This window comes from Macaca thibetana, chromosome X, assembly GCF_024542745.1.
Source record: "Macaca thibetana thibetana isolate TM-01 chromosome X, ASM2454274v1, whole genome shotgun sequence".
NCBI classification, from domain to species: domain Eukaryota; kingdom Metazoa; phylum Chordata; class Mammalia; order Primates; family Cercopithecidae; genus Macaca; species Macaca thibetana.
Genome location: NC_065598.1, coordinates 89,205,147 through 89,277,235, shown reverse-complemented (window position 1 = coordinate 89,277,235; position 72,089 = coordinate 89,205,147). Strand labels below are relative to the sequence as shown.

General features: G+C 37.1%; 2 pseudogenes across 1 annotated transcript; one reads left to right on the top strand and one right to left on the bottom strand.

The window, feature by feature from the left end:
* Nucleotides 1-41,363: 41,363 nt before the first annotated feature.
* LOC126945839 (5'-nucleotidase domain-containing protein 1-like) lies at nucleotides 41,364-42,725 on the top strand (annotated as a pseudogene).
* Nucleotides 42,726-64,437: 21,712 nt separating this feature from the next.
* LOC126945950 (histone deacetylase 1-like) lies at nucleotides 64,438-66,489 on the bottom strand (annotated as a pseudogene). The gene has a single exon (XR_007722559.1). The product of XR_007722559.1 is annotated as a histone deacetylase 1-like (transcript).
* Between the last annotated feature and the right edge of the window lie 5,600 nt (nucleotides 66,490-72,089).

Sequence of the window (72,089 nt, the reverse complement as noted above, 5' to 3'; positions counted from 1 at the left end):
TGTATGACTTCCAACAGCTTAGAAAGGGCAAAAAAAGAACATAGGTTAAGGAACCCAGAATTTAAATTATACCATGCTACATACTCAGCACTAGGTCACATAATAATGTTCAGAAGGCTCAGAATTATGTATAGATAATATCAGAGTCAGCTCTAGCAGGAAATGTAGTTACACCACATTGCAAGAAAACACATTCTCTGTAGGAAAAAAATAAAAGCCACTGTAATATTTGTGAAGGGGCAAAAACAAAATCCTAACTAGCATTCTACCACTATTCCAACAGCTTTCTTTTCCAGGTACTTTTATACAAGACGTGATACAATATAGTGGTTAATAGCATGGATTCTAGAATCTGATTGTCTGGGTTCAAATTCCACCTCTGCCAATTAGTAGCTGCTTGACATAGGGCAAATTGCTTAACTTCCCTTTGCCTCAGTGTTCTTATCTGTGAAAGTGAGAATAATTTGAATACCAATGTCTTGTTGTTATTACAATGATTAAATAAGTAAAAATGTATAAAGCTGTTAGAACAGTGTTTGCCACGTAGTAAATACTATGCGATACTATATGATAGCCATTTATCTATAGAATTAACCTTGAGGTTTCTTAGAAATCATTATTCTCTTGAAGCTTAAGTACCAATGATTTTATCTTGCAGTCCACATTTTTTAAAGCTGCCATTAATCCACCAACAACATCTATGCTTTCTAGGTAATATGAGACTTATCATGACTTCCGAAATCAAAAAATTAATCATTATACAATTAACTAAATTATCCATGAAAAGTGGATAATGACACCAAACCTTCATTAACGACACCATTTGACTTTAGTAACAAAGGATACCAAAGCTTCATCAGTGACGTTGATTTGGGTGTCAAATGATATCAAAGCTTCATTAATGATAGTTATAAAGAAAAGGTAGAAGTGAGGATATCATTTTGAACATCCTGAAAAAGACAACCTAAAATCATGTTTGCTGATAGATATTTTACTTCTAAGGACAAATTTTCTTGGGAGTAAAATAAAAAGGAGAAATGCAGATGGTCATATACCACACTTTGGACAAATATCTGCAACAGATTTTTTCAGTCATGTGGGGAAAAATCCAGATGTAGAATGTTAAATGTGATTTGTATTGGACATTAAGGCCATGAAATCTTTTGGGGAGGAGAGAATTCTATTTAACTATTTAGAGACATACAATACATTTCCTTAATTAAATTTTGCTCTAAAAAAGGATTATTTCTGATTCATCTACTGATCTAAAAAATACTCATTTTTATCCCACCTACAACCTGTGATAAAAATTGTCCTTATGGTGTCATCTTTGGTGTGTCAGATAGGAAGAAATGGCATTTTAGTAACCTTAAAGCTGTAGGATGTTTTCAATATCTTACTGTTAGATAATCTAATTAATTCGTTATTTACTGAAGCACTGTGTTTATCTCTACCAGCTTTAGGGCATTCCTGTAAGACACAAATGGCTTAGTATCACAGGATAAGCATTTGTTGTATTATTCCTTAGTTTCATAATACATGGGAAAGACATAAAAACATGGTTCATTACCAGAAAGAATTCTAATAACCAGCTATGTACAAATATGGAATCAATGGGTGTTGGAACATATTTATTTTTCACTTATCCACCTATACAGTCTTCTTTGATCATCTTTCATCTTCCTAAGATTCCTCTACCATCTTTCCCTCTCTTCTTTTACTCTTCCCCACAACTGCTCCTCTTTGTCTGTCTGCCCTCCACCTCCCCACATTATTCTGTCTCTATCCTGGAGGGTCCTGTCTCTATCTTGTTTTTCTCTCATCCAATCCACTCTGTGTGCCTCTTTCATGTTCATCTCCTCAAAATCCTGCTTCCAGCAAGTTACTCTCCAGCAAAAGATCTCCACTCCTAAAGAACATTATGTGGGGCCTACCATTCAAAATCCCCCATCCTCTACCACAGGAATGTAATTCAAGCAGGCTGTGGAATCAGACTCCTTGGATATAACTAAGAAAATATTTATTTTTAAAAGAATACAGAAGAACAAAAGAGAGATATTCCAAGAATCTCTCTAATGTTACGGATCTTGCTTGCTGGGCATAGGACTCCAGGATAATGTGCTTTCTCCAAGGCCGTTCACAGTCAATTGAATGGGAAAGGAAAGGATAGTTCCCAACTCTATCCACAAGGGGGCAGAAAATACCGACGTAGGGGTTACGTAGCAGCTAGCCAGTCTGCAGGAGGGAGAACATATTTTCCCATTGAGGAGGGTATTCAACTGTCTCTTGGGTAAAGGTCAAACTCCAGAATGATCTTCGGAGTTTGGTAGAAATGCAGATGTCTGTTTTCTACCCGCAGGGGATTTTGATGCAGTAGTCCTTCAGATTTACTCTGAGAAATAATGATAAAATATAAAAACATACAGCATTGTGCTCTTCACTTCAATAGCTTCATACCTTTTCTCTGGCTGTTGCCAATTTTTATAAGGCTCTTTTCTTCTATATCTGCACCTGTGAAAATCTTTTTCATCCTTCCAGGCTACTCCAAATGTCATCTTCTCTTTGATGTCTTCCCAGAGACACATTCTCCACTAACAAATTATTGCTCTTGATGCAAGGAATGGAATATGGAGAATTCTCAGTACCAGGGCAGGGGCATGTCAGGGACACTGTGATGGGACTGCTGAGATTCTGTTGAAAGGTGGGCTGTAGTTTTTTATTTTTTTTCATTTTATTTTTATTTTTTAACTGAAGTTCTTAAGTTTTCCAGCTGCTTGTTGACTCAAATTAAAATTAGCTCAAGGACTAGTAGCTGACTGAAACACTTGGAAAATAACCCACGTCAGGCCCCCAGTCAGGGCAGTTGTTTCCAATTGTTGTGTAAATTGGAGTTACCTAGGGGTATTTTACAACTCCTGCTACCTGGACATCCACCTCCAGACATTCTAATTTAGTTGATGTAGAGTGTAACCTGGGAGTCAATAATTCTAAAACACCCTCAGGAGATTCTAATGTGTATCAAAGTTTGGAAACTACTAAATTAGAGAAATATCAATATGTCTAAAGCAATTAGCAGAAAGATTGTCAGCCATATCAGAGCAGCAGACTTGGGATGGGGAGAAGGGAAAATGAACTGGTTCTCAATAGTCATCTCCACAAAGACAGCTGTAGGGGAGTGGGATTAGTAACACTAAGGGGGTATGGATATCTGATTGACCATGGGCAATTGAACGTAAATTGCATAAAAGCAGGTCATTGGCAATGATACCCAGGATGGACTGAAAGGTACTCTACAGATTTTAAGTTGGTAGATTTAAACTTAGGGATCCCAGATGCATCTGATTCCAAGTCCATGTTCCTAAGTTTTCTACCAGTTATCCAATTTACTATTCATCAGAATCCCTGGAAAAATCATTAAAAGCATCATTTCTTGCATTCTCATCCCCTAACAAATGTTTGTGCAGGTTGATATTTAGTAGCAGAAACTGTTAGTACTTTTGTCTTCCAGAATAATGTACTTTGAACTCCAATATATAAAACTGTTACAGGTAGTTAGGCATGAATTGGGCAGGAGCAGGCTCTTCCCCTCAGCCACTAAATATGTTATTTAGTGGTTATCACTAATGCAATTATCGCATTGCCTGTCTAAAAGTGATAAATTGGCAGCTGGCACTGGGGAGAGACCATTTCCTGATGGTCCATACCTGTTAACATTAAAGTGTCAAATAGGGCAGACCCCAGGGAGAAGAAACTTCCTGAGCATGCACATTAAGAGACAAGAATGGCAAAGCATAGTCTGCTGAGTACACTCCACCGGAAAAGGGAAGAAAGCCTCAGATGGGCACGCATGCAACTTCATAAACACACTGCCCGTGCTCACTTCCCAAGGGTAAGATGGGCTCTGTGCATGCAGGCAGCTCACCCCATGGGAAAGAGGCAAGCCAATAAAAGTCCTAGGATCATGATTAAATGGAGCACTTGACGCTCTCTCTCTTCAATGTTCGTGCACTCTCTTGGATCTCTTCCAAATGAACTTTCTTTTCTGTTCTAAGGCCTTTTAAATAAACTTTCACTCCTGCTCTAAACCTTGTGTCAGTCTCTTTTTCTGCTTTATTCTCCTCAGTCGAATTCTTTCCTCTAAGGAGGCAAGAATTGAAATTGCTGCAGACGTGTACAAATTTCCAGTGGTAACTGTGGGTAACTTGGATCTCTGCCACTGCTAACATATTTGGTACACGTGACTTGGATACCTTCCTAGTGGTAAGAGATTTCTATCCCTCATCTTATTTGGCTGGAGACATCTGACCCCCATGAATGTTTTCTCTCTCTCTCTGTCTCTTGCTTTCTCTATGTGTGTTCTGAAATGGCTTTGCATACTGGTTGCCAGACCTTCTACCTCGAGGGCAAATCTGCCTCTCTGTTTTCACTTTGCATGCCACTAGACTTCTTAAACACACATTCCATGTTATTTGCTCACCACAGTTCTATGTGTTTGTGTGGCAGTAAACGTGTGGGCTCCCTTGTAGATATTCCCTGAGGTTTATATTTATTTCTACTAGCTCCAGTGAACTTTAATTCTTCTCTGCTTTTTCTTTCAACTAAAATCACCTCTTTTCCAGGACAGAACCAAATTGGAACTCTGGCCCTGCCAGTTTTTACAACTCACCATGTGCTTTTCATTGCTGTTATGCCCCAGTGCTAAGTTTTCTGATAGTTTTTGAAAAGCAGGTTGTCCGCCTGCATAGGCCTTCAATCTGGCCCTTTAAGGACTCCACCCCCTTGCTTTTTAAGCTAGTAGGGCTTTGGAAAGAGGAGAAATTCCAAACCCAAGCCCTAAGACTTTGAGGGTTACTGCTTTGCGTGACTTTTTGTTCCGGAGGGCAAACAAACATTGATCTCTTGAATCCAAGGGCTGCTGTTTTTGCAAGCATATGAAGGCTTTTCATGAGCATTCATCTTGCTTCCTTCCATTTGCTCCTATAGCCTCCATTTCTCTAATTAGTTCCATACCCATTTCAACATGCAGCAAGGCCTTCAAAGTCATATTCTAAGGGAGGGAATTCCAGCCCCTGTGGCAGTTAACAGAGAAACAAGCTTCTAGGAAAAGTGATGATCATTTTATTACTAAAATACTGCAAGTGAGGGTTACTAAAAGGTCTTGGAGACAAGGCTTGTCCAAGGTCACATATGCAAGAGATCCATAGAACAGAGACAAAAGGCTAGGATGGTGCATGGTAAAGGCTGGTTAAGTATGGAGCCCAGGAACTGTTGTCCCAAGCTGACAGATTACCATGGGAACAGGGATAAAAGGATCTCCTCTATTCTCAATGGGTAATTGTGGTGAGATGAGAACAAAGGTACACGGTAAGACTGGTTGAGCTTGGAAGTCAGGATGATGAGGAATACCCCATCAACAATAATAGGAAGAAAGAGGGGGTACCTTCTTTTTCCTTTTCCCTCTTTTGTCTCCTATGTTCTCTCTTCACAGTGGGAGATGTCCTTCATACTGCAGGACGTGGCCCTCAAGTGCATTTCCTAAAACTGGGAAAAGTTTAATTTCCCTAAATCTTAAACTGCTTGACTTAAAAATAAACTTGGAGGAAATTGCAAGAGTCCGTCTTAGAATCCAGTACCCCTGTGCAGGAGGTCCTCAGATTACCCTCTTATGTCTTTTGTAACCAAGAGTAGAATAAGCACTACAGAGATAAGCCTGTTGGGTGGGGCAAATGACATCCCCTCCCTCCAAAATAAAAGATTAAAATTTCTACCAGTCTGATTTCTGGCTTTCCACTCTGTACAAACCAGTTGTAGAAATGGTAAAAATTCCTGTATTCCCTGCCCCTCAATGAACAACTTCCGATCTCCCTTCTCGCATTTTCCTTTCTCAGAGGTACCTTTGTAGACCCTGAGTCTTGTAAAAATTGCTCACCACCTCTTTGAACATACCTCATACACTTGTGGTTATGTCATAACCTTAGTTAAGGCTTATAGAGACAGTAAAAGCCCCTTTGAAAAACTAGCCTCATAACTTGTCTACACAGTCTCTGTACAGAGTTACTAACCTGTGGTAAGTAAAGAATGTCACTTTCTAACAGGCCTGGGTGCCCCAAGTTATCTTGGCACCTCAAGAGGAGAGGAATTTAAACTCATAGGCATTTGACGGTACAAACCTATGGATGAGCTCAGCTTTTAAAAAGTCTTACCTGAGATTCCTTATGGAACAAAGTTCCATCAAAACAAATTTAAAAAACCTATGTGAAAAATAATGATTCCTGTTGTGCTTCGTGGAAATACCCAGGCCAAGTATAATAAGACTAAAGTTTATTTTATAAACAAACCAGTCTTATCATTATTTTTCTTTTTTTTTAACAAAAATAAAGACTGGAGGAGACCAATTATGTTTCAAAAGTTATGGTACACCTGTCGTTAAATTCTAGTCTCATCAGGTGTTTTTAAATTTTTGTCTGCATTTTAGCCTAACCCCACTTATTCCTATGAACCAACCAGTGATCTCTGGCTGCAGCTCAGAAGAAATAAGAGAGATGAGTAATGTAAAAATCTGGATCAATATTCTAATTCTGGGCAATTATCATCCAAATTTTTCCAGGTGATGGAGGTAAATGGTGTCCCCATAACCCAGAGGTTGCTCTTTTGGGGAAATAAGACCAAAGGACCTAATCAAAGCCAAACCCTATGCACCAAAGTCTTAGCAGGCATAACCATAGCCACCAGTTACCTGGACGTGTCAGCAGCCTTGGGATTTTTAGAGCTGTCCTCACCCCCTTATTTCATTTTGGTCCACGTCTTCTAATCTAATAACCTGGTTTATCTCCTCTCACCTTCAGGCCATTAAGCTCCAGATAATCCTCAGTGAGGGATACTATTCCCCCAATAATCAAGAGGCATCCTTTTACAGGAAGGAGGCAAAATCCTGCCCCTGTCTCTCTTGCACCTGGCTGGATACTGCTTTCACCAGTGCATGGAGTCACCCTCTTGCCCTGACAGCTAGAGAGACCAAGACCCACAGGACCATTACCGCCCCTTTATCTGTGGGAAGCAGTTATGGAAAACTGACCTTCATTCATTCTCCCCTAAAAATTCGGGGGTCTTGGCTCTTGCGGTGTAAAAGGTTAAAGGTAGTTAGGAATGAGTCGGGCAGGAGAGGGCTCTTCTTCCCACTACCCGCTAGAAATGTCAGGTGTTGGTTCAGCAGTTATTGCATTGCCTCTCTCTAAAAGTAATAAATCGGCAGCCAGCACCAGGGAGAGACCATTTCCTGATGGTCCACAAATATTAACATTAAAGTGTTAACTAAAGGCAGACCCCAGGGAGAAGAAACTTTCTGGGCATGCACATTAAGAGATGAAAATGGCAAAGCATGATATTCTGGATACACTCCACGGGAAAAGGGAAGAAATCCTCAGATGGGCATGCATGCAACTTCATAAACATGCTGCACATGCTCGTTTCACAAGGGTAAGATGCGCTCTGTGCATGCAGGCAGCCCACCCGAAGGGAAGACTCATGGGAAAGAGGCGAGCTAATTAAAGTCCTAGGATCATCGTTAAATGGGGCACTTGACCCTCTCTCTCTTTAACCTTCATGCACCCTCTTGGATTTCTTCCAAGTGAACTTTCCTTTCTTTCCTGTTCTAAAGCCTTTTAAGTAAACTTCCACTTCTGCTAGGAAACTTGCCTTGGTCTCTTTTTATGATATATGCCCCTCAGTCCAATTCTTTCTTCTGAGGAATCAAGAACTGAAGTTGCTGCAGATGTATGTGGATTCACCACCAGTAAATTGGGGTAACTCAGATCTCTGCCACCGCTAACAAAACAAATAAAAGTAGAGCTGACCTTGTTCAAGCAGAAGTTTGGGAATTTAGTTTGAACTCCTTTGTAACTTCTTCACTCAATCCACTCTCTAAGACCAGTTGTTGAGGTTTCTTCTCATTGAAGAGACCTTCTTTGGAAAGTTCGAAATCCACTTCCCGAATCTATACTAAATTTTAAGATACAAATATACAACATTCTAGAAAAAAACCTACATAAATACATGTGCTGTTGTGAATGAGTACTAATTCAGTACTGTAAAATGAAAACATTTTAACAGATAATAAAAGTGTCAGCCAATATGTGAGTAGTTACATCAATTGTAGTATTTAAAATAACTGGTATTTACTGAGCACTTAATATTGACCAAGCGCTGTACTGAATGCCTTATGTATATTAGCTCATTTATTCTTCTCAACAATTATATGAATTAGTGTCAAAGCAGAAATTGCACTGGATAAAGTTACACAGGTAAGGAAGACTTTATTCAAGAATATTGCAATAATGAAGGGAGGTCAGAACCCAGTCTGAACTTCACCGTGCTATAAAAAAAAAAAAAAGGGTGGGAAAGGTTTTTAAGCACTGAGGATAGCTAGTAGAAAAGTACTGGAATACTTTGAGGGTGGGTCTTAGGACATCTGTGTTTGTCAGTTGGCTTTATTCTAAGGAAACATAAAATTCTAGGTTTTTTTTTTTTTTTTTTTTTTTTTTTTTTTGAGCCAGGGTCTCGCTTTGTCACCCAGGCTGGAGTGCAGTCACATGATCATAGCTCACATCAGCCTCCAACTCCTGGGCTCAAGCAATCATCCCACCTCAGCCTCCCAAGTAGCTTGGACTACAGATGAGTGATATAACATTTAACTAATTTTTTATATATATACACATGCACACACACACACACATATATACACACATATACATATATACACATATATGTATATATATACATATATATATACACACAGTTTTTTTGTAGAGGGGTGTTTCTCCATGTTCCCCTAGCTCTCAAACTCCTAGGTTCAAGCAATCCACCCACCTTGGCCTCAAATGTTTGGTCCATATATATTTAAAATTGTTACATCCTCTAGCTGAATTCACTGTTTTATCATTACGTAGTGACTTCCTGCATCTGTTCTTGAAGTTTTTGTGTCGAAATGTATTTTGTGTGATACAAGTAAAGCTGCTCCCACTTCTTTTTGGTTTCCATTGGCATGGAATATCATTTTTCATTTTTTTTATTTTCAGATTTTCCATGTCTTTATAAATAAGATATATTTCTTACAGGCAACAGATCAAAGGGTCTTGCTTTTTCATCCATTCAGGCACTCTATCGCTGTTTATCGAAAACTTTAGTTCATTTGCATTTAATGTTATTATTTATACTAACCACTTACTCCTGCTATTTTTATTTGCTTTTTGGTTGTTTTGTGGTTTTATCTTCCCTCTTTACTTATTTTCTGCCTTCCTTCTAGTGAAAGTGATTTTCTCTGGTGGTATGCTTTTATTTCTTGCGTTTTACTTTTTGTTCACCCATTTTGTGTTTATTGATTTGAGTTTACCATAATGTTTGCTATTAATATTTTATAACTCATTATTTTAAGCTGATTACAACTTATCACTGTTTTCATAAAAAGCAAGCAAAAACAAAACAAATAAAAACTTCGTCTCCCTGTTGTTAAGCTTTTTGTTGTAACTATTTATATCTTATTGTACCGTTTATGTCTCGAAAAGTTGTTGTAGTTATTTTTATTGGTTCATCATTTAGTCTTTCTATTTAAGATAACAGTAGTTTACACACCACAGATGTACTTGTGTAATATTCTGTGTCTTTCTGTTTTCTTAATATTACCAGTGAATTTTGGACCTTCAGATAATTTCTTACTGCTCACAACATCCTTTGCTTTCTGGTTGAGCTACTGTCTAGCATTTCTTATGGGACAGGTCTGATGCTGGTGAAATCCTTCAGCTTTACTTTGGGAAGTTCTTTATTTCTCCTTCATGTTTTAAATATATTTTCACTGGATAGACTGTTCTAGGGTAAAAGTTTTCTCTCTCAGCATTGTGAGTATGCCACGCCACTCTCTCATGTCCTGTAAAGTTTCCACTAAATAATCTGCTGCCAGAAATAGTGGAGTGCCATTGTGTGTTATTTGTCTCTCTTCTCTTGTTGCTTTTAGTATCCTTTCTTTATTCTTGATCTTTGGGAGTTTGATTATTATATGCCTTTAGGTAGTCTTCTTTGTCTTAGATCTGCTTGTGTTCTATAACCTTCTTGTACTAGGATATTGATATCTTTATCTAAGTTTGGGAAGTTCTCTGTTAGTATCCCTTTGAATAAACTTTCTACTCCTATCTCTTTCTCTACAACCTCTTTAAGGCCAATAACTCTTAGGTTTTTTCTTTGGAGACCATTTTCTAGATCCTGTATGTGGGCTTCATTGTTTTTATTCTTTTTTTATTTTGTGTCTTCTCACTGTATTTTCAAATAGCCTGTCTCACTCATTCTTTCTTCTGCTTACTCATTCTTTATTCTGCTTGATTGTTTCTGCTATTAAGATCCTCTGATATATGCTTTATTATTTCAAATTCATTTCTCAACTTCAGATTTTCTGATTGATTTTTTAAGAAATTATTTTAGTATCTTTGTTAAATATATCTAATAAAATTTTGAGTTCCTTTTCTGTGTTATCTTAAATTTCTTTGATTTTTCTCAACACAGCTATTTTGAATTATCTGTCCCAAAAGTCACATATCTCTGTTTCTCCAATATTATATCTTTATTTTGGTCAGTTGATGAGGTCATATTTTCCTGGTCATGTTTTCTTGATGCCTACGATGTTCATCTGTATCTAGGTATTGAAGAGTTAAGTATTTATTGTAGTCTTTGCAGTCTGTGCCTGTTTGTATTAATACATGTTCTTCTTGGGAAGACTTTTCAGGTATTCAAAAGGACTTGGGTTTTGTGATCTAAGCCATATCTGCACTAGGGGACACCCCAAGCTGAGTAAAAAAGTGTTTTTTGTAAAGTCTTAGAGGCACCACCTGGATAATCTTTGATAAGATGCAAATCATTATGTGGATTATCAGGCAGAGTCTTTTGTTCTCTTTCTCCCAAACAAGCAGAGTCTCACCTTCTCTTCTTAGCTACCTTGACCTGGGGACAGAGTAACACTCCTGTGGCCACCACCCCCAGGACTTCACTGTGTCAGACCTGAAGCCAGCACAGTACTGGGTCTCGCCCAAGGCCCACTGTAACCACTAACTGGTTATTCCTTATGTTCACCTAAGGCCCTTGGGCTCTACAATCAGCACATGATGATGCCAGCCAGGCATTTGTCTTTTACTTCAGAATAATGAGTTCCCCCAGGCCCTGGAGGAACCCAGTGGTGTGATCAGCATCCAGGGACTAGAGTTAAAAACCTTAGAAATCTACCTGGTGTTTTATTGTACTGAATCTGAGCAGGTACTTAAACCACAAAACTCAATACTTCCCATTCTTTCCTCTACTTTCCACAGGAAGAGAAACCTCTCCCCATGGCCACCACCACCAGTGGCCCACAGGAAGTACTACTAGTCTACTGCCAATATTGCCTTAAAGCCCATGGTCTCTTCAGTCAGCTTGCGGTGAATGCTGCCTGGCCTGGGACTGGCTTTTCAGGACAGTGGGCTCCACTCTGGCCTAGGGCAAGTCTATAAATGCCTTCTAAGAAGAAAGGCACTTGGTGTTCTGTACCTTTTTGACTGAGCTGGTACCTAAGGTGAAAGACAAAATTCCTTTTACATTTGCCTCTGCTTTGCTGAAGCAGAAGGAGTCTCTTTCCATAGTCATCCCAGTTGGGAATGTGCTGAGTCTCATATGAAGCCAGCAAGTCTCAGAGTCTCACCCAGGACCACGACATACTACCTGGGTATTGGTACTGGGTTTTCGGGGCTCAAGATCACTTTAGTGAGGAGGTGATGGATCTTTCTAGGACTGGGTTCTTTCTTTCAAGGCAGTGGATTTCCTTCTGGACCAGGGTGTGTCTAGAAATGTCATCTGGGAGCTAGTGCCTAAAAAGGGGGCCTCATGACTTTACTATACTGCTGTGACTCATGTCGTATCTAAGCTTCAAAACAAAGCCTGTTTACTATTCTTTCTCTTCTACTCAAGTGGAAGGAAAGGGTCTTTTGAATCCACAAACTGCGCTGCTTGGAATGGGGTGAGGTGTGGCAAAAGCACTCTTTCAGCCACACCTACTTGTGTTGAAGTAGGTCATGTGGTCCCCCAAGTCCACTGGCTCTGAGCCCAGTTTAGCACTAGGACTCTCCTGAGAAGTCTGCTGCCAATAGCATTGTGGCTCATTTGTGTGTTATTTGTTGCTTTTCTCTTGTTGCTATCAGAATCTTTTCTTTATCCTTGGCCCTTGGGAATGTGATTATTAAATGTCTTGGGATCATCTTGTTTGAATTAAATCTGCTGGGTGTTCTAAACCTTCTTGTACTTGAATACTAATATATTTCTCGAGGTTTGTTAGGTTCTCTGTTATCCTTTTAAATAAGCTTTCTACCCTGATCTCTCTCTCTCTACCTCCTTTTTAAGGCCAATAACTCTTATATTTGCCCTTTGGGGCTACTTTCTAAATGTTTTAGGCAAGCCTCATTCTTCTTTTTAATTTTTTTCATTTTGTCTCCTCTGACTCTTTGTTTTCAAATAGCCTGACTTCAAGCTTGCTATTTTTTTCTGCTAGATCAATTCTGCTCTTAAGAGACTCTGATGCATTCTTCAGTGTGTCACTTGAATTTTTCAGCTCCAAATTTCCACTTGATTCTTTTTAATTATTGCCATTTCTTTACTAAATTTATGTAATAGAATTCTGAATTCCTTCTCCATGTTGTCTTAAGTATCTTTGAGTTTCCCCAATATGGCTACTTTTAATTATCTGTCGGGAAGGTCACATATCTTTGTTTCTCCAATATTGGCGCTCAGTTTCCCATTTAGGCCATTTGGTGAGGTTATGTCTTCCTGAATTGTCTTGATGCTTGTAGATGTTTGTCTGTGTCTGGACATTGAAGAGTTAGGTATTTATTTTAGTCCTTACAGTCTGGACTCCTTTGTAACTGTCCTTCTTGGGAAGGCTTTCCAAGTATTCAAAGGGACTTGGATGTTGTGAACTAAGACTTTGTTTGCTGCAGCTATATCTACTTTACAGGGCACCTCAAGCCCAGCAACACTGTGGCTCTTAAAGATTCATAGAGATACTGCCTTGGTGGTCTTAGGTAAGATCTGGTAGAATTCCTTGGATTAGGAATTCCTTGAATTAGGCAGAAACTATTCTTCTCTTGCCTTAATTTTACTCAAACAAAATGAAGTCTTTCTCTCTCTATGCTAAGCTGCCCGTAGGTGGGAGAAGAGTAATACAACCAACTCTGTGGGCATCACCACTGAAACTGAACTGGGTCAGACCCAAAGCCAGCACAACCCTGGGTCTCACCCAAGTACTGCAGTGACCACTGCCTGGCTACCCCCTATCTTCTCTTAAGGCCCTGGGGTTCTACCATCTACAGGTGTTAAAGCCAACCATGCTTGTGCCATTCTTTTAAGCACAGTGGGCTTCCCCTGGCTCTGCGCATGTCTGGAGGTGTCATCCAGGAGTCAGGGACTGGAGTCTGGAACCTTAGACATCTACCTGTTGGTCTATTCTATTGCAGCTGAACTGGCACTGAAACCACTAGACAGTCTTTCCCATTTTTCTCTCTCCTTTTCTCAAGCAGAGGATTCTTTCCCCATAGCCACCATCACCCCAGCCTATGGCAAGTTCTGCCTGATTACTGCTGACATTGACTCACCCCCAAGTGCTCTTCAGTCAGTCTGCGGTGAATGCTGCCTGGCCTGTGTCTCTCCCTTTAGGGTAGTGGGTAACTGTCTGGCCTGGGACAAGTCTACAAATGCTGTCCAAGAGCCAGGGTCTATGTTTGGTGACTCAATGGGCCTGCTCTATTCTCTACTCCACTAGGGTACTGAGTTGGTACCTAAGCTGCAAGACAAAGTCCCCTTTACTCATTTCTCTCCTTTCCTCAAGCATAAGAAGTCTCTCCCTTTAGCCACCACAGTTAGGAATGTTCTGGGTAACACCTGAAGCCAGAAGAGCTCTATCACCCATGACCTACAGCGAGTATTGCCTGGCTACCACTGCTGATTATTCAGGGCCTAAGGATACTTTAGTCAGCAGGTCGTGAATCCCACCAGGGTGAGTCTTCCTTTCAAGGTAGCATGTTCCCTTCTGGCCCACAGTGTGTCTAGAAATACCCTGTGTGAGCTAGGGCCTTGGATGGGGGCCTTGGGACTCTACTTGTCACCTTATTCTACAGTGTCTGAGCTGGTATCCAAGTGAAAAGACAAAGTCCGCTTTACTGTTCTCTCTCTTCTCCTCAAGCAGAGGGGAGGAGTCGCTCCTGTAGCTGTAAGCTGCACTGCCTGGGGTTGGGGTTGCAGGGGGTGACCCAAGCATTCCCTTAGCCATCCTGGCTCCTATCTCACTAGGTCTCATGAACTCCAAGTTCACTGACTCTGAGCCCAGCACAGCACCAGGACTTGCCCAGCATTTGCATTTCGTGTGGCCTAGACTACCTTTCAGACTTATTTAGGACCCCGGAGTACATTAGCCTTTGACAGCAGAGCTTGCCAGAACTCAGGTTCCACCCACTGGGATGGGTGATTCCCCTCTGTCTAGGGCTGGTCTATACGCCCCCTCCATGGGTGTCAACTGCATTCTGCCAAATGTTGCTTTCAACTGTGACAGGGCAGCACTGAGCTCCAATGCAAAGTTTCACAATAACTGTGTTCTTTCTTCCCCAAGTACGCAGATTCTCTCTCTGGAACACATGGCCACTGCCATAGGAGGGGTTGAAGGGTGGTGGAGGCTATTTAAGACTGTCTTTCCTACCCTTTGTTTTCCTACGTATTTCTTTAATATGAAGTTAAAGCAGGTACTGTGATTGTTCACCTGATTTTTGGTTCCTATGAAAGAACTTTCTTTGTGTGTGGATAGTTGTTCAATTTGGTGTTCCTGTGGTACAGGAACAATCATTGGAGGCTTCTATTTGGCCATCTTGCTCTGCTCTCTCTCCAAGTTTATTTTTTATTTACTTGGAGAGTTATTTCTTGTTAATTGTTATTTCTGTCTACTGTGTCCATTCTGATTGTGTTTAAGGCAAAGTTTGTCATAGAGTGAGGATATCTCTCTAGGGAAGTATTTTGTTGCTCTAAACTATATCTGTGACGGTAAAGTAATATGTATTACTATGTGTATATATAGGTTGGTACACTTCAGTATAGGGCATTTAACTCAATTTTCTGTGCTTATAGCCTACTTGATGGACAAGGTGCTTTTTAAAGCCATAGTTATGGGAGGCTGAGGCAGGAGAATCACTTAAACCCGGGAGGCAGAAGTTACAGTGAGCCGAGATCACGCCATTGTGCTCCAGCCTGGGCCACAAGAGTGAAACTTCGTTCCCCGCCCTCCGCCCTCCCCCAAAAAAAGCCATAGTTGTAAAGTTGTAAAGGAGGGTTGCTTAACTAGTTTTGTTTTCAACTCTTAAGTCAGGGAGAGCCTGCCTGTTGGGTACAAGTTTCTTTTATAACAATCCCTCAGTGGTGTTCTTTAGTTTGAAAACCTATGAAGAAAATGAAAATGTGTGTTGAGGATGACTATAAGACAGTTGTTCGTAAAACTGATTCTGTACTATCAACCTGGGGAACTTATAAAAGGATTCCTCAGTCTCACATGATTATTGCTAGGATTTTTTTCTTGCTTCAGTATTCTTATTACTGTGACTTAGAGGTTGCATATACAGACTTCAGGCTTCAAGTTGTAAGCAGTGGATATCTATTGAAAGGCTTGGGCCATTTCAATATGCCATAGAATAGCACTGTCCAATAAAAATATAATGGAAACAACATATATAATTTTGTATTTTCTAATAGCATTGTTAAACAAATAAAAAGAAGCAAGTAAATTTTTAATAATTTTACTTAACCCAACATAACTGAAATATTATCATTTTATCTTGAAATTAATAAAATGTACTACTGAGCTATTTTACATTCTTTATTATTCATACTAAGTCTATAAAGTACAGTGTTTATTTTATACTTTCAGCTAATCTCAATTTGGACTAGCCATATTTCAAATGCTTAATAGCTACATATGGATACAGGCTACTATATTAGACAGTGCAGATCTAGAAGACCTGGGTTATGGCTATATGATGTTCCAGTGCTGACTCTGATCCAATTGCTTTAAGTATTTATCTGTATTTTCTTAATGTTCATGATTCCTGCTAAGCTGTAAACATTCTAATGGTGTCTGAAGTAAAAAGAGATCATTCACAGTGTGTGAAAATGGTTACCAGATCATTTAATGCAAAGATAATTTGTGTAATTTGAGAGACTTAATAAACTCTAAAATATTAATCTTTCATAGATATCATTGAAAATAAAGCCTAGATACTGGATCAGAGTTAATTGATAATATTATTTTTGTGGGTTTTTTTTTGTTTGAGTGTGTGTGTGTGTTGGCCTAGGACAGTGTTGTTCAACAGAGATGTAATACAAGTAACATATTAGCCATATTAAAAAGTAAGAAAAAAGATTATTTTTAAACGTATTGTAATAATATATTATAACCCAATATATTTAAAACATTATTTCAACATTAATTAAATAAAAATATTAAGGAGATATTTTGTCCTGTTTTTTTCCACTGAGATTTCAAAGTGTTGTGTGTATGTTATACTTCCAGCACACATCAATTAATGCCAGCTACTAACACATTTTAAGTGTTTAATAGCCCCATGTAGCTAGTGGCTCTCATATTTTATAACATAGGTTCAGAATTATTTATGATTGTTCTTTATATGGCCTAAAGACTCTGGATGTTAGCCAAAGGTACAATGTACCTTGTACTGCATAGTATTTTTAATACATTGTTAAGCTTTGTCTTTACTTATTTTATAGATATACTTCACCTAGTTCTGTCCTTGATGCATACTTTGATACAGTTTATTAATTCTGTGTGCTTAGTCTTTGATAATCCTTCTTATTTAAATTCTAATTTTACCACCTTGTGCTTGCCACCCTTTTATTTACTTAGAATTTACTGGGATGAATGCCAATAGCTACCTAATTCCACTTTCTTCAATACTTTCCCTTTCTACCGTATTTTTTTTGTAGCATTTTTATCTGAATTCTTTAAGCTTTACTTAAAAATTAGCTTTCCTAAGGCATTTATTATATTCTGTTCCTTGGTGCACACACATTCACTTATCAAGCACTCAAGATTGAATAATATTTCACAATTCCCATGTCTCCAGCTTCATCTAACTTGACTTTATTCAGATTGTCCTAAGAAGCATTTTTGTTCATTTATAATACAATCAGAGAAAAGTAAGATGAAGTAACAGACAGAAAGTTTTCTTCCTTCAAGTTGAAAGTATTTCCAAAGACCTATATATTTTGATAAAATTAGGTTAATGTCAATAGGATAGTAGAAACAATTTCAAAGATTATACTGATATTAATATGAGGTCAATCAAGCACGTCATATTGCTGCATTTAAAAGACAACAAATGGAAAATGCATAGCATATATTGTTTCCAAATAACTTCTCAATATATATTTGCCCCATCTCCTTTTCCCGTCTTGATATAATTATGTCATTTGAATAGACTTGGCAGCAAAAAGTACTAGTTAAAATTGTGAGCTTTGGCGTCAGAAAGTCTTGGGTTCTTAGCTCTGCTACTCACTAGTTGCATGACTTTGAGCAAGTACCTTTCTTTCTCTGAGTATTTCATTATTTATGTATAAATGAGGACCAATAAGTTTAAATCATCTCACTGACTGTTGAAAAGATTAAGTAAAATAAGTAATGCTTGAACATAATTGACACTCAAAAATTATTTATTAATGTTTTTATTATTAATAATAACCATAGTGCTTCAAGGTAAATTCAATAGAGTCAGTCTATATATATTTGTCATTATTAATGCAATTTAAGGAACAAAAAATTTTTACTTAAGTATCTAAAACTATGTTGAGTATAAAACCAATAATTTTAATCACTCTGTAATTTTTGAAATATTAATGAACCAAATATCCTTTTCAAGAATTTAGGAAAATAACAACAAAATGACCCAACAAAAATAGGAACAAGTTATTTCAGATTAAAAAAATGGTTACAATCTTATAAAATTGATACATAAACCAAAAGCAATTGTTGTTTCTGTAAAAATAAATTCACCCATGACTGATTGATATGGTTTTGCTATGTCCCCACCCAAATTTCATCCTGAATTGCAGCTCCCAAAATCCCCATGTGTCATGAGAGGGACCCAGTGGGAAGTAATTGAATCATGGGGGTGGGTTTTTCCCACGCTGTTCTCATGATAGTGAACAAGGATCACGAGGCCAGATGGTTTTATAGAGGGCAGTTCCCCTGCACATGCTTTCTTGCCAGCTGCCATCTAAGATGTGCCTTTGCTTCTCCTTCACCATGTGCCACAATTGTGAGGCCTCCCTAGCCATGTGGAACTGTGAGTTCATTAAAACAATTTCCTTTATGAATTATCCAGTCTCACTTATGTCTTTATTAGCATTGTGAGAATGAACTCATACAGTAAATTAGTACCAGGTAGTAGGGCACTGCTGTAAAGATACCCAAAAATGTGGAAGAGACTTTGGAAATGGGTAACAGGCAGAGATTGGAACAGTTTGGAGGGATCAAAGGAAGACAGGAAAATATGTAAAAGTATGGAACTTCCTAGAGACTGTTGAATGGCTTTTAACAAAATTCTGATACTGATATGGACAAAAAAGTCCAGGCTGAGGTGGTCTCAGATGGAGATGAGGAACTTGTTGGGAACTGGAGTGAAGGTGACTCTTGTTGTGCTTTAGCAAAAAGCCTGGTGGCATTTTGCACCTGTGCTAGAGATTTGTGAAACTTTGAACTTGAGAGAGATTATTTAGGGTATCTGTCAGAAGAAATTTCTAAGCAGTAAAGCATTCAAGAGGAAGCAGAGAATAAAACTTTGGAAAATTTGCAGCCTGGTGATGCAATAGAAAAGAAAAACTCATTTTCTGAGGAGAAATTCAAGCCTGCTGCAGAAACTTGCATAAATAACAGGGAACTGAATGTTAATCACTAAGACAATGGGGAGAATGTCTCCAGGGCATTTCAGAGACCTTTGGAGCAGCCTCTCCCATCACAGGCCCAGAGGCCTAGGAGGAAAAAATGGTTTCCTGGGGAGGGTTCAGGGTCCCCCTGCTGTGGGCAGGCTAGGTACTTGGTGCCCTGAATCCCAACCACTCCAGCCATGGCTAAAAGAGGCCAGTGTTCAACTTAGGCCAAGGCTTCAGAGCATGAAACCCTAAGTCTTGGCAGCTTCCACATGGTGTTGAGGCTGCAGGTGCCCAGAAGACAAGAACTGAGGTTTGGGAACCTCTGCCTAGATTTCAGAGAATGAATGGAAATGTCTGGATGTCCAGGCAAAAGTTTCCTGCAGTGGTGGAGCTCTCATGGAGAACCTCTGGTAGGGCAGTGTAGAAGGAAAATGTGGGGTGGGAGCCCCCACACAGAGTCCCCACTGAGGCAGTGCCTCGTGGAGCTGTAAGAAGAGGGCCACCATCTTCCAGAACCCAGAATGGTAGATTCACTGACCACTTGCACCATGTGCCTGAAAAAGCTGCCGACAATGCCATTCTATAAAATTATCTAGAAGGGGTCCTGTGCCCTGCAACAACACATGGGTGGAGCTGCCCAAGGCTGCAGGAGCCCACCTCTTGCAGCAGTGTGACCTGGATGTGAGATATGGAGTAAAATTAGATCATTTTGGAGCTTTAAGATTTGACTTCCCTGCTGGATTTTGGAATTGCAGGGATCCTTTAGCTCCTTTTGTTTTGGCCAATTTCTCCCATTTGGAATGAGTGTATTTACCATGCCCGTACCCAGTTGTATCTAAGAAGTAACTATCTTGCTTTTGAATTTACAGGCTTATAGGCAGAAGGAACTTTACTTGTCTCAGGTGAGACTTTGGACTGTGGGCTTTTGAGTTAATACTGAAATTAGTTAAGAATTTGGGGGGCATTTGGGAAGGCATGATTGGTTTTGAAATATGAAGATATGAGATATGAGATTTGGGATGGGTCAGGGAAGGAATGATAGGATTTGGCTGTGTCCCTGTGTCCCCACCCAAATCTGATCTTAAATTGTAGCTTCCATAGTTCTCATGTGTCATGGGAAGGATCTGGTAGGAGGCAATTGAATCATGGGGTTGAGTTTTTCCCAGCCTTTTCTCACGATAGTGAGTAAGTCTCAGGGTATCTGATGGTTTTATAAAGGGTAGTTTCCCTGAACACACTCTCTTGCCTGCTGCCATTTAAGATGTTCCTTTGCTCCTTTTTCACCTTCTACCATGATTGTGAGGCCTCCTCAGCCATGTGGAACTGTGAGTTTATTAAACCTCTTTCCTTTATAAATTACCCAGTTTCAGGTATGCCTTTATTAACAACATGAAAATGGACTAATACACTGATCTAACACAGAAAAATAATAAAATAATACTTAAGCAAATTTAGAAATGAGAAACTGCATATGAAGAATTTAAAAACTAAGAGATGAGGGGGTGCCAAGATGGCCAAATAGGAACAGCTCCAGCCTCCATCTCCCAGCGTGAGTGACACAGAAGATGGGTGATTTCTACATTTCCAACTGAGATACCAGGTTCATTTCACTGGGGCGTGTTGGACAGTCGGTGCAGGACAGTGAGTGTAGCCCAACGAGTGAGAGCCAAAGCAGGGTGATGCATCTCCTCACCCGGGAAGCACAAGGGGGAAGATAATTCCTTTTCCTAGCCAAGAGAAACCGTGACACACAACACCTGGAAAATCGGGTCACTCCCACCCTAATACCCTAATACTGCGCTTTACCAAGGGTCTTAGCAAATGGCACACTAAGAGATTATATCCCGTGGCTGGCTCAGAGAGTCCCACACCCATGGAGCCTCCCTCATTGCTAGCACAGCAATCTGAGATCTAACTGCAAGGTGGCAGCGAGACTGGGGGAGGGGTGCCCGCCATTGCTGAGGCTTAAGTAGGTAAACAAAGAGGCTAGGAAGCTCAAGCTGGGTGGAGCCCAACTCAACTCAAGGAGGACTGTCTGCCTCTGTAGACTCCACCTCTGGGGACAGGGCATAGCTAAACAAAAAGCAGCAGAAGCCTCTGCAGATGTAAATGTCCCTGTGTGACAGCTTTGAAGAGAGTAGTGATTCTCTCAGCATGGAGGTTGAGATCTGAGAATGGACAGACTGCCTGCTCAAGTGGATCTCTAACCCCCTAATGGCCTAACTGGGGGAGCCTAACTGGGAGTAGCCTAACTGGAGTGGACCTCAAGCAAACTCCAACAGACCTGCAGCTGAGGGTCCTGACTGTTAGAAGAAAAACTAACAAACAGAAAGGACATCCACACCAAAACCCCATCTGTACGTCACCATCATCAAAACCACAAAGATGGGGAAAAAGCAGTGCAGAAAAGCTCAAAATTCAAATAATCAGAGTGCCTCTCCCCCTCCAAAGGAATGCAGCTCCTCGCCAGCAATGGAACAAAGCTGGACAGAGAATGACTTTGACAAGTTGAGAAAAGAAGGCTTCAGTTGATCAAACTTCTCAGAGCTAAAGGAGGAACTACAAACCCAGCACAAATAAACTAAAAACCTTGAAAAAAGATTTGATGAATGGATAAATAGAATAACCAATGCAGAGAAGTCCATAAACGACCTGATAGAGAAGAAAACCATGACATGAGAACTACGTGACAAATCCACAAGCTTCAGTAACCGACTCGATCAACTAGAAGAAAAAGTATCAGAGATTGAAGATCAAATGAATGCAATGAAGTGAGAAGAGAAGTTTAGAGAAAAAAGAGTAAAAATAAATGAACAAACCTCCAAGAAATATGGGATTATGTGAAAAGACCAAGAAATATGGGATTATGTGATGTACCTGAAAGTGACGGGGAGAATGGAACCAACTTGGAAAACACTCTGCAGGATATTATCCAGGAGAACTTCCCCAGCCTAATAAGGCAGGCCAACATTCAAATTCAAGAAATACAGAGAACACCACAAAGATACTCCTCAAGAAGAGCAACTCCAAGACACATAATTGTCAGATTCACCAAAGTTGAAATGAAGGAAAAAATGTTAAAGGCCACCAGAGAGAAAGGTCGGGTTACTCACAAAGGGAAGCCCATCAGACTAACAGCAGATCTCTCGGCAGAAACTCTTCAAGCCAGAAGAGAGTGGGGGCCAATACTCAACATTCTTCAAGAAAAGAATTTTCAACGCAGAATTTCATATCCAGCCAAACTAAGTTTCAAAAGTGAAGTAGAAATAAAATCCTTTACAGACAAGCAAATGCTGCAAGATTCTGTCACCACCAGGCCTGCCCTACAAAAGCTCCTGAAGCAAGCACTAAACATCGAAAGGAAAAACCAGTACCAGCCATTGCAAAAACATGCCAAATGTAAAGACCATCAATGCTAGGAAGAAACTGCATCAACTAATGAGCAAAATAACCAGTTAACATCATAATGACAGGATCGAGTTCACACATAAGAATATTAACCTTAAATGTAAATGGGATAAATGCTCCAATTGAAAGACACAGACTGGCAAATTAGATAAAGAGTCAAGGCCCATCAGTTTGCTGTATTCAGGAGACCCATCTCACGTACAGAGCCACACATAAGCTCAAAATAAAGGGATGGAGGAAGATCTACCAAGCTAATGGAAAACAAAAAAAAGCCAGGGGTTGCAATCCTGGCTATCTGATAAAACAGGCTTTAAACCAACAAAGATCAAAAGAGACAAAGAAGGCCATTAAATAATGGCAAAGGGATCAATTCAACAAGAAGAGCTAATTATCCTAAATATATATGCACCCAATACAGGAGCACCCAGATTCATTAACCAAGGCCTTAGAGACCTACAAAGAGACTGAGACTCCCACACAATAATAATGGGAGACTTTAACACCCACTGTCAACATTAGACAGATCAACGAGACAGAAAGTTAACAAGGATATCCAGGAATTGAACTCAACTCTGCACCAAGTGGACCTAATAGACATCTACAGAACTCTCCATCCCAAATCAACAGAATATACATTCTTCTCAGCATCACATCACACTTATTGCAAAATTGACCACATAGTTGGAAGTAAAGCACTCCTCAGCAAATGTACAAGAACAGAAATTATAATAAACTGTCTCTCAGACCACAGTGCAATCAAACTAGAACTCAGGAATAAGAAACTCAATCAAAACCACTCAACTACACGGAAACTGAACAACCTGCTCCTGAATGACTACTGGGTACATAACAAAATGAAGGCAGAAATAAAGGTGTTCTTTGAAACCAATGAGAACAAAGATACCACATACCAGAATCTCTGGGACACATTTAAAGCGATGTATAGAGGGAAATTTATAGCACTAAATGCCCACAAGAGAAAGCAGGAAAGATCTAAAATTGACACCCTAACATCACAATTAAAAGAACTAGAGAATCAAGAGCAAACACATTCAAAAGCTCAGCAGAAGGCAAGAAATAACTAAGATCAGAGCAGAACTGAAGGAGATAGAGACACAAAAATCCCTTAAAAAAATCAATGAATCCAGGAGCTGTTTTTTTGAAAAGATCAACAATATTGATAGACCACTAGCAAGACTAACACAGAAGAAAAGAGAGAAGAATCAAATAGACACAATAAAAATTGATAAAGGGTATATCACCACCGACCCCACAGAATTACAAGCTACCATCAGAGAATACTATAAACACCTCTACGCAAATAAACTAGAAAACCTAGAAGAAAGGGATAAATTCCTGGACCCATATACTCTCCCAAGACTAAACCAGGAAGAAGCTGAATCCCTGAATAGACCAATAGCAGGTTCTGAAATTGAGGCAATAATTAATAGCCTACCAACCAAAAAAAGTCCAGGACCAAACAGATTCACAGCTCAATTCTACCAGAGGTACAAGGAGGAGTTGGTACCATTCCTTCTGAAACTATTCCAGAAAAAGAGGGAATCCTCCCTAACCCATTTTATGAGGCCGACATCATCCTGATACCAAAGCCTGACAGAGGCACAACAAAAAAAGAGAATTTTAGACCAATATCCCTGATGAACATCGATGCAAAAATCCTCAATAAAATACTGGCAAACCGGATCCAGCAGCACATCAAAAAGCTTATCCACCATGATCAAGTGGGTTTCATCTCTGGGATGCAAGGCTGGTTCAACATATGCAAATCAATAAATATGATCCAGCATATAAACAGAACCAAAGACAAAAACCACATGATTATCTCAATAGATGCAGAAAAGACCTTTGACAAAATTCAACAGCCCTTCATGCTAAAAACGCTCAATAAATTCGGTATTGATGGAATATATCTCAAAATAATAAGAGCTATTTATGACAAACCCACAGCCAATGTCATACTGAATGGGCAAAAACTGGAAGCATTCCCTTTGAAAACTGGCACAAGACAGGGATGCCCTCTCTCACCACTCCTATTCAACATAGTGTTGGAAGTTCTGGCCGGGGCAATCAGGCAAGAGAAATAAATAATAGTTGTTCAATTAGGAAAAGAGGAAGTCAAATTGTCTCTGTTTGCAATGACATGATTATATATTTAGAAAACCCCATCATCTCACACCAAAATCTCCTCAAGCTGATAAGCAACTTCAGCAAAGTCTCAGGATACAAAATCAAAGTGCAAAAATCACAAGCATTCTTATACACCAATAACAGACAAACAGAGCACCACATCATGACCGAACTCCCATTCACAATAGCTTCAAAGAGAATAAAATACCTAGGAATCCAACTTACAAGGGATGTGAAGGACCTCTTCAAGGAGAACTACAAACCACTGCTTAATGAAATAAAAGAGGACACAAGCAAATGGAAGAACACTCCATGCTCATGGATGGGAATAATCAATATTGTGAAAATGGCCATAGTGCCCAAGGTAATTTATAGATTCAATGCCATCCCCATTAAGCTACCAATGACTTTCTTCACAGAATTGGAAAAAACTACTTTAAAGTTCATGTGGAACCAAAAAAGTGCCCGCATTGCCAAGACAATCCTAAGTCAAAAGAACAAAGCTGGAGGCATCATGTTACCTGACTTCAAACTATACTACAAGGCTACAGTAACCAAAATGGCATGGTACTGGTACCAAAACAGAGATATAGACTAATGGAACAGAACAGAGCCCTCAGAAATAATACCACACATCTACAACCATCTGATCTTTGACAAACCTGACAAAAACAAGAAATGGGGAAAGGATTCCTTATTTAATAAATGGTGCTGGGAAAACTGGCTAGCCATAAGTAGAAAGCTGAAATTGGATCCCTTCCTTACTCCTTATACAAAAATTAATTCAAGATGAATTAGAGACTTAAATGTTAGACCTAAAACCATAAAATGCCTAGAAGAAAACCTAAGCAATACCATTCAGGACATAGGCATGGACAAGAACTTCATATCTAAAACACCAAAAGCAATGGCAACAAAAGCCAAAATTGACAAATGGGATCTAATTAAACTAAAGAGCTTCTGCACAGCAAAAGAAACTACCATCAGAGTGAACAGGCAACCTACAGAACGGGAGAAAATGTTTGCAATCTACTCATCTGACAAAGGGCTAATTTCCAGAACCTCCAAAGAACTAAAACTAATTTACAAGAAAAAAACAACCCTATCAAAAAGTGGGCAAAGGATATGAACAGACACTTCTCAAAAGAAGACATTTATGCAGCCAACAGACACATGAAAAAGTTCTCATCATCACTAGCCATCAGGGAAATGCAAATCAAAACCACAATGAGATACCATCTCACACCAGTTAGAATGGCAATCATTAAAAAGTCAGGAAACAACAGGTGCTGGAGAGGATGTGGAGAAATAGGAACACTTTTACACTGTTAGTGGGACTGTAAACTAGTTTAACCATTGTGGTAGACAGTGTGGTGATTCCTCAAGGATCTAAAACTAGAAATACCATTTGACCCAGCCATCCCATTACTGGGTATATACCCAAAGGATTATAAATCATGCTGCTATAAAGACACATGCACACGTATGTTTATTGTGGCACTATTCACACTAGAAAAGACTTGGAGCCAACCCAAATGTTCATCAGCGACAGACTGGATTAAGAAAATGTGGTACATATAGTCCATGGAATACTATGCAGCCATAAAAAAAAAGGATGAGTTCGTGTCCTTTTTAGGGACATGGATGCAGCTGGAATACATCATTCTCAGCAAACTATCACAAGAACAGAAAACCAAACACCACATGTTCTCACTCATAGGTGGGAATTGAACAATGAGATCATTTGGACACAGGAAGGGGAACATCACACACCGGGGCCTCTTGTGATGTGGGGGAAGGGGGGAGGGATAGCATTAGGCGATATACCTAATGTAAATGACGAGTAAATGGGTGCAGCACACCAACATGGCACATGTATACATATGTAATAAACCTGCACGTTGTGCACATGTACCCTAGAACATAAAGTATAATAATAATAATAATAATAAAGAATAGCAGGCTCTAGTGTGCCAGAAACTGCCACTTTTCATTTACTAACTCATTTAACCCTCACAGCTACCCTGTAGGTTTGTAGTATTATGGTTTCGTTTTGTAGGTGAAGAAGCCATAGAGAAGTCAGCAAGTAAGTAAGGCTGTCAGTATAGTAAACCATGCTAGTTAGGTTCAACTTCTCTTATCAATGCAGCATGGAGGAATCAAAGAGAACTCAGGAATCTCGCTAACATCAGCTCTAGGTACTCATGAATTTTGTGCCTAGTCACTTCTCTTTCAGTCCTGTTTTTCTCACTTGCACAACAGGAAGTGACACTTTCTAAGATTTTTATTGTGTCAAAGCAAAACTTGTACTGGATAAAATTGAACAGTAAAGGAAGACTTTTGAAGGAGTGAAGAGTGTGCCATTCCCAAGTGTACCAAATTGGTATATTGATTATTTTGAGTTGAAAAACACTGAAGAAACTTCAGAAAGGGCTAGATGACCTGTCTCTTCCTAGACTCAGCAAACCTTAAAAAATCCTTCATCTGGGAGGGGTACCCTCTCCATACCAGCGAGAAAATAGCCCTTATCACCAGATACTGGGAAATTGGGGCTGCAGTGGGCCTGAATAAATATACTTACTGAAGTAATCTTTATTTTCCACTAGTTTTATACCCCACCACACCACATATATCTCCCAGTGACTTCTGTAGAAATTTACTGTCTACCCATATCATCCTTGTCCTGTCAGTTATTCTCAAATGTATCATTCTTTGTCTAAATAGTATGAAAGCATCTTGCTTTGACCACTTTGAGCTTCACTTTCTTTTGAAGATTCCTATGTACATGTTAAACTAATAAAATTTGTATACTTTTCTCTCATTAAAAAAAAAAGAGACTACAATATAAAATTCTACATCAAGAAATTTACAAATCTTAATTAACTAAAATTTAAAACAATAAATTGTATCAAAAAATCCATTTGATGAGAGGTAAAAATAATAAAACCCAAATTGGCTGAAATTGTAGAAGAATATAAGATTATAAAATTTTACCTCACCAAAGAAAATAGAAGCAATGATTTTCCAATTGACTTCAAGGAATAGAAAATTACTGTTATTTTAACTGTTCCAGAGCACAGAAAAGAAAAAGACAGCTCTTAATTTATGTCACCAGGTGTATTAGGCCATATTTTGTTTTGCTATAAAGAAATGCCTGAGACTGTGTTATTTATAATGAAAAACAGATTTAATTGGCTCATGGTTCTGCAGGGTATATAGCAAGTGTGATGCCAGCATCTGCTTCTGGTGGGGGCCTCCATAATCTTACAATCGTGGCTAGATGTGAATGGGGAGTAGAGAGTCACCTGGCAAGAGCAGGAGCAAAAGAGAGAGTGTAAAAATGCCACATACTTTGAAACAACCAGATCTCATGAAACGTCAAAGTGAGAATTCAGTCATCACCAAGGGAATGGTGCTCAGCCATTCTTAAGGAATGTTCCCCCATGATAAAAACACCTCCCACCAGGCCCCTTCTTCAACACTGGGGATTACATTTCACTGTAAGATTTGGAAGGGACAAATATTCATACTATATTGTTCCAACCCTGGCCTCCTAAATCCATGTTCTTCTCACATTGCAGGATAAAATGATCTCCTGCCAATTTCCAATCGCCCCCCCCCATCTTAAATCATTCCAGCATCATGTTTAAAGTCCTCATCACATATGGGACTGATGTCCTTCCACCTATGGACCTGTATAATCAAAACAAGTTATTTACTCCCAAGGTACAATGGTGGTACAGGCATTGGGTAAACTTTAGCATTCCAGAAGAAATTGACCAAAAAATGAACTATGGGCCCCACACAAGTCTGAAACACAGCACAGCAGGCACTAAACATTAATGCTTAAAAATAATTCTTGACTCCATGTCCTATATCCTGGGCACTCTGATGCAAGAGGTGGGCCCCAATGGCCTTGGGCAGCTCCACCCCTGTGGCTCCTCCACACGGATTTTGCAAGTTGATGATATATCTGCCATTCTGAGGTCTGGAGGGTGGCAGCCCCATTCCCACAGCTCCACCAGGCAGTGCCCTGGTGTGGACCCTGCATAGGGGCTCCAACCCCACATTTCCCCTCTGCACTGCCCAAGTTGAGTCTTTCTGTGAAGGCTCCACCCCTGTGGCAGGATTCTGCCTGGATAACCAGGCTTTCTTATACGTTCTCTGAAATATAGGAGGAAGCTGCCAAGCCCCTTCCATGCTTGTATTCTGTTTGCCTGCAGATTTAACACCACATAGAAACCACCAAGGCTAACAGTGTCTTGCACTTTCTAGAGTGGCAGCCCAAGCTGTTTCTAGGGCTCTTTGAGCCACAGATAGAATTAGAGTAGCTGAAATGCAGGGTGTGGTGTCTTGAGGCTGAGCAGAGAAGTAGCACCCTGGGCTTGGCCCCTGAAATCATTTGTTCCTCTTTGGCCTCTGAACCTATGTTGAGAGTGGTGGCCTAGTAGATCTCTGAAATGCCTCAGGACATTTTTCTCCTTGACTTGGGTATCAGCACTTGGCTCCCTTTTCGTCATGTCAATATTATGAAAGGTTCATAGCCCTTTTAAATTCTTCCACTTAAAATTGAATTTCCTTCTCTACAATGTGTCCATGTTGTGAATTTTCCCAATTTTTATGCTCCGCTTCCCTTTTAAATATAAGTTCCAATGTTAAGTCATTTATTTGCTCTCATATCTGATGAAAGGTTAGTAGAAGCAGCCATGACACTCTTGCATGTCTTGCTGTTTAGAAATTTCTTTTACCAGATACTGTAAGTTATCACTCTTATGTTAAACCTTACACAAAACTAGGATGTGAACAAAATGCAGCCAAGCTCTTTGCTAGGATGTAACCTAGGTAAACTTTACTTGAATTGCCCAAAAGTTACTTATCTTCATCTAAGCACTTATCATCCTGACCTTCAGTGTCCATATTTCTATCAACATTTTTGTCACAACCACTTAACAAGACCCTAAGAAGTTTCAAACTTTCCCTTCTCTTCCTGTCTTCTGGGTTTTTGAACTCTTCCAACCTCTGCTCATTACCCATTTCCAAATTGCTTCCACATTTTCAGGTATCTTTATAGCAACACTTCACTCCTTGTTATCAATTATCTGCATTAGACCATTTTTGTATTGCTATTAAGAAATACCTGAGACTGAGTAATTTATATAAAATAGAGGTTTAAATGGTACAAGGTTCTACAGGCTTTATGGAAGCATGGTGCCAGCATCTGCTCAGTTTCTGGAGAGGCCTCAGGAAGCTCTTAATCATGGCAGAAGATGAAGGGGGAGCAAATTAATCACATGGTGAGAGCAGGAGCAAGAGAGAGAAAGGAGAGGTACTACACATTTTTACAGAACCAGATCTTGTGTGAACTCATAATGAGAACTCACTAATTACAGAAAAAATGGTGCTAAGCCATTCATGAGGGATCCACTCCCATGATCTAAACACCTCTCACCAGGGCCCACCTCCAACACTGGGGATTACATTTTAACATAAAATTTGGAGGTGACAAACATCCAAGCCATGCTAGTAGCACTATGGCACTGGATCATTTTAAGGAGAGCAGACAAAAATGAACTCAGGACCACTTACAATAGCTGACTTTAGATGTCAAAAGTGCTTTTTAAATGTAATAACTCAATATTGCAAAATAAAAGTTTCTTCAAATTGATTCATAAATTGAACTTCAGTGCAAATCTAGTGGGATTTTTTTTTCAGAACTTGATAAATTAATTCTAGATTTTACTTGAACGAAAAATTGTGTAAGATTAGTCATTTAAAAATAATTAGAATAATGACATAGGTCTTGCCCTAGCAGTCGTATAACATAATGTAAACGTACAACAGTTACAGTATTCGATACTAAAAGAGGAATAAACATACACATCAATGGAATAAAAGAGAAACCGAAAACAAGGTTAATTCCCATAGCAAATAAAAAAATTGGCATTTCAAATTAGTAATGAAAGGATGTATTTTTCAATATATATTTTAAACATAATTAGCTATTTGAAAATAAATTAGTTAAAACTCTTAACTTTGAAATAAGAATACGTTTCAGGATATTTAGGCTCTCGATGTATAAGCAAAACTTGTAAACAAAAATGTGTGGGAATGTTTTAGTTTTACCCACAAGAAGGCATTTCTAAGTGTGATGTGAAATTCAGAAGCTTTAAAGTAAAAAACAAATATTTGAGAATATAAAATTATATTTTCTTTCACAAAAATATAAGTATACCTATATACACATATATACACACACATATATTTATACACACATTATATATAGTATATTATATATACTATATTATATATAAAATATAATTATATATACCAAGTGTATATATACTATATAGTATATTATATTATAGTATACTATTGTATATTATATTATAGTATGGTATATTATATTATAATACTATAATATAGTGTATCATATATACTATATAATATGTACTATATATACTATATTATATATGCTATATATAGTGTGTGTATATATATACTATTATAATATATATTATATTATATACACATATATATACACCCAGGGCCCTGTGGGTGTACACATGGGAAGGCACATATATATAATATATAATAGTATATATATACACACAGTATAATAGTGTTAAATGACAAGTCAGGAAAATAATTCCAACATATAGGCCACATAAAGGGTTAATATCCTTGCTATATAAAAATAGATTACACGGAAATTTCCTCTTAAGCTAAAGTTCTCTGGTGGTTGGTGAATTTTCTGATTATACCATTATACTGCATCCTAAACTGCTGGAGAATATGTGAAGTCTGAGAAATATCCATAGGGTAATTACGTCCTGGCCGTTATTTCTCTTCCCCCACCAAAAAAAAAAAAAAAAAAAAATGATATTCTACCTTGGACTTTATGCTGTATTCATTTAGTTTGCATGCCTTTGACTTATACTTTGTCTCCTTAGTTTCACAGAGTCAACCTTAAAGAGTGTTTTTGCCTGTTGAAACAAAACAATTAATGCAGGGCTGCAAATTTAGCTTTACTGCTAACAGGGAGTCATAGGTTATAAATCACTGCATCATTCTGACAGTAAGACTTTAAGTCACAGGTGTATATAAGACTAGTTATTAGCTCATTTTACAGAAATATTTTAATCAGAAAACTCCTTTTTTTTCAGAACAAGTTTATAAAAGCATAATTCAGCATTCAAAACTATTCTGAGATTCTGCATCCCAGCCTCTCGGAACCTGGTTCTTTCTGTGTTTACCAATAGGAAAATATTGCTAATCCCATTAAGTACACCATGCTAGTGTAAGGAACTTCAGAATTTTTCCTCTCCTCTTATATATGAACAGTATTCAACATTAATCTTTTAAAGATAACTCCGTTTGTTTTCCATTTTTAGTATCTGAAACCCAGAAGTGATTTTTAATGGTTAGAATTTAAGCTCCTAGGAGGAAATAATATCAATAAAATTGACATTATTGGGAATGCTGTCTTCGGCCAGGTGACAATACCTATTTGTACAATATATACTGCTTAGTGCATCTACCATGAATAGGGCCTTGCTTTGAATTAACAGCAGTTTATAACTCTGAATTCACTTTTTATAAAATAGATGATCATTATCAGTATTCAGGAAAGGGAAAATCCAGTCATGAACGGAGTCATTACAGGTGAGAATTCTAAGAAATTGAGACTGAAATGGTAAGATAATATTGCCTATGAATACAACATCTTACTGTAAGCTTAGGATAATTTACTAATTTGGCATTTAGAAGTAAAAGTACAACATCCATTTCTTAAGTTAAGAGACATATTTTGCCTTATTGCTAGCCTCATCATATAAGGCATGAAAATACATTAATATTATTTAAATTTATAATATTTAATATTATTTTAATATTAAAAATGGAATATTACCTAAAGTAAGTTTAAATTAATTAAAAACATAATTCATTAAACCATCTACTAATATTAATGAGCTTACAAAGTAGGATATTTCTTTTAAATATAATTCTTATGTGTGTAATATAAAATTTGTAACAGCAGAATACATAATAAACTATGTTTCTTTGTATGTCATATATGGTACAATTTGCCATGTAAGGTACGATTGCTGAGTTAATTATTTTACTTAATAGCTAACTGGATCCAAATAAACAGTAAACCTATTAAAGAAAATTTCCAGTGAATTTATGCAAGAAGTAGAAGAACTTGAACATTTCTGTATAAGAATATTTATTTATTTTTATTTATCTACATCTGCATCTATTGTTACATCAACAGTGGACCAGGCACTGTACTAACAGTTCTATTTTCATTATTCCATTTAATTTTTTATTTTTATTTTTTTGAGACAAAGTCTCACTCTGTCACCCAGGCTGGAGTGCAGTGGTGCGATCTTGGCTCACTGCAACCTCCGCCTCCCGGGTTCAGGTGATTCTCCTGCCTCGGCCTCCTGAGTAGCTGAGATTATAGGCATGCACCACCACTCCTGGCTAATTTTTGTATTTTTAGTAGAGACAGGGTTTCACCATGTTGGTCAGGCTGGTCTCGAATTCCTGACCTCGTAATCCACCCGCCTCGGCCTCCCAAAGTGCTGGGATTACAGGTGTAAGCCACTGCGCCCAGCCTCCATTTAATTTTTCCTACAATGATTTGAGTGGAAATTAGAACCCAGAGATGACTTTAAAGCACAGGCATTTTGTCATCATACATGCAACCACTTTTTAAATTCAGCAAGCATTTAAGGGCCTTAATATACTTGGAATGGCTTGAAATCTGAGAGAAAATCTGAGCAATGTTGCAAAAAGCTTTCTTCCAGTTTGACTTTGGGAAACAAATGCAGAAAAGTGCATACTTCATGTTTAAAATGAGCGAAATATGAATGCACAGTTTTGTACTGTCAATGTCATTCCACTTTTACTTCAATTTGATGTTTATCTCAGCCTAAATGGAATACAACATTAAATCACAGATTTCAATTTTCCACTTTTACCTTAAGAGGCAAGTTTTGGCAAGTCCAAGGTTTAGGTTTATGCATTTTACCACTTCGTAGAACATCTATCAAAGTGGACAGACCTTGTTTCTTTATTTCTAAATCTCTTCATATTGAGAAACATTTGAACTGCTAAATATTTAAATCTCTATTAAATTGTTCTGAAATAAAAAATATACGATTTATAAGTAGCCCAAACAAATGGTAAGAAACTAATTTGCTTTGATTTCTTAACATCATAATTTCTTGATGTCATTGCAGGTACTAAGTTAGCCCTTCTCTATCAGGTGAAGCTACGTATAAAATGACTGTGCTTGGTCAATATTTACTTAATTAGTGAGAATTTTCAGTCCCATAAAACAGAAATATGGCATACCATTTTTAAAATAGGGAAAATAATTGTGCGCAATAAAAATGACTTTACACAACCACTGTTTTTGTTTCATATCAATCTTTTCCTATGTATACATATTTATGTTTCCATAATTTTCATCATACATACCATTATTACCAGCATTATTCTATCTTTATATAAATTATAGTTTGGATGAAATAAAACTGGTTATTAGTTCTTTTAAAACTTAAAAAAAACTTTTATTATTTATCTACTCTTAGTGTATATATATATTAAATGCTACAAATTATTGAATGCTACTATATCCCAGGAACTGTGTTCAGAATTGGCTACATAATTTTTATGGCTCAGCGCCAAAGGAAAATGTGGGGTTGCTTACTCAAAACAACATAAAAAGGAGGGGGTGGAGCAAAATGGAGGAATACAAGGCTCCACTAATCATCCCCCCGACAAGCATACCATTTAACAACTATCTACACACAAAAGCGCCTTTGTAAGAACAAAAATACAGTGAACACTTACAGTACCTGGTTGTAATATCATATTACTGAAAAAGGCACTAAAGGGGTTTAAAAAAAAAGGCTTGAAGCCCTGGTGCCATTCATCCTCCATCCCCCATTAGTAGTGGCATGCTGTGAAGAGCATCTCTGGGTGCTGGGGGAGGGAAGTCACAGCAATTACTAGATAATGAACTCAGCGCTGTCCTATTAGAGCAGAAAGGAAAGCCAAACCAAATTCAGCTGACGCCTACTCACAGAGAAGGCATTTAAACCAGTCCTAGCCAGAGGGCAATCACTGATCCCAGTGGTCAGAATTTGATTTCCTGCAAGAATCACCACTACATGTAACAGGGCTCTGGGGACCCAAATAAACTTAAAAGGCAGTTAAAGTCACAAGAACTACAATACCTAGGCGAAACCTAGGGCTGAACTGGGCCCTGAGACAGTGGATTGGGAAGGCATGTGACATACTGAGACACCAACTGGGGCATCCAGGGGAGTATTGGCATAATTCTTCCCCTAACCCCAGGCTGCATAGCTCCTGGCTCCAAAAGAGGTCCTTTCTTTCGATTTGAGTAGACAAGAAGGAAGAGTGGGGAGGACGTTGTCTTGCATCTTGGATGCCCACTCAGCCACAGCAGAATAGGGCACTGCTCAGTTTTGTGAGGCCCCCTTTTCAAGCCCTAGCTCCTAGACATTTCTATTCACACCCTGGGCCAGATAAAAACCATGATGCCTTGAAGCAAAGAACCCAGTCCTGGCAAGATTCATCATCTGCTAACTGAAGAACACTTGGGCGCTAAATAACCAGCAGCAATACTCATGTACTATGTTGAGGGCTATAGGTGAGACTCAGAATTACTAGCTTCCGATGAGACTCATTCTAGCTGTGGTGGTTATCGGATGAGAATCCTTAAGTTTCAGAAAAGTAAAAAAAGGAAAACTAATGAGGACTTTGTCTTGCACCTTAGGTACCAGCTCGGTCACAGGCGGGTAGAGCACAAAGTGGGCTCTTGGGTTCTTGAATTCCAGGATTTGGCTCTTTAGACAGCATTTCTGGACATTTCCTGGGCCAGAGGGGACCCAATCCTCTGAAGGGTGACCCGTAGGCCAGACAGCATTCACTTCACCACAAGCTGACTGAAGAGCCCTTGGGCCTTAAGGAATCATTGGTGGTAGTAGACTGACAGTATTCACCATGGGCCTGAGGTGGCAGTGGCCATAAAATGAGGCTCCTCTGCCTTTAAAAAAAAGGAGGGAAGAGTGAGAAAGGCTGTGTCTTATGATTTGAGTGCCAGCTCAGCTCCAGTACAATCGAATACCATGTAAATATCTAAGGTTTTTGACTGTAGTCTCTTGCTCTCAGATGGCTCCTCTGGACCCACCCACAGCCTACGAAAACTCACTACCCTGAAGGAAAGGACATAGGTCTGGGTGGCTTTTGCACCTGTTGATTCTAGAGCCTCAGTGCTTTGAGTAAACTTAGATGGTACCAAGGAAGTGGTTGGGCAAGACTCAGTGCTTTGCTGGTTTCACGTCTGACCTAGCACAGTCCTGTGGGTGGTGACAACAGGGGTGCTTGTGTCACTTCATCTCCTCCTCCAGGTGGCTCAGAAAAGAGAGAGAAAGACTCTCTTTGTATTGGAGAAAGTAAGAGAAAAGAACAAGAGTCTCTGCCTTGTTATTCAGAGAATTCTTCCAGACCTTCTACCTCTATGGGCCTGTAAGAACAACAGCATTACTAGGTTTTGGCTCCCCATAAAAACAGATACAGCCTAGAATACAACATTCAAGGTTCTTTGAATATATGGAGAGCGTTCACAAGAAGGACAGGTACAAACAAGCCCAGACTATGAAGATTACAATAAAGACATACATCCAAAACAATCCAGGAAAACGTAACCTCAAAAAGTGAACTAAATAAGGCACCAGGGATAAATTCTGGGGAAACATAGATACGTGAAATTTCAGACAGAACATTCAAAGTAGCTGTCTTGAGGAAACTCAAAAAAATTCGTGATAACACATAGAATGAATTCAGAATTTTTTCAGATAAATTTAACAAAGAGATTGAAATAATTAAAAAGAGTCAAGCAGAAATTCTGGAGTTAAAAAATGCAGTTGGCATACTGCAGGATGCATCAGAGGCTTTTAAAAAATATTTTACTTTAAGTTCTGGGATACATGTACAGAATGTGCAGAAATGTTACATAGGTATACATGTGCCATGGTGGTTTGCTTCACCTATCTACCCATCATTTAGGTTTTAAGCCCCGCATGCATTAGGTATTTGTCCTAATGCTCTCCCTCCCCTTGCCTCCCACCCCCTGACCCGCCCCAGTGTGTGATGCTCCCCTCCCTGTGTCCATGTGTTCTCATTGTTCAATTGCCACTTATGAGTGAGAACATGCTGTGTTTGGTTTTCTGTTCCTGTGTTAGTTTGCTGAGAATAATGGTTTCCAGCTTCATCCATGTCCATACAAAGGTTTGAACTCATTCTTTTTTATGACTTCATAGTATTCCGTGGTGTTTATGTGCCACATTTTCTTTATCCAGTCTATCATTGATGGACATTTGGGTTGGTTGTAAGTCTTTGCTATTGTAAATAGTACGGCAATAAACATAGGTGTGCATGTGTCTTTATAGTGGAATGATTTATAATCCTTTGGCTATAGATCCAGTAACAGGATTGCCCGGTCAAATGGTATTTCTGGTTCTAGATCTTTGAGGAATCACCACACTGTCTTCCACAATAGTTGAACTAATTTACTTTCCCACCATCAGTGTAAAAGTGTTCCTATTTCTCCACAGTTTCACCAGCATCTGTTGTTTCCCGATTTTTTTTTGGGGGGGGGAATGGAGTCTCACTCTGTTGCCCTGCTGGAGTGCAGTGGTGTGATCTCAGCTCACTGCAACCTCCACCTCCTGGGTATAAGTGATTCTCCTCTCTTAGCCTCCCTAGTAGCTGGGACTACAGACACGTACAACCACGCCCAGCTAATTTTTGTATTTTTAGTAGAGACAGCGTTTCACCATGTTGGCCAGGATGGTCTTGATCTCTTGACCTTGTGATCCACCCACCTTGGACTCCCAAAGTGCTGGGATTACAGGCGTGAGCCACCGCACCCATCCTTCCTAACTTGTTAATGATTGCCATTCTAACTGGCGTGACATGGTATCTCATTGTGGTTTTGATTTGCATTTTTCTAATGACCAGTGATTATGAGCTTTTTTTCATGTTTGTTGATTGCATAAATGTCTTCTTTTGAGAAGAGTCCATTCACATCCTTCATCCGCTTTTTGATGGGGTTGTTTTTTTCTTGTAAATTTGTTCAAGTTTCTCGTAGATTCTGGATATTAGCCCTTTGTCAGACGGGTAGCTTGCAAAAATTTTCTCCCAATCTGTAGGTTGCCTGTTTATTCTGATGATAGCTTCTTTTGCTGTGCAGAAACTCTTTAGTTTGATTAGATCACATTTGTCAATTTTGGCTTTTGTTGCTATTGCTTTTGGTGTTTTAGTCGTAAAGTCTTTGCCCATGCCAATGTCCTGAATAGTATTGCCCAGGTTTTCTTCTAGGGTTTTTGTGGTTTGGGGTTTTACATTTAAGTCTTTAATCCATCTTGGGCTAATTTTTGTATAACGTGTAAGGAAAGGGTCCAGTTTCAGTTTTCTGCATATGGCTAGCCAGTTTTCCCAGCACCATTAATTAAATAAAGAATTTTTCCCCCTTTGCTTTTTTTTTGGTCAGGTTTCTCAAAGACCTGATGGTTGTATATGTGTAGTGTTATTTCTGAGGTGCATCAGAGGCTTCTAATAGCAAAATTGTCAAGAGAAGAATTAGTGAGCATGAAGACAGGCAACTTGATAATACACAGTCAGAGGAGACAAAAAAAAAAAAAAAAAAAAAAAAAAAATAAAAAACAGTGAGGCACACCAGGGGGATCTGGAAAAGATCCTCAAAAGGGCAAATCTCTGAGTTATTGGCCTTGAAGGTGAGGCACAGAAAGAGATAGAGGTAGAAAGTTTATTCAAAATGATAAAAGCAGAGACCTTTCCAAACCTAGAGAAATTTAGTAATATTCAAGTACAAGAAAGTTATGGAACACCATGCAGATTTAACCTAAAGAAGACTTCCTCAAGGCATGTAATAACACAACTCCCAAAGGTCAAGTATAGAGAAAGGATTCTAAAAGAAGCATGAGGAAAAAAAAAAAAACAACAACAAAAAACAAAAACACACACACACACACAATGGTGCATCGATATGTCTGGCAGCAAATCTTTTTAGTAGAAACTTTACAGGCTATGAGAGAGTGGTATGAACTATTAAAAATGCTGAAGGAAAATATTTCACCCTAGAGTAGTATATCTGGTGAAATTATCCTTCAAACATTAAAGAGAAATAAAAACTTCCCCAGACAAACAAAACCGAGGCATTTTTATCAACACAAGATATGTCCTACAAGTAATACTAAATGGAGTACATAATTCAGGAAGAAAAGAATGTTAATGAACAATAAGAAATCATTTGAAGGTAAAAAGATCACTGGTAATAGAAGGTACACAGAAAAACACAAAATATAACACCATAAGTGTGGTGTGTAAACTACTGTTAAGTAGAAAGACTAAATAAATAATGAGCCAATAAAAAGTAGTAACTTCAGCAACTTTTCAAGACACAGTAGCACAATAAGATATAAATTGTAACAACAAAAAGTAACAAAGTGACAGGATGAAGTTAAGGCATAGAGTGTTTATTAATTTTATTTTTGTTTGTTTGTGGTTTATTCATGCAAAAAGTATTAAGTTATTTTCACCTTAAAATAATAGCTTATAAGATATTAATAGCAAGGCTCCTGGTAACATCAAACCAAGAAAGTACAATAAATACATCAAAAATAAAAAGGAAGAAATTAAATCATATCACCAGAGAAAATCACCTCACTAAAAGAAAGGCAGGAAAGAAATAAAAAAGAAAGAGAAGACCACAAAACAAGCAGAAAGCAAATAATAAAATGGCAGGGTAAGTTCTTACTTTTCAATAATATCACTGAATGCAAATGAACACAGAATTGCTGAATAGATAAAAAAGCAACACCCATTGATTTATTGCCTACAAGAAACACACTTCACCTATGAAAAAAAACACAGAGATTGAAAATTTAAAAAATTGAAATAGATATTCCATGTCATTGGAAACAAAAAAGGGCTGCAGTAGCTAAACTTATATCAGACAAAACAGATTTCAAGACTAAAACTATAAAAAGAAATAAAGGATACTATATAATGATAAAGGTGTCAATGCAGCAAGAATATATAACAATTTTAAATATATATGTACCTGATATTGGAACACACAAATATACACAAAAAAATATTATTAGAGCTAAAGGGAGAGATGGACTCCACTCTCTGGGGTCTTCAATAGCTGGACACTTCAACACCTCACTTTCACCAATAGACAGATCATCCTGACAGAAAATCAGCAGGAAAACATGGGATTTAATCATCATTATAGATCAAATAAATCAATAGATATTTACAGAACATTTCATCCAATGAATGCAGAATACACATTATTTTTCTCAGCACATGGATTATTCTTAAGGATAGACCATATGTTAGGTCATAAAACAAGTGTGAAAACATTCAAAATATTGAAATAATATCAAGCATCTCCTCTGACCACATTGGAATAGAACCAAAAATCAATTAGAAGAGAAAATTTGGAAATTATACAAATACATGGAAATTGAACAATATGCTCCTGGAATGACCAGGGGATCAATAAAAAAATTAAGAAAAAAACTTTAAAAAATTATTGGTACAGATGATAATGGAAAGAAAACACACCAACACCTATGATATACAGCAAAAGCAGTACTAAGAGGGAAGTTTATAGATATAAGTGCCTACATCAAACACGAAGGAAAGCTTCAAATAAAAAATGTAGTGATGCATGTTAAAGAACTAGAAAAGCAAGAGCAAATCAAACCCAAAATTAGTAGTGCAAAAGAAATAATAAGTGGAGAAATAAAATTGAAATTAAAAATAACAATACAAGAGATTGACAAAACAAGAAGTTGCTTGTTTGAAATTTAAACAAAATTGACAAACCTTTACCCAGACTGAGGGAGGATACAAATAAGTAAAATCAGAAATGAAAAAGAAGACATTACAACTGGTACTGAAGAAATTCAAAGGATCATTAATGGCTACTATAAGCAACTATGTGCCCATAAATTGGAAAATCTAGAAAAATGGACAACTTCTTAGCCCCATACATGCTACTGAGACTGAATCAGGAAGATATCCAAAACCTGAACAGACCAATAACAAGTAATGAGATTGAAGCCATGCTAAAAAGTCTCCCAGTAAAAAAATAAATGAATGAATAAATAAATAAATAAATAAATAAAAGTTAAAAAAAAAAAAATCTGGGACCCAATGGCTTCAATGCTGAATTCTATCAAACCTTTAAAGAATAAATAGCAATTTTACTTGAACTATTCTGAGAAATAGAGGAGGAGAGAATATTTCCAATCTCATCTATGAATCTAGTATTGCCCTTATAACAAAACCAGACAAAGACATGTGAATAAAAGAAAACTACAGGCTAATATCTCTGACAAATAATGAAGCAAAAATCTTAAAGAAAATGTTGGGAAACCAAATTCAAAAATACATTACAAAGATCAATCATCATGACCAAGTGGGATTTATCTATGTGATGCGAGGATGGTTCAATATGCACAAATCAATTAATGTGATACATCATTTTAACAGAATGAAGGACAAAAATCGTAGGATTGACAGGCAGTGTCCCACCTGTCTGCTCCTCACACCCTGCCAGGTTGAGACACTTCCCATTTCTCCCCGTGCAGCCATGGTTCAGCTGTTTTTCCCACTCTGCCAGCTAAAACTCAGTCTACAGTCTGTGTCACTACAACCTGCTCCAAAGCACCCTGCTCATTTGCTAAAACTCGGACTACAGTCTGTGTCACTACAACCTGCTGCAAAGCACCCTGCTCATTTACAATAGCTTTGCCCAGTTTCTAGTTTAGGAGAAAAAGTATGATAAGGAAATGCTCAATGTGACCCCCGAGGATTGGTCTTTCTGTTTCAAGGGTTTGGCACTGGATTTAGAAGACGAGAATTTCATTAAATTTGCAGATAATGGCACTCTTCTCAGTGAAAGCCATGGCACCAATATGCTGACTCCAGAGGTGCTGGCAAAGGCATATGACAAGAAGGAATGGAAGCAGTTCTTGTTGGACACTGGAATGGCTTGCCACTCAGGAGAGTACTGTTTTATGATAACTACTTTGACCTTCCAGTAACTTTTTAATGTGCCAGAGTGGTGGACTATTTAACCAAACCAAACAATGATCAAAAACCCTTTTATTTTTGGAAGAATATATTTGCTGGTATTCAACACAATTACAAAATGTCAGCTTTTAAGGAAAACTGTAGTATATATTTTCCAGAAATAAAAAGAGATCCAGGCAGATATTTGCACGGTTGTCCTGAATCTGTTAAAAAAAAAATGGCTTCAACAGCTAAAGAATGCTGGGAAAACGACTATGTTAATTACCAGTTCTCGCAGTGATTACGATAGATTTCTCTGTGAAGATGTCATTGAGAATGATTTTGAAGCCCTTTTTGACATTGTGATTACAAATGTGTTGAAGCTTGTTTTCTTCTTTCATTTACTACGTCAGAGGCCTTTCCAGAGACTCAAGAATAATGAAGAGCAGCAGACACTGCCATCTCTGTACACCTGGCTGCTACCCCCAAGGGAATGCTATCCACTTCTATAAAGTTCTGAAGAAAATGACTGGCAAACCTGAGCCCAAGGTTGTTTATTTTGGTGACAGCGTGCATTCAGATGTTTTCCTGGCTCATCACTAATGGGAGACAGTCCTTATCCTGGAGGAACTGAGAGGGGATGAAGTGGCTCATCACCACAATGGGAGACAGTCCTCATCCTGGAGGAAGTGAGAGGGGATGAAGGCATGAGGTGTGAGAGGCCTGAGGAGTGAGGGCCTCTAGGAAAGGAAGGAAAATATAAGGGACCAAAGGAAAAGCCTTTAAATAGTTCATCTAAAATATTGGGCTCTTTATTGATACTGAAAAATACAGAATACTCCTTGGTTTATACATGGTCATGTAAAAGAATCAGTACTTACAGCACTATTGCAATTCCACGTATTGAAACAATCGCAGAATTGCCTCTGAACTACTAATTTATAAGATTCTCTTTAAGCAATTTGAAAGCACCGGGCTACTATTCAAATCTTCCATTGGTCTTATCAAATGATGAGACACTGATTATCAACTAAGCTATCTATGGAGAAAAGAAGAACAATATATGCAGTAAAAAAAAAAAAAAAAAAAAAGTTTTCAAAAAATACTGTAAAAGGCTTTATAAGAACAAGTTTTTAATGAAAAGTCACCAATAAGTTGATATTTGTCCACAGGTCTCTTTTCTATATAAATCATCTTGAGGTTTAGCAACTCTTATTATGTTAAAATCTCTGTATCTTAGAACTTAAGCAACCTTATGGTGTTTCCTATACCATGAGTTTTGAGATTAGAATTCACTTGATTAGAGAGAGAGAGAGAGAGAGAGAGCGTGAGAAAGACAGAAAGAAAGAAAGAAAGAAAGAAAGAGAGAGAGAGAGAGAGAAAGAAAGAAAGAAAGAAAGAAAGAAAGAAAGAAAGAAAGAAAGAAAGAAAGAAAGAAAGAAAGAAAGAAAGGAAAGAAAGAAATACACATTTACACATATGCCTAATCCAATCGTTCTCAAAGTGTGGTCCACAGACCAATAGCAGAGCGTTACCTGAGAACTTGATAATACAACTTTGCGGGCCTCACCCTCCCAAACCTACTGAATCAGAAGCTCTGAGAGTGAGGTCTACCAATCTATGGTTTAACAAACTCTTCAGGTGATTCTGATTCACACTACAGTTGTAGAACCACTGATTAGACCACATCCTACAGAGACTGGTTTAATTGATTTGGGTAAATATAACTGAGCATTGATATCTCTTATATGCCCCAGGAAAGTGCATCCAGAATTGACTCGTCTATACCAATTCCTTCAAGTAATAACCAAGAACTCTGAATCCAGTGAGATTAAGTAATTTTTCCAAGAAATTAGGTTTTATGCTATTCCTGTGTTTTCCAAAACAAGAAAATAAAGAGACGTGATTTCTTCTGAGATCATTCAGCCAGCATAGAACAGTGATAGTCTAGAAGTCAACTATCTCAACCTCCATTGTTACTCATTAGGTTTTTTCCCCTCTAATAATGTTAAAGGCTATTTAATGTATTTTCATCAACTTTAAGCCATACATATTCAATGGAGACAAAAATTGGTTATGAAAGAAAAACATATTGGAGACCCAATCTTGGGCCTCCAAAATCACTAAGGAAAAACTAAGGTGGGAACTGCTTAGGGCAATCCTGCCTCCTATTCTATTCAAAGTTATCCCTATGAACACTCAGATAGATGCATATTTGATTGCCTCCTTTAGAAAGACTTACCAGAAACTAAAAAAAATCAACCATCTGTCTCTCACCTACCTATGACCTGGAAGCCCCAGTGAGGAGGGTGGGGGCAGGGGCTTGCTTTGGGTTGTCTCCGCCTTTGTAGATGGAATCAATGTACTTCTTACACATGCTGATTGATGTTTCATGTCTCTCTAAAATGTATAAAACCAAGCTGTGCCCTAGCCACCTCAGGCACATGTCATCAGGGCTTCCTGAGGCTGTGTCATGGACATTTCCTAAACCTTGGCAAAATAAACTTTCTAAATTAACTTAGACCTACCTCAGATTTTCTGAGTTCACAGAGTGAAAAAAACCTTAGACAATAATACAATGGCTTTTAACCTTCCAAAACATCCTAGCCAACAAAATCTTATTCCTTAGTATTAATTTCTATTAGGAATAAATTTATAGTTAAAGCTATTTAATTTAATTAATTTAATTTGAATTTAATTTTTCTCGTTGGAAACAAAGGTGATTTTTTTTTTAAAAAAAAGGTGGAGAAAAAACTGCTATAAAGGGTTTTACAGGTATACTACAATCCAGGACTGTTATGTTTCACGTGTTACGTATATTAGTAACTATTTGTCATATTAGTATTTATTTGTTGCAAGATATTTGCAGCCAAATAAAGTTTACAACATAGGTTTCTGGTTACTCTTTATGCTGTGATTTCACTCTATCTATCATGGGCAGTATCAGAAAGCACACTGATAACCATCATTATTTTACTTGAATTGTAGTATATAATGTAACGTATTGATGCCTGCAATGGAAAGAAAAGAATTTTGTCAAAATTTGTAAATGTTCAGATAAATCACAGTTATACTGTGAAATGAATATCTCAGAGTCAGTGAAAAATTAGTAAAATCTTTCCCTCAAAGTCAGTAGATTTGTATGATAGCTACTAATAAGCATATGGTGATGTACTTGGAACTTATTTCCAGAATGTCATTGCAATATTATAGTGATTGTACACAATTAAGTCAGGATTAAATGAAAGACACTATCTCAAGTATACTTTAAATAATTGATTTATTTTAAAAATAAGGCTCTTTTTCCTTGAAAAGTCCCATAAGATTATTTCAGTTGATGCTGAAAAAGCATTTGGTGAAATTCAACATTACTTAATGATTAAAAAAATGACAAAACATCAATTTAGAAGAAACATACCATGACATAATAAAAGCCATATATGAAAGACCCACAGATAGTATCATACTGAATGGGGAGAAACTGAAAATGTTTCCTCTAAGATCTGGAAAATGAAAAGAAAGCCTAATTTCACAACTGTTATTCCACGTAATACTTGATATGGTTTGGCTGTGTCCCCACCCAAATCTCATCTTGAATGGTAGTTTCTATAATCCCCACATGTCCTGGTAGGGACCCAGTGAGAGGTAAGTGAATCATGGGGGTGAATCTTTCCTGTGCTGTTTTCATGATAGTGAATAAGTGTCAGGAGATCTGATGGTTTTATAAAGGGCAATTCCCCTGCACGTGCTCTCTTGCCTGCCACCATGCAAGACATGCTTTTGCTCCTCCTTCACCTTCCACTATGATTGTGAGACCACCCCAGCCATGTGGAACTGTAAGTCCATTAAACACTTTTTTCTCTATAAATTACTCAGTCTCACTTATGTGTTTATTAGCAGCATTTGAACAGACTAATACAGCAAATTGGTACCAGTAGAGTGGGGTGTAAAGCTATTGTAAAAATACCCAAAAATGTGGAAGTGACTTTAGAACTGGGTAGCAGGCAGAGGTTGGAACAGTTTGGAGGGCTCTGAAGAAGACAGAAAAATTTGAAAAATTTTGGAACTTCCTAGAAACCTGTTGAATCGTGTTGACCAAAATGATGATAGTGATATGGACGATAAGTCCAGGTTGAGGTGGTCTCAAGTGAAGGTGAGAAAGTTGCTGGGAAATGCAGCAGAGGTAACTCTTGTTAAGCTTTAGGAAAAAAAAAAAAAAAAAAAAAAAACAAATCTGGTGGCATTTTGCCCCTGCCCTAGAGATCTGTGGAACTTTATACTTGAGAAAGATGGTTTGGAATTGGAACTTATGTTTAAAAGGGAAGCGAAGAATAGAGGTTTGGAAATTTTTCATCCTGACAATGTGATAGAAAAGAAAAACCCATTTTCTGAGGAGAAATTCAAGCAAGCTGCAGAAATTTGCAGAAGTAAGGAGGAGCCAAATGTTAATTAACAAAACAATGAAGAAAATGTCTCCAGGGCATGTTAGAGATCTTCACAGCATTCCCTCCCATCACAAACTCAGAGACCTAGGAGAAAATATCTTTTTTTTCTGGACCGGACCCATGGCTTTTCTGCTTTGTGCAGTCTTGGTACTTAGTCCCCCGAATCTCAGCTGTGGCTAAAAGGGGCCGACATACAGCTCAGGCTGTTGCTTCAGAGGGCAGAAGCCCCAATTCTTGGTGACTTACATATGGTGTTGGGCCTGCAGGTGCACATAAATCAAAAATTGAGGTTTGGAAACCTCTGCCTAGACTTCAGAAGATGCATGAAAATTCCTGAATATTCAGGCAGAGGTGTGCTGCAGGGGCAGCACCCTCATGGAGAACCTCTGGTAGGCCAGTGCAGAAGGGAAATATGGGGTGGGAGCCCACACACAGAGTCCCCACTGGGGCACTGCCTAGCGAAACTGTGAGAAGAGGGCCACCACCCTCCAGACCCCAGAATCGTAGATCCACCTATAGTCACAGACACTCAATGCCAGTCAGAGACACTCAAAGCAGCCAGAAGGGGGGCTGTACCCAGCAAAGTCACAGGGGTGAAGCTGCTCAAGGCTGTGGGGGCCCACCTCTTGTATCAGTGTGACCTACATGTGAGACATAGAGTCAAAGGAGATCATTTTGGGGCTTTAAGATTTGTCTTCTCTGCTAGATTCTGGTCTTACATGGGGCTTTTAGCTCCTTTTGTTTCATCCAATTTCTCCCATTTGGAATGGGTATATTTACCCAATGCCTGTATCCCCATCATGTCCAGGAAGTAACTAACTTGCTTTTGAATTTACAGGCTCATAGTCAGAAGGGACGTGCCTTGTCTCAGATGAGACTTTGAATTTGGACTTTTGGGTTAATGTTAGAATGAATTAAGACTTTGGAAGACTTGTTGGGAAGGCATGATTATGTTTTGAAATGTGATGACCTGAGATTTGGGATGGGCCAAAGGCAGATTTATATGGTTTGGCTGTGTCCCCACCCAAATCTCATCATGAATTGTAGTTTCCATAATCCCCATGTGTCGTGGGAAGGGTCTGGTGGGAAGAAATTGAGTCATGAAGGTTGGTTTTTCCCGTGGTGTTATTGTGATAGTAAATAAGTCTCATGAGTTCTGATGGTTTTATAAAAGGTAGTTCCCCTGCACACATTCTCTTGCCTGCCACCATGTAAGACGTGTTTTCTCCTCCTTTGCCTTCGGCTATGATTATGACGCTTCCCCAGCCATGTGAAACTGTGAGTTTATTAAACCTCTTTCTTTTTATAAATTACTCAGTCTCAGGTATGTCTTTATTTACAGTGTGTGAACACACTAATACAGTGATAGAAATCCTACCTACATCAACCAGGCAAGAGAAAGATATAAAGGACATCCAAATCGGAAAGAAAGAAGTGAAATTATTCTCGTTTGCAAATGAACTGATCTTATGTTTGAAGAAACCTAAAGACGCTTCCAAAACACTATTAAAACTGATAAAATCGACAAAGTTGCAGGATACAAAATCAGTGTACAAAAATTAATAACATTTCTATATGCCAACAATGAGCAATCTTCAAATGAAATCAAAAGTAAATTTGTTTACAATAGCCAAAAATAAAATTAACTATCTAGGAACTAACTTAACCAAAGAAAGGAAAGATCTCTAAAATGGAAACTATAAAATATTGATTAAAAAATTGAAGAGGACAACAAAAAATGAAATAATATTTCATGTACATGGATTGGAAGGATGAGTATTTTTCAAACTGTCCATACTACCCAAAGAAATCTACAGATTCAGGACAAACCTTCTCAAAATACTAAGGACATTCTTCCAGAGATAGAAAAAACTACTCTAAAATTTATATGAAACCACAAAAAATGCAGAATAGCTAAAGCTAGCCTAAGGGAGTGGGGAGGAGCATGGGGAAACTGAAGTAATCACATTACCTGAATTCAAGTTATAATACAGCAGTAATGTGATGAATTCAGGGATTTTTTTGTTTGTTTGTTTTGTTTTGTTTTGTTTTGGCTAGCTTTAGCTATTCTGAGTCTTTTGTGGTTTCATATAAATTTTAGTACTGGCATAAAAGCAGGCACCTAGACCGATGAAACAGAATAGAGAACCCAGAAACAAATCCACATGTCTGTAATGAACTCATTTTCAACAAAAGTGCCAAGAACATCCCTTGGGGAAAACACAATTACTTCAATAAATGGTGGTGGGAAAACTGGATAGTCATATGCAGAAGAATAAAACTAAACCATTATTTCTCACCATATACAAAAATCAAATCAAAATTGATTGAAGACTAAAGTATAAAACTTCAAACTATGAAATTACCAAAAAAATCTTTGGGGAACCTCTCCAGGACATTGGTGTGAGCAAAATTTTATTGAGTAATACCCCACAAGCACAGGCAACCAAAGCAAAAATGAACAAATGGGATCATATCAAGTTAAAAACTTCTGCACAGCAAAGGAGACAGTCAACAACATGAAGATACAACCCACAGAAGGAGAGAAAATATTTGCTAACTATCCATCTGACAAGGGATTCATAACCAGAATATGTAAGGAGCTCAAATAACTCTATAGGAAAAAAAAATCCAATAATCTGATTTTTAAAATGGGCAAAAGCGTTAAATAGACATTTCTCAAAAGAAGCCATACAAATGTCAAACAGACATATGAAAAGGTGCTCAACATCATTGATTATCAGAGAAATGCAAATTAAAAACTGCAATGAGATATTATCTCACCCCAGTTAAAACAGTTTATATCCAAAAGTCAAGTAATAACAAATGCTGCTGAGAATGTGGAGAATAGGGAACTCTTATACACTGTTGGTAAGAATGTAAATTCTTTAAATATTATTAATTCCCACCTTGTTTAAATCAGCCTTCACTAAAATTGAAAATTAAAACCAGAGTCACAGAGATTTAATAAAAGAAAACATTGTATGTGAAGATTATGAGAATAGAATAAACTGAACTAATCATTAGACTAGAAAATATTTATCAGTTTGATACTTCAAAGAAAGGAATAATATAAGCATAAGTCAGTGAAGGAATATAAGTCTTCTCCTATATGTATACTTTTTCTTTATTTAATAAACTTGGTTACTTTGTTTAACAAAGAATGTGTCTGCATTCTACTCTAACTCGCTTATTGCGAGAACTGATATTTCATTGTAATAGTGAATTTGAGGATATAATTACTTGTTTGTTGTCCATTTGTATTTCCCCACCCCCACCTTTTTTATTGATATAAGATGCTTCATAATCATTTACCACCAATTTGGAATATTTCAAAAAACATGTTACCAGAATCTGGCATAGCCCTACTTTTCATTACTTCTTAAAGGCATTGCCAAGGATTCTTTCTTTTCTGCTAGGTTCATGGGTGTTGTTTGTAAGGAATAAAGGCTCTTACAGATATGACATTCCACATCATAAATCAAAAATCACAGGAAATTACAAATAAGTAACTCAAATTCTCTCTAAAATACTACCACCTTGAAATACCCATTGTTAATTTTTGGATACAAGAAGTCTTTGTGAAGATATTTTAAATTTTTCTTTTTATATATTTATGGGGCACAAGTGCAATTTTGTTACATGAAGATATTGTATGATGGTGAAGTCTAGACTTTTAGTGTAACCATCACTGTATAGTGTACATTGTGCCCATTAGTTAATTTCTCATTCCTAACTACTCTCCCACCCTCCCATCTTTCCAAGTTTCCAATGTCTATTATTTCACTCTCTATTGTCCTTGTGTACACATTATTTAGATCCTGCTTATAAGTGAGAATGTGCAATATTTGACATTCTGTTTCCGAGTTATTTCACTTAAAATAATGGCTTCTAGTTCCATTCATGTTACTCAAAAATACATAATCTTATTATTTTTTAGAGCTGAGTAGTACTCCATGGTACTACTCAGGTAAACACACACACACAGAGGCACACACACACGCACACATACACAGCCCACATTTTGTTTATCCAATTATCCATTAATAGACACTTAGTTTGATTCCATATCTTTGCTACTGTAAATAGTATTGTGACAAATATCCAAGTGCAAGTAACTTTTGGATATGACTATTTATTTTCCTTTGTCTTTCAGGTAGATACCTAGCAGTAGAATTGCTGGACTGAATGGTATTTCTATTTTTAGTTTTTGAAAAATCTCCATATTGTTTTTGAAAGTTTCAACAAATTTAAATTTCCACCAACCAGGCATAAGTATTTCCTTTTCTCTGCATCTTCACCAACACAAATTGGTTTTTGACTTTTTACTAATAGCCATTCTGACTGATGTAAGATGGTATCTCAGTGTGGTTTTAATTTGCATTTATAGGATGAATAGTAATGTTGAGGATTTTTGGTCATTCACATGCCTTCTTTTGAAGAATATCTGTTTATATCCTTTGCCCACTTTTTAGTGGGTTTTTTCCTTGAGTTGTTTGAGTTCCTTGAAGATACTAGATATTGCTCTTTTGTCGGATGCATAGTTTGTGAATATTTTCTCCTATTCTGTAGGTTGCCTTTTCACGCTGTTAATTATTTCTTTTGCTATGAAGAGGATATTTATTTTCAATAAGTTTCATTTGTCTATTTTTGGTACTGTTGCATTTGCTCTTGAGGACTTAGTCATATTTTTTTTGCGTAGGCCAATGTCCAAAATAGTTTTTTCTTAGGTTTACTTCTAGAAATTTTCTAGTTTCAGGTCTTATATTTAAGTCTTTAGTCCATTTTTATTTAATTTGTATATATTGAAAAATAGGGATTTAGTTTTATTCTTCTGCATGTGACTACCCAATTATGCCAGCACCATTTATTGAAGAGGGTGTCCTTTCCCCAGTGTTTGTTTTTGTCAACTTTGTCAAAGAACAGTATGCTGTAGGTATGTGACTTTGTTTTTGGGTTCTCTATTCTTTTCCATTAAGCTATGTGTCTATTTTTATATCAGTACCATATGGTTCTGGTTATTCTAGCCTTGTAGTATAAATTGAAGTCAGGTAATGCGATGTGCCCAGTTTTGTTCTGTTTGCTTGGGATTGCTTTGGATATTCAGGCACTTTTTGGTTCAATATGAATTTTAGGATTGTGTTTTCTAATTCAGTGAAAACCGACAGTGTTTTAATAAAAATTGCATTGAATCTATAGATTGTTTTTGGCAGTATGGTCATTTTAATGACATTGATTGTTCCGATCCATGAGCATGGAATGTTTCTTACATTTGTTTGTGTCTATTATTTCTTAATTCAGTATTTTGTAGTTTCCTTTGTAGAAATATTTTACCTCCTTAGTTAAATGGATTCCTAAGTTTTTAAGATGTAGATATTATAAATGGGATTGAGCTCTTGACTGTTTCTAAGCTTGGCCTTTATTGGTGTATAGAAATGCCACTGATTTGCATACATTGCTTTTGTATCCTGATGCTTCATTGAATTCATTTCTCAAATATAGGAGTCTTTTGGAGGAGTCTTTAGGGTTATCTATGTATAAGATCATGTCACTGGTGAATAGAGATAATTTGACTTCCTGTTTACTAATTTAGATGCCTTTTATTTCTTTCTCTTTCCTAATTGACCTGTCTAGGATTTCCGTTACTATGTTGAATAGGAGTGCTAAGAGTGGACATCTTTGTTTCGTCTTAATCCAGTTGTTTAGGGGAATGCTTTCAACTTTTCCAGGTTCAGTATGATGTTGGCTATGGGTTTGTTTGTTTTGTGTTACTTCTATGCCTAGTTTGTTTAGGGTTTTTATTATGAAGTGATGCTAAGTTTTATCAAATGCTTTTCTGCATCTATTGAGATATTCGTATGGTTTTGTTTTTAATTCTCTTTATGTGGTGAATCACATTTATTAATTTGCATATGCTGAGCCATCCTTGCATCCCTGATGTAAGTTCCACTTGCTTGTGGTGTATTATCTTTTTGATGTGCTATTCAATTCAGTTTGCTAGTATTTTGTTGAGAATTTTTGTATCTATGTTCTTCAGGGATATTGGTCTGTAGTTTTGTTGTTGTGTTCTTGCCTGGCTTTGGTATTAGATTGTTACAAGCTTCATAGAATGAGTTAGGGAGGATTCCTTCCTCCTTGATTTTTTGGAACAGTTACAGTAGGATTGGCACCAGTTCTTCTTTGTATGTCTGGTAGAATTCAACTGTGAGTCTGTCGGGTACTGGACTTTCCCCTGCGACCCCTTGGGAAATTTCTAAATTACAGATTCAATTTCATTACTCAATGTTGGTCTGTTCAGGATTTCTGTTTGTTTCTGCTGTCTTTCATAAGTATTTCAAAATAAGCCATAGACAGAAGGTTTCTTGTGATTCAACTCTGCTGTCTTCAATGAAGTTGTCAAAGAGTTGACAATTAGATGGTACTGAATGGACATAGACAAATTTAGTTTCTTTCCCCATTTTAAAAGAACATTTGAAATTTGTGTAAGTAACAACAAACATCTAGATAAGAAATAATTAGATGCTTACAGCAATTGGATATCATGTAGGCAATATACCTGAATGTGTATTTGCAGTCTGCTTTGCATCTGATTCCGTAGAAATACCCAGATAAATGTATTTGTGGAAAGATAGTATGCTTGAAGATAGCACATGCTTTCTTGATATTTCTATAATGTTAAACTAACAACTTACCTTGGTGAAATTCAATTTTGATACATATTCAGAGAAGGGACTTTTGACTTTCAAGAAGATAATAACAAATAACATTACATTTTGTTTTATAGTTTATTCTTTATTAATTTATAAAATTGTACATACACTGTCCCACGGAGAGCCTGCTTAGTCTAAAAATAACTCCATGAATCTAATAAATTTTTTGAAAACATCTTGGTTATATTATTCTTACTTCCAGGAAACAATAGACAATATAATGTATTCTTAATAAAGCTGTGATTCAGCTCTTAAATATGTATATAGCTGATTTCTTATAGATTAAATGCTTAGAAACAAAAAGGGAAACATAATACTGGAAAAGTTCTCAACTATCCTTCCATAATATTTAGGCACTTTACATATAATGTCTGTCATCAATGTAAAGTTCAAGCTATCCCTAAGGAAAACTGAGCAATCATTTGGTGAGGAACATGCTCACTTACAAGACATGTCTTCTAGAAGTGAAGAAGGAAGAACACAATGATCCTTTGCATTCTACCTATGGACTTCATGTAAATATGCCGAGTCTAATGCTGGTAGAAATTATATTCAAGCAAGTTCAAATTATAACAAGGAAACATTTTCTGTCACTGAAGGAAAAGCAGTCTCAATCTGTTTCTACTATTGCACAATATACTTAATAATACTATCTACTTGTAAGACTGTGTGCATTAAATGAGATAATCTACAAATCATACTTAGAAGAGCAGAACTCAGCATATAACGTGCAATCTTTAAATATTAGCTATCATTACCCATCCCTATACAAATAGACTGGTATTTTTTGTTTGTATAAATTTAAGGGGTGCAGGTACAATTTTATTACATGTATATATAGTATAACGGTGAAGTCTTGGCTTTTACTATATCCGTCATCTGAATAATGTACACTGTACCCATTAAGTCATTTTTTAAAAAATTATATTAGAACCCTAACTAGTGAGGTGCTTTCTCATTAATGGAGTGGAGGAATAAAATTACATTTTGTACTCATACTCTTATTTTCAAATTGCCAACTAAATGACCTGCACAGTGCCTTTGCCGATTCTAAAGGTTTTTTCTTTTCTCTTTTTGGAATCCATGTTTCACTTCCCAGAAGATTTTATGATACCAACATCCAAAGTGTGCACAAGGCTTTACTAAAGAATAGCAAGTAAAGGTCTTCTTTAACTCAATGTCTTGGCATAGAATGCCTTTGTCTAGAAAGGGAAAAGCCAGAGTCACTTTTTCCTTAAAATAATTCACTTATTCCTATTTTCATTGTATTTTCTAACGTCATTTGCTTCAGCAAGATTGGTCATACATCTTCTTCTCAACACTACAAATCTGCCCATTTTTAAAAGCACCAGCTAACAACTGCCTTAGTCCATTCTGCTCTAATAAAATACCATAAACTTGGTAATTTGTAAACAACGGAAATTTATTGCTCATAGTTCTTGAGGCTGGAAAGTCAAATATCAAGGCATTAACAAATTTGGTGTCTGGTTAGGACTTGGTCTCTCTTTTATGGAGGGTGCCTTCTAGCTGTGTCTCCACATGACAGGAGTGACAAGAGGGCATGCTTGAGCCTTTTTTATAAGGGCATTAATCGCATTCATGACCCTTATGACTCAATCATTTATCAAAGTCTCCATCTATTAATTCTTCCATATTGGGTATTAGATTCCAACACATGGATTTGAGGGAGACACCAGCATTCAGACCGTAGCAACACCCTTTTCCTCTGTGGAGTTTCCTTTGAGTAACTCAGTGTTCCTTTTCCAAACTTCTGTAACACCTAGCCTTTATTACATGATTTAAGTCCTTGATCCCTTATAATCTTGCATTACATATTTTATTTTAAGTGTTTTAGACCTGCTCCATGAATTAAATTATCAGTTTTTTAAAAGCAAAGACAATACCTTCTAATTGCTTTGTACTTTCCAGAAGGCCTAACCCATTGCATATCTTCAATAGTTATTGATTAAACTGTGTAACCTTGAACATTGTCTTTTCTTAATAATAATTTTCTCTTTACAGTATTGCATAGAGCTTTCCTTATGTAGAGAAAAATACATATATGTCTCTATAAAAGTAAAACTATAATGAGATAAGCAAATTTGCAAGTAGAAAATTATATATTGTCACATTTGTTTTAATGATGTTATTCTACTTTTGTTTCATCTTCAGGATGGTTCTCCTGAATTATAAAGACACCATGAATTGCTTTGAGCTCTCATACAATCTTAAAATTAGATTCAACAATTTAAGTTTTATAAACACTTCTTACAAGTTTAGTTTTATATTTTCTTCAGTGATAGATTGCCATAGTAAATCTATTGCTAAATGGAGTATACAATGAAATTTTAATATTTCATTTGGTAGTTTGGTAGCTTTGGGCTATTGATATTCTAGGAGCTATGTACATTTATGTTTATTAAGAAAGTGATGAAATTTGAAGCTACTTTTTTCCTTTTTACAACATTCAGCTTTATTTATTTATTTATTTATTTATTTATTTATTTATTGAGACAGAGTCTATCTCTCCCAAGCTGGACTGCAGTGTCATGATCTCGGCTCACTGCAACCTCTGCCTCCTGGGTTCAAACAACTCTTGTGCCTCAGCCTACTAGGTATCTGGGAATACAGGCATGCACCACCCTGCCTGGCTAATTTTTTTATTTTTAGTAGAGAACAGGTTTCGCCATGTTGGCCAGGCTAGTCTTGAATTCCTGTCCTCAAGTGATCCTCCCACCTTGACTTCCCAAAGTGCTGGGATTACAGGCGTGAGCCATCACGCCCGGATACAACATGCAGCAATTTAAATTTGATATATCAGACTTTTAATAAACTACACCCATTGTAATCATTTTTTTCTTTGTATAACTAAAATTCTCAGAAGTAATTTTCTATTTTTGTCATCTTTATTTCTCATCAGGAAAATAAACACAATTCATTTGTTCTAAAAGTTGTTTAGAGGCCTCTAGTCTATTAAAGAATACAACTTTTACAGGATAGAGTTATGTATACATTCAATATTTTCCAGGCATTTTCCTTAACTATTGTTTAATACATTATTGAAGAATCACACCACTGAATATTTTACTTACTATGAACCATTAAGCTATACATTAAATATTTATTAGAGAAACAATAAATCAGAAAACACAGTAATTTTTCTAGAGTTATAATTTAGTACAAATTCAATTGAGTCCACAATCGTCATAAATCTTGAAAATCTAATTGCCTCACATGGATTTCTTAGAAAACATAAATCTCTCAAGTTTGACTTTTACAGGAAGGCACATTTTTTCTCTTGTGTAAATCAAGACCCTAGGATGTTCAAATTTCATAACTTTTAGTAAAGCAAAATAAACTTATTTTGAATATTTGAAACTGAAGCTGAGAAAGATAAAATGAATTGTCCAAGATCACACAGCTGCATGGTTGGAAAGTTGGGACTAAAATTTGTGTGTTAATTTCCTTTTTTCATGCTACTTCTACTACATAATATAGGAAAATCAAATTGGAGTGATTTGAAGCCCTTATTATTATAACTCTCCCAATAGTCCTATTTTTGCTTTTTAGAGTAAGAGTTAAATGTTTCTGCTTCCACAAGCAATTACTTATACGTTTAAAAATTAATGTTATATTCTTGTTTCTGTGTTTTGTCTTCTCTAAATATCTCACCTCCTTAGTCACTCCATTTTGGACAATCTTTGGTTTGTCAAAATCTCTCTCAAACTGCATACACATAAGCGTAGATCTGGTATGAATTTGAGCCTTCGTAATTCCTGCTCCTGTTAAGTTTTATCCTTTATCTGACAATAACCTTTATAAGTACATATTGTTATCATCTTCATCTTATGTATGAGGAGATGGAGATTCAGAGATGTTAAGGAATTTGTTCATAGTCATGTTACATTTAAGCATATGTGACTGTTGTATGTTGTGCTAGCATATCCCTATATATCTCTACAAACCTATTGACAAAATTTTGCTTTTTAAGCACCTACTATGTAACAGATACTATTATATTTACAAAGAAATATAAGCTGACTTTTCTCTCCTACCTTGTTTTTAAGAAGATTACAATGTTGGTGAGGCTATGTAAAATATATGTATAAAAAATCCCTTAAAATACAATATAATATAAACGGCAAACATTATTATGGAGGTTTTTAAGAAGGATAAAACAAGGAAAAAGAGAAAATAACTAACACTTAAACACTGTTTTTATATTTACCATGTGCCAGATGTCAGTTGTTTTTCCATACAAAATGCAAATACAAAGCTGCAGGGATTTAAACATTATTCATCTAATTTTAAAGTAACAAAACTAATACTCAGAGAGAGGCAGGAAAAAGAAAAGCAAGAAATGTACAGGGCGTGTTTCTTAGGCACATAATTAAACAGCATAACTGCAGGAAGTCATATTGGAGAATAGCAAGAGACAAGGCAGCAATCCATAGTTAAGTAAATGAGTTGAGTTTCAGAGACATCATTCCAAAGGTGTTGGAGGAAATTATTTTCAACATCAGATACTCTGGTACTTCGGTATATATGATTCTAATAAGCACAAGAATCTTGCACACCTGTTCTCAATAATCATTAGTTTTAGAAAGTAAACAGTACTGCAAAAGAGGTGGTGAAGCTAATGGAGAAAGAAAGTAAGTTGAGATGTCAATAAAGAAAATTGTTTTAAATGACCAATTGGAGTACTGGGGCTCTTCCTCCCTAAGTTAACCTTTCTCTGACGATTATTATTTATTAATACTCCCAACTGGAGATATCAGAGCACATACGCATTTTAAAAATGTGAGTGTAATGGCCAGGAGCAGAGTTCCAGCTTGTGAAGCAAATGTAAATATGTTGTTTTTATACCTTAGGGAGGTAAGACCTCTGACTTCTCAATGAACTGAGGCTCTAAAAAGCAACCTAGTCTATCAAGTTTATTTTACATGCAAGCATAAGGAACTGTTACGTATGTAGTGGAATTTTCTGATTTCCATGAAAAATCTTTATCTCCAAGATTTCTGCTGTGTCAATTTGTTGAAATTCCTACCATTGTTATAGAATGATTCTCTTTTGTTAAAGCCTTGTACCTACGATGTTGCCTAGTTAAAAGACAGTCATCTTGAAAGGACATCATAGATGGGGTCAATAGCTTGTTAGGATGAGTTATGTTTTTTATGTCATCTAACAAGATCTAAAGCTGTGTTCTCCAATATTATAACCACCAGCAACATATGGTTATTTAAATTCAAATTTAAATTTATCAGTAACTACCACATTAAACAGTGAAAACACAGAAAGTTGCCATAATTGAAACATGTTTTATTGGACAGTGCTGGTTTCATGATAATATTTTGTGGGTAACAGAAAAGTAGAAAGTGTCAGAGCCTGAGAATGTATCCTGTGAACAAGACGTATGGGGACAGTTGCTGCAGTAAAGAATCCTAAGTCTTGAGTTTAGAGTCAGGTACATAATTACACTGTGTTCTCTGATCATGGTCACTTCCTTACCATAGGTTGACTATCTAGAGAAATCCCTTTGCTGCTTAGTATGAGTGAGCATATTATATGTCCAACTCATGTTGAAACCATAGCACACCTTGAAGTGGGTGTCAAGGTATGTGTCATTTTAATACACCTACCAAATATCATAGCTTAGCCTATCCTACCTTAAAAGTGCTCAGAGCACTTACATTAGCATGACTGATTGTGAGATGTAGCTTGCTGCCACTGTCCAGCATTCCGAAAGTGATACTTTATATCATATGGTATATCACAAGCCTGGAAAAAGATCAAAATTCAAAATTTGAAGTATGGTTTTCACTAAATGCATATGACTTTAGGACCATTGTAAAATAAAAAAAAATCTTATTTATAACCATTGTAAGTGGGGAACCATCTGTATTTCTTTTCATGTTGTTAACTTTGCCAGGCATTAAATTTTATTTCATGGAATTACATATATATTTAATACTGATATCTACATCTACATATACATATATATGACATAATGCACCTTTATTGCAATAAAAAACATAAGAGATAATATAATTGTTTTTCTACTTGTGGTTGAAATTTCTGTCTTCTTTGAGGCCGGTAGCATCTAGCTATATTACCTGCTATCATCTTTTGCCCTTCCTCAAAATCCACATTCACTAATCTTTAAGCCACTTATGAAAATGTTGGCACCTAGATCAGTCTTTCTTTTAATCCTACATACCAAAGCTATCATTGGTAACTTCAAAGCCCATGTGAATAACTCATCTACCATCCTAACTTCATCATAATGTCTTCACTTCAATCACAACTTTCATATCTCAGGCACTCATCTATGCCCAGAACTGCTCCAACTTTGAAATCTTAAGGTATAATCCAAACCTCATATTCTGAGCAGTTCACTCACTTTCTTACCTCATTAAGAACTTTAGCTCCTTGACATCTCCATTTTCTTTCAACATATCAGCTACTTTCAGTTTTTAGTTCCTTTGCTATCCAGACTATATCACATTTCTCATTAACATTACTTTTTCCATGTTCCATTTTCTTTACATTGCCTTTCCAAACCATGCCCCCAAACTCTCAAACAGTTTACCACCAAGTTTATGAGCACGGTTGGAGAAGAACACAACTATGCACATAGGCATCACTAAAAATCCATGGCTGCTCATGCTGACCGTACTCACATACTGCCCAATAATAACTTTTATATATCACGTCAGCTTTCTATTTTGTTCTTTAGAACAGCTAGTTCAAATCATCACCATTTTTGTCTAGCCCTCTACACCTTCTTTTTAATAGACTATTTTGCATCTTATTCCACAAAAAAAGCATAGTAGCTATGAACTCTTCCATATTCCTCCCTGCCACTGAAAATTGTATTGTATCTTCTCTCATTTTGCTCTCTATCACTCCAGTTTCAGTGAAGAAGCTGTCTCTATTACTTTTCTAGAGCTGTCTTAAATAACTGCAAACTAGGTGGCTTAAACAGTAAAAACTCATCGTCTCAAAGTTCTGGAGGCTAGATGTCAAAAATCAAGGTGTTAGCAAGGTTGTTTCCTTCTAAGGACTCTAAGGGAAGGACCTGTTTTAGGCTTCTCTCCTTGGTTTGTAGATAGTGATCTTCTCCCTGTGTCTCTTGACATCATTTTTCTTCTCTGCATGTCTATGTGTCTGAAGTTCCTCCTTTAGTAAGACACCAGTCATACCAAATTAGAGCCCACTGTAATTACCCCATTTTAACTTGAATACTTCTGTAAAAACCCTATATACAGATAAAGTCACATTATGAGGTACTAGGAATTAGGACGTCAACATATAAATTTGTTGGTTGGGGGTACAGTTCAACACATAATAGCATCTTTCCTCTTATCAAAGTATACTTCTCCCTTCCATGGGTACTCTTGATCCACAGTATTTTGCCACCTCAAGAACTTCATTACGTAATGCATTTCTTTAGATTGTTGGATCTGTAGACCTCTTCTCTTACCAGCTTTATTATAAAAATCCTCCTTTGACCATGTTTTCCTATCTAGCTATCCCCTTCTTTCTCTTCTTTCTTTTAACTAAAATATCTTTATATAATAGATTGCACACTTTTACCATGTACTTACCTCAGGCTTTCATTCCCATTGCTGTACTTCAAGCCCTCTTTGCCAAAGCCATAAGTGATTTTCTGTTTACTAAACTTAAAGAGTGATTTGCAGGAGTCATTAGTTACTTAGTTCCACCTAGAATGTTAAGGTTTCTCCATTGGTTTCCATATTGCTTCTGTATTTTCTCCCATCCGTATTACCGTACTTTCTCAATCTTCCAAGCTTCATCTTCTACCTGTTCCTTGAGTATAACTTATCCATGAAAGTTTTTTGAAAAGATCAAGTTTATTGAGGTGTAATTGACATAAAGAAAAATTTGCACTTTAAAAGAATGTGTTTAAGGACATCAGCAAGATGGCAGAATCAGAAGCCCTGGACATTCCTTCTTCCCAAGATCCCTAATACAAGAGTGACTCATAGGTCCATTTCTTTGTGAGAAACCCAAAAATTAGTTGAGAAGCTCTTACATCCTGTGCTAGTTTACAAGACCAGCCATAGTAAAATCAATAAGAGAAGCAGTGATATCCTCTTCCCATAATCTTCACCCCTGGCACAGTGCCATATAATTAAGGTGAAACTCCCAGCTCTTAGTTTCTTCAAAGGGCTTGGTCCATAGATCTAATGTTCAAACTTTTTTGGATGCTAACCAAGGGACTGCCTTCTATCATGTTGTCTAAGAAAATTGATGGGGACTACTAAAAAAAGCTGAGTATTCCTAATCCAAAAATCCAGAATCAGAAATGTTACAAAACCCAAAACTTTTTCAGCATCAAGAAGGCATTCAAAGGAAATATTTATTGGAAGCATTTCAGATTTCAGATTTTTCAATTAGGGATGCTGAACAGGTAAGTATAATGCAAACATTCCAAAATTTGAAAAAAAAAAAAAATAAGACCCGAAACACTTCTAGCTTCAAGCATTTTGATTAAGGGATACTCAGCAGGTATGTAGTAGGTATCTGGGAGCTACAGAGAATAAAGCAGCAGTTTAAACTAGGGTGAAGACACACCACAGCTCCTTGCCCTGGTTCAACCTAGAACAAAAACAAATGATAAACTCCAGCTCCCAAATCCTCCTTGAGGAGATAAAGAGTTGGATGGCACATTTAATATCCCCAGTTTTTGGGTGTTCCCTAAGGAACTGGTTTCTATCTCACCTATCTCAAAGAGCTGTAGGGGCTGTTATATGCTGGTCCCCGGGGGCTACAGAGAAAAATGTGGTGGTTTGAATAAATGGGTGGGCACTCACCCCAGCTCATCACCTCAGCTGAGCACAAAGCAAGGAGGAAATAAATCCCAGCTCCCAGATTCTCCAAGATGAGGGATTGAGTTGAACATGCAACAAATGTCCAATATTTCTGGGAGGTGCTCAAATGACTGGCTCTGTCTTGCTTGTCTTAGAATACTAACAGGACCCAGCACACTGTAGCCACGCAAGGACTGTGAGAACAAAGACGATGGTTACATCTAGCACATAACTAGTGACCACAGCTCTTCCTCCCCAAGTTCAGCACAGAGTTAACAGGCTAACAACCCCACTTACCAACTTATCCCTGAAAAAAGGAAATAGTTGGACAGAGCATCTAATGATTCAGATTTCTGGGGACTTCCTGAGGAACTGGCCTCAGTTTACCTTCAGAGCACTAATGGGATCTAGTATACTCTAGATGCCAGAGGGCACTCAAGAACAAAAAAGCAGGATGAACTAGCAACAGGGTTTAAGAGGCCTTTAAATTCCTAGCCAGGCTGATTGGAGAGTGTCTTCTCCTATATGATGCAAACAGGTAAAGACACAGAAAGGTGGTTTTCTTGTCCAAATGCACAGATATCAACTCAGAGAGTCCAAGAAAATTAACAAAAAGAAATATGTTCCAAACAAAGTAACAAGAAAAATCTCCAGAAACTGACTCTAAAGAAATGTAGATGTACAGTATACCTGACAGATAATTCAAAATAACTGCCATAAATATGCTTACTGAAGTCAGGAGAACAATGCATGAAGAAAGTAAGAAATGAAACAAAGAGACAGAAAATATTAAGAACTACCAAACAGAAATCTTGGAACTAAAAAATTTAATAAATGGACTGAACACTCACTGGCTGGGTTCAACAGCAGACAAAAAAAATTAGATCAACAAACTTGAAGACAGATCATTGAAATTTATTCAGTCAGAGGAACAAAAAGAAGAAAGAAAAGGAGTGAATAAAGCTTAAGGAACTTGTAGGACACTATCGAATGGACCAACACACACATTATGAGAATTAAAGAAAGAGAAGAGAGAGAGAAAGAACCAGAGAAAGTCTTCAAAGAATGGCTAAAAATTTTCCAAATATGGAAAGGGAAATGGACATCAAGACACAGGAAGCCTAAGGAATCCCAAATAAAATGAAGGCAAAGAAATGTAATCTGAGACATATTTTAATTAATTTACCAAAATCCAAAGACAAACAGAGAAGTATGAAAGCAGCAAGAGAAAAGCTACTCATCGCATACAAGGGAAACTTCAGAAGACTATCAGTGGATTTCTCAGCAGAAACACACAGACTTCAGAAGTGGTATATCATATTCAAGTCCTAAAGAAAACCACTGTGAATCAATAACACTATGCCCAGAAAAACTTTCCTTTGAAAATATAGAGACTTTCCTACACAAACTAAGTTTGTAGCAAGTTTGTCACCCCTAGATACGCCTTGTGAGAAAAACTAAAAAGAGTTCCTCATCTTGAAACAAAATGGTCCCAAGCAGAAGCATAATAGCGTAAGAAAGTGTAAAGTTCATTGGCAAAGTTAATATACAGCTAAATATTGAATACTGTATTGTCATAACTGTGGTTAGTAAATCACTGTTAATTCTAGTATAAGTTACAAGACCAAATTATTAAATAAGTGCCATAACTAAAAATATGTTAATAGATACCAAATATAAACATATAAGTTATGAATTCAATAACAAAGTATGTATGAGGGGATAAGTAAAGCTGCATAGTTTTGTATATAATTATAATTAAGTTGTTATCAGCATAAAATAGACTATTATAAGATATTTTTATAAGCCCCATGATAACCACAAAGAAAACACTATCAAATGGACCAACACACACATTATGAGAGTTAATAACATGTTTCTAATAGATATATGTAGTAATAATGTGTAATGGATACATATTATTATTACTTGTATGTCCTATAGAATATACACAAACAAGAGCAAAAACAAACTTGTCAATACAAACCTAAAACAATGAAACACAAAGAAAAACAGGAAGAGGGGAAAAATGGACAAAATAGCTACAAGACAAACAAAAACAAATGTGGCAATGATAAATTCTTCCCTATCAATATTTCCTTAAAATGCCAATGAATTAAAGAACCCAATTGACAGATGTAAAGTAGAAAAATGATTTAATTAAAGATTCAACTGCATGCTGCTTACAAGAGACTCAGTTTATATTTAAGGACACACTTAGGCTGAAAGTAAATGAATGGAAAAAGATATTCTCTTAAAAAGGTAACTGAAAGAAAGCAGAGTTGGCTATACTTATGTTAGAAACAACAGACTTTAAGTCAAAAATTGTTACAAGAGACAGAAATAACATTATATAATGAAAAAAAGGCCAATCCACCAGGAAGATATAAAAATTATAAATATTTGTGCTCCCAACATCAGAGCACCTCAATACATATAACCAACAATGACAGAACTGAAATAAAAAATACACAGCAATACAATAATAGTAAGAGACTGTCATAGCCTTCTTTTAATAATAGGTAGAACCAGAAAACAGATAATTGACAAAGAAACAGTGGGCTTAAAAGAACACTACAGACCAAATGGACCTATAGACATATAAAACACATGCATCCCACAAGGAACAGAAAATACATTCTGATCAAGTGCACATGTAACATTCTCCAGGCTACATCAAATATTAGGTCACAAAACAGGTCTTAACAAACATGAGAAGATTAAAATCATACCAAGATTTTCTTTTCTTTTTTTTGATATAGAAATGTACCATTTTATTACAAAGAGGCTCACAAAAATGAAAATAGTATCACAAAAAGGAAACTAGACTAGCAACCTGCACCTGCAGAGTTAGGAGAAGACAGGGGGCAGGCAGTGTTTCTTGGCTCACTTGAGGCCAGTGGGAAGGTATGAAGACAGAACCAATCTAAAAATGGCTGATGTTACCTTAGGAGCCTGAAAAGAACAGGAGATCCTTGAAGACCCAGCCACCCCTTCTAGAATATTCAATAAGGGCACCTTTCCAAAGCTACTAAGCAGGCATTTCACATTTCAGGATTTTGTCTTACGGTTGCATAAAAGCATCCCTTTCACCCAGACCTGGCACCCTTTATGGTTCAAAGTTAAGAACTGGGGAATAATGGGTGGCAACGTGGCCCCTGGAAGAGTTCACCCAGCACAGCTGCCCTGGGCTCAGGGCCTTGGTTTCTGTCCCTGGGGATATTTATATTTAATAAATGTTTATATAAATACACAGAAATAGAAAATACAAAATCTGAGGGGTTGGGGGAGAAAGGTGAGGGACTCAGCAGGAAGCCAGAGCTGGAGAGGTCTGTTCAGGCCAACTTGACCTCCTCCTTGACCCCTTTGGCTTCTGGCTTTTCCTCCTTGGTTTTCTCCTCTTCTGTGACTTCTTTCTTCTCCTCTGGGTCTTTCTCTTTTTCATCCTCTGTTTTGACTCTCTTGGCTTTTTTGAAGTTGGAAGAGTTCTTGCGGCCCCCCTCTCCTTCCTCTTCAGAATTGGAGAACTTCCTCACAGGCAATTCGTTTGTCGGAGGAGCAGATCGAGATGCGCTTATCAGGGTCTTCTTCGTCCTCATCGCCACTCTCCTCAGGGATGGCGTCCTCAGGAATCGCCTGCATTTGGACCCTAGGTGCATGCGGCAGCATTCTAAGGTTCTCAAACAGTCGCTGTTTGATCTTCTCCAGGTACTCATTCGTGTTCTGGTTAGTCATATTGGAAGGACTGATGTGGAGCTTGAAATCTGGTCCAAAGTATTCAAAGTAGTCGTTGTATGGAAGCTCATTAGGGATCTCCGTATCCAGGGCCACAGCTGTCTCGTATGTCCAGCACCGGGCAACATTACAAATGGTGTAACCACCACCTCCCAGCATCAGCATAGGCAGGTTAAAGCTCTTGACAAATTCCACACACTTGGCGTGCCCTTTGATGGTTAGATTGAAGCAACCTAACCGATCCCCAGACAGGGAGTCTGAGCCACACTGTAAGACCACTGAGCTAGGCTGGAACATCTCCATTACTTTGGACATGACTGGCTTGAAAATGGCCTCATAGGACTTGTCATCAATCCCGTCTTGGAGCGGGTAGTTAACAGCATAATACTTGCCTTTGCCAGCCCCGATATCCCACAGGTCCCCAGTTCCTGGGAAGTACTCTCCATACTTATGAAAGGACACAGTCATGACTCGGTCTGTGGTATAGAAGGCCTCTTCCACGCCGTCGCTATGGTGAACATCAATGTCAATATACAGCACCCTCTGGTGATGCTTTAGCAGTTCCAGAATGGCCAAGACGGTATTATTGACGTAACAGAAGCCAGATGCCTCAGACTTCTTTGCATGGTGCAGGCCCCCAGCCCAATTCACAGCCATGTCCGTCTGCTGCTTATTAAGTTTCACAGCACTTGCCACAGAACCACCGGTAGACAACTGACAGAACTCAAACAGGCCGTCGAATACTGGACAGTCCTCACCAAGGTTGAATCTCTGCATATGCTTGCTGTACTCCGACATGTTATCTGGACGGATGGAGTGCAAGAATTTAATGTAGTCGTCACTATGGTACTTGGTCATCTCCTCAGCATTGGCTTTGTGAGGGCGATAGATTTCCATTTTTCGCTAGAGACCATAGTTGAGCAGCAAATTATGAGTGATGCAGATTTGGTGAGGCTTCATTGGGTGGCCTTCTCCGTAGTAGTAATTTCCAACATCCCCGTAGTAGTAGTAACAGACTTTCCTCCGGGTGCCCTGCGTCTGCGCCATCTTGCTCACCTCCCATCCCTACCGTCAGTCGGTCCGTCCCCAAGTATTTCTTTTGACCACAGTTAAATGAAACTAGAAATCACTAGAAGAAAAACTAGATAATTCAAAATATTCTGAAATAAAACAACACATTACTGAAAAACGAATAGGTCAAAGTATAAATAAAAATGGAAATTAGAAAATATATGGAGGCACAAGTAAATGAAAACCCAACATACCAAAACTTACAGGATGCAGAAAACACAATTTTTAGAGAAAAGTTTGTAGAGATAAATACCTACATTATAAAAGAGAAGGGATCCGAAACAATCTGACTTTTAACTAAAGTAACTAGAAAATGAAGAAAAAACAAAACCCAAAGTCACAGCAGAAAAAATAAAAAAAAAAATAGTAGCAAAAATAAACTAATTAGATAATAGAAAAACAATTAAAAAGTCAATGAATCTAAGAGGTAGTTTTGAAAATATAAATAATATTAACAAACTCTTAGACTAAGATAAAAAAGAAAATTATCTTAAGTAAAATTAGAAATGAAAGAGGAGACATTATAACTGATACTACAAAAATGCAAAGGATCCTAAAAGGCTACTATGAACAACTAAATACCAATGAAACAGATAACCTAGAGAAATGGATATAGTCCTAGAAACATACAAGCTACACAGACTGAAAAATGAAGAAAGAGAAACTGAACAGATGTATAACTAATAAGAAGTTTGAATCAGTAATCAAAGACCTCCAAACAAAGAAAAACCCAAGTGATGACTACTGGAAAATTCTACGAAACATTTAAATAAGAATTAATGCCAATCTTTCTCAAACTCTTCCGAAAAATTTAAGGGGAGGGAACACTTCCAAACCCATTTTCTGAGGGCAGCTACCACTCTGATGTCAAAGCTGGACAACAGAAGCAAATAAAACTACAAGCCAATTACCTTGATAAGCATGGAGGTACAAATCCTCAACAAAAAATTAGAAACTGAATTCAACAGCACATTAAAAGCGTCATACATCATTACTAAGTGAGATTTGTTTCTGGGATGTAATATTGGTTCAACATATGCAAGCCAATTAATGTGATGAAGCACGTTAACAAATTTAAAGTTAAAAATATGTATTCATCTCAATAGATGCAGAAAGTATCTGATGAAATTTAACACTTTTTCTTGACAAAAACTCTTTATAAAGTAATAATAGAGAGAAACTCTCTTGTAGTTTGGATGTTGTCCCATCTAAATCTTACGTTAAATTGTAATCTGCAGTGTTGGAGGTGGAGACTGGTGGGATGTGATTGGATCGTGGGAGTGAATTTCTCATGAATGATTTAGTGCCATCCCCTTGGTGCTGTCCTCGTGAAAGTGAGTGAGTTCTCCCAAGATCTAGCTGTTTAAAAGTGTGTGGCATCTTCTCCATCACTCTCTCTCTCTCCTGCTCTTGCTATGTGTTGTGCCTGCTCCTGCTTTGCCTTCTGCCGTGAGTAAAAACTCCCTGGAAACTAAGCAGATGCCAGTGCATTGCTTGTACAGCCTGGAGAACTGTGAGCCAATTAAACATATTTTTAAATAAATTACCCAGTATCAGGTATTTCTTTCTAGAAATACAAAAATAACCTAATACACCCTTTAACATAATAATGGCCATATATGAAAATCCCACATCTAACATCATACTTAAAAGTGAAAAGCTGAAAGCTTTTCTACTAACATCAGGAATGAAGCTAGGATGCCCACTCTCACCAGTTTTGCTCAACATAGCACTAGGAGTCCTATTCTGAGTAATTAGGTAAGAAAAATAAATGGAAGGCACCCGGTTTGGAAAGAAAGATGTAGAATGGTCTCTGTTTGCCGATGACCTGATATTATATATAGAAGATCATAAATATCCTCCAAAAAGCATGTTAAAACTAATAAGTCAGTAAAATCTCAGGATACGAAATTGACATAAAGTATCATTTGTGTTTCTAAATGTGAATACTGAACTATCTGAAAGGAAATAAAATAACTCAACTTACAATAGCATCAAAAAGAATAAAATACTTAGACATAAACTTAAAGAAAGTGAAAGACTTGTACACTGAAAGCTATAAAACGTCATTAAAAGAAATTCAAAAAGAGATAAACAAATGGAAAGACATCGTGAGGCTTAATATTGTTAAAATGTCCAAATAACCAAAGCAATCTACAGATTCAATGTCATCCCTATCAAAATCCCAAAGTCATTTTTTTACAGAAATATGAAAAACAATTCTAAAATTCTTATAGAACCACAAAGGACCCCACATACCCTAAATACTCTTGAAAAAAAAAAAAAAAAAGAACAAAAATGGAAACATCACACTCTGATTTCAAAATATATTAAAAAGCTACCACAATTAAGATAAACATTTCAAGTTCTCACTTATTTGTGGGATCTAAAAATTAAAACAATTGAACCCATGGAGACAGACAGTAGAAGGATGATCACCAGAGGCTGGGAAAGGTAGTTGGGGGTGGGTGAAAGGTAGGGATGGTTAATGGGTACAACAACAACAACAACAACAGAACAAAAAAATAGATGAAATGAATGAATAAGATCTAATAGGGTGACTTTTGTCAATAATAAATTGTACATTTTAAAATAATTGGATTGTTTATAAAATAGAGGATACATGTTTGAGGGGATGGATACCACATTTTCCATGACGTGATTATTATGCATTGTATGCCTGCATCAGAACATCTCGTGTACCCATAATTATATACATCTACTATTTTAAAACGTTTTAAAACGGGGAAAAAACACTATGGTACTGACAACAGACAGACATATAGACCAGTCGAACATAATAGAGAGCCCTGAAATTAATTCACCCATGTAGGGTCAAAAAATCACTGACTGAGTGCCAAGCATATAAAATTGAGAAATAATACTGTCTTCAACAAATGGTATTGGGAAGACTAGATATCCAAATGCATAAGAATAAAATTAGACTTTTATTTCACATCATATCTAAAAATAAACTCAAGTACTCCTGTAATCACAGCACTTTGGGAGGCCAAGGGGGGCAGATCATGAGCTCAGGAGATCGAGACCATCCTGGCTAACACGGTGAAACCCCGTCTCTACTAAAAAAATAGAAATAAATTAGCCAGGCGTGGTGATGGGCACCTGTGGTCCCAGCTACTCGGGAGGCTGAGGCAGGAGAATGGCGTGAACCCGAGAGGTGGAACTTGCAGTGAACCAGAGTTTGCAGTGAGCCGAGATTGTGCCACTCCACTCCTGCCTGGGTGACAGAGCAAGACTCTGTCTCAATAAATAAATACATAAATAAAATAAAATAAATAAAAAAACTCAAAATGGATTAAAGATTTAAATGCATCTGGAACCCATAAAACTACTAAAAGGAAACATAGGAAAAAGCTTCTTGACATGGACAATGATTTCATCAATATGACCTCAGAACACAGACAACAAAAGAAAAAATAGATGAGTTCGACTACATCAAATTAATGCATCAAATTAAAAATTTTCTGCATAGCAAAGAGGACAATCAATACAGTAAAAAAGCAACATACAGAATGGGAAAGAATAATTGCTAACCATAAATCTGATGAGTTCATTCCCCAAATAAATAAGTAACCCCTCAAACTCAATAGCATAAGGAAAAATTAATTTTAAAATGGGCTGTAGAGATTTCTCTATAGAAGACACACAAATGGCCAACAGAAGTGGAAAAATGCTGAAAGTTGCTAATCATAAAGGAAATACAAATGAAAACCACAATGAGATATCACTTCATATCTATTAGGATTGCCATTATCAAAAAACTAAAACATCAAGTTTTGATGTGAATGTGAAGAAACTGGAACATCTGTACTCTGTTAATGAGAATGCAAAATGGTTCACCTGCTATTGAAAACAGTATGGCATTTTCACACACGCACACAAAAAAATAGAACTACTATATGATCCAGCAAACCCACTTTTGGATATATATCCAAAATAATTGAAATCAAGATCTCAACAAAATGGTATCACTCTCACGTCCATTGCAGCACTATTCACAATAGCCAAGATGTGGAAACAACCTAAAGGTTCATTGGCAGATGAATGAACAAAAAATATGTGATGTATACATACAATGTAATATTACTCAACCTTACCTATTCTTCTCTAGCATTTATGTCAGTGAAATAGCTACTCATCACCATCCTAGTCACTCTGAACAGGAAACTGAGAATTAGTATGGGTTCCTTAAGTCGACTAATGACAAGATCGTGTTTAGTGTATTTCTTTCTCCTTTGACACAGTTTAGAAATTCAGCCCGTCTAATTTTTTAACCCATATTTGGGTGGCAAGGGCCTTCATTATTGGGAATACTTCCCAGAAAGTGATCATAGGAATCTAAGTAAACTGTTGGATTGGTTTGTGTACTATTCAGTTTCATGAAACAAATAGAGAGTGCTTTTATTTTAATTCTCAATAGTAAATTCAAGTATGAAAAACCCTTGGGCTTCAACAGAAATAGGGCCTCTATCTGATAGTATAATCTAACCAAGTTTTGAATATATTTCAGTCTTGTTATAGCCCTGGAGTTGCTTGCCAAATATGTCAGTTTCTCCATCTTCTTTACACAAGGTATGATTATGCTTCTTGTTTTTCTTATGTTTGCATGGGGCCATGTGATTGTTTTGGCCAATGATTTTGAGCAGAAGATGTGTGTCATTTTCAGATCAAGGCATTTAGTAACAGGCACATGATCCTACAGAGCTCTTTTTTTCTCTTTGATATGGTGGTTTAACATGTTATGGTGGTTTCTCTGACAGCTGAGATTCTTAGGGAGTATAATGAACAGAGAGCCCCCAACCCATGCCCTTTAATGAACATGTAAAATAATTGAGATGTAAACGTCTGTTGTTTTAAATTCCCAAGTTTTGGGATTGTTTGTTGCTGCACTATAGTCTATACTGACATACATATATATATAGAGAGAATATATATGTATATGTAAGTATATATGTATATATATGAGAATATATGTACACACTCTTGTATGTAAGAGTATATATGTATATATACTATTTCCATCTTTGCTCCTGTTCTCTCTAAGGTCCAGTTATAATGAGAACCCTAAATATCATTATTATTTTATATCATCGATGATAGAGTTGGTAAACAAAAAACAGAAATAAGTTAATGAATACCAGAATAATCTGTAATGGCCTCTTAGAAAGTATAGAATAATCACAATAATTATGATATTGACAGCTAATATTCAACTAAGCTCACGATGTGATAAGAAATATGTTAAATATTTCACATACATTATTTTATTAATTCCTCATAGCAACTTTATCAGAAACATTATTATTGCTTATATTATCACTTTATAGGTGAAAACACTGATGCATATGGTTTAAGAGACTTGTCCAAAGTCGCACAAAAGGACATTTCAAAAGTTCAAATTAAAAATAGGCTTAATCAGTCTAAAACAAAAAGAAAATCTTACAATGTTTTAGGAGATTACATATATTTCCCTGATGGTACAATCTAAATAATTTGTAATCAAAGATGAGGCCTTCTGCAGAAAAGATGGAAAAATAAATGTGAAAACCTATTCAAGTATGTCCAGATTTATGATATTATTA